The sequence below is a fragment of the Triticum aestivum genome, chromosome 5B (genome assembly GCF_018294505.1).
Source record: "Triticum aestivum cultivar Chinese Spring chromosome 5B, IWGSC CS RefSeq v2.1, whole genome shotgun sequence".
Taxonomy (NCBI): domain Eukaryota; kingdom Viridiplantae; phylum Streptophyta; class Magnoliopsida; order Poales; family Poaceae; genus Triticum; species Triticum aestivum.
This window is the reverse complement of record NC_057807.1, coordinates 476,545,517-476,615,121: the sequence shown is the minus strand read 5'-3', so window position 1 is coordinate 476,615,121 and position 69,605 is coordinate 476,545,517. Positions and strand designations below refer to the sequence as shown.

At 49.3% G+C, this 69,605-nt stretch overlaps 6 protein-coding genes and 2 long non-coding RNA genes across 9 annotated transcripts in view; 6 read left to right on the top strand and 2 right to left on the bottom strand.

The window, feature by feature from the left end:
- The window catches only part of LOC123116508 (uncharacterized), a 2,800-nt gene extending 1,711 nt beyond the window's left edge, over positions 1–1,089 (top strand). Inside the window, exons 3-5 of the mRNA XM_044537459.1 lie at positions 1–345; positions 427–579; positions 669–1,089. The exon at positions 1–345 is cut by the window's left edge and continues 534 nt beyond it. Coding sequence (XP_044393394.1) covers positions 1–345; positions 427–579; positions 669–1,040 — 870 coding nt within the window. The 3' untranslated portion in view covers positions 1,041–1,089. The remainder of the gene's footprint in view (positions 346–426; positions 580–668) is intronic.
- Positions 1,090–1,807: 718 nt separating this feature from the next.
- On the bottom strand, positions 1,808–2,697 carry LOC123112589 (uncharacterized). Its single transcript, XR_006455593.1, has 2 exons — positions 2,339–2,697; positions 1,808–2,239 (listed from the first exon to the last, which is right to left on the bottom strand). It is a non-coding gene; the product is annotated as an uncharacterized lncRNA (long non-coding RNA).
- Positions 2,698–20,153: 17,456 nt separating this feature from the next.
- On the top strand, positions 20,154–22,836 carry LOC123112587 (transmembrane emp24 domain-containing protein p24beta2). 2 transcript variants are annotated; one of them, XM_044533620.1, is made up of 5 exons: positions 20,154–20,287; positions 21,160–21,376; positions 21,567–21,753; positions 21,857–21,964; positions 22,505–22,836. In XM_044533620.1, the coding sequence occupies exons 2-5, from the start codon at positions 21,164–21,166 to the stop codon at positions 22,636–22,638; spliced, it is 642 nt and encodes a 213-aa protein (XP_044389555.1). In that variant the 5' UTR covers positions 20,154–20,287; positions 21,160–21,163; the 3' UTR covers positions 22,639–22,836. The 2 variants fall into 2 exon arrangements, with proteins under 2 accessions (XP_044389555.1, XP_044389554.1); XM_044533619.1 differs by having other exon boundaries at positions 20,181–20,287; positions 21,164–21,376.
- Positions 22,837–23,852: 1,016 nt separating this feature from the next.
- Positions 23,853–26,092, top strand: LOC123112586 (peroxidase 55). Its single transcript, XM_044533618.1, has 3 exons — positions 23,853–24,270; positions 24,931–25,122; positions 25,262–26,092. Exons 1-3 carry the CDS (start codon positions 24,043–24,045, stop codon positions 25,823–25,825), a joined length of 984 nt encoding a protein of 327 aa, XP_044389553.1. The 5' UTR covers positions 23,853–24,042; the 3' UTR covers positions 25,826–26,092.
- Positions 26,093–33,594: 7,502 nt separating this feature from the next.
- LOC123116507 (uncharacterized) lies at positions 33,595–37,178 on the bottom strand. The gene is made up of 2 exons (XR_006457095.1): positions 36,966–37,178; positions 33,595–33,833 (listed from the first exon to the last, which is right to left on the bottom strand). It is a non-coding gene; the product is annotated as an uncharacterized lncRNA (long non-coding RNA).
- Positions 37,179–37,502: 324 nt separating this feature from the next.
- Positions 37,503–38,853, top strand: LOC123116506 (uncharacterized). The gene is made up of 3 exons (XM_044537458.1): positions 37,503–37,800; positions 37,912–38,204; positions 38,303–38,853. Exons 1-3 carry the CDS (start codon positions 37,580–37,582, stop codon positions 38,647–38,649), a joined length of 861 nt encoding a protein of 286 aa, XP_044393393.1. The 5' UTR covers positions 37,503–37,579; the 3' UTR covers positions 38,650–38,853.
- A 14,514-nt stretch (positions 38,854–53,367) lies between these two features.
- On the top strand, positions 53,368–54,999 carry LOC123116505 (4-hydroxyphenylacetaldehyde oxime monooxygenase-like). The gene has a single exon (XM_044537457.1). It carries the CDS (start codon positions 53,392–53,394, stop codon positions 54,925–54,927), a length of 1,536 nt encoding a protein of 511 aa, XP_044393392.1. The 5' UTR covers positions 53,368–53,391; the 3' UTR covers positions 54,928–54,999.
- Positions 55,000–69,323: 14,324 nt separating this feature from the next.
- LOC123114900 (4-hydroxyphenylacetaldehyde oxime monooxygenase-like) overlaps positions 69,324–69,605 on the top strand; it is a 312-nt gene continuing 30 nt past the window's right edge. Inside the window, exon 1 of the mRNA XM_044536272.1 lies at positions 69,324–69,605. This exon is cut by the window's right edge and continues 30 nt beyond it. Within this exon, the coding sequence (XP_044392207.1) occupies positions 69,324–69,605 (282 nt within the window).

The following is a 69,605-nucleotide window of genomic DNA, read 5'->3' as shown; positions in this document are numbered from 1 at the left end:
CATATTACGGCGGATGAGTTAGGGTGCCTTCTATCCAATTCCTTTGCTTTGGCATACTTGAGACTTCAATATTGTTATGACATCCTTTGCCTAGAGATACCTCGTTTGCTGCAGCGGCTCAGGTTCCTGGAGGTGATTGAATGTAGTCTTCAAGTGTTAGAGATCAATGCTCCAAATATTTCCAGATTCCGCTTAATGGGTCATAATGTGCAACTCTCGCTTGGAAAGTCGTGGAAAATGAAGAACCTGATGTTGAACAATAGGTGCGCCATCAGTTATGCTCTTGACAACCTTCCTTCCTGTGCGCCGAAAGTTGAGACTCTTACCATACGTTCTGGTTATGAGGTATTATTTTACTGTTAATTTGGTAAGTGATATAGCAGTAGCCATGTCTTTGAATAATTAACCTGAGACATCTTTATGCAGATAATCAATGCACCAGTTATATCTAGCAAATTTCTCCGCCTCAAGATCTTGAATATTCTTCTTTTCTCATGGCATAATCACCGGCACTATGATTATTTATCCTTGGTTTCTTTTTTTGAAGCCTCTACTTCCTTGGAGAAATTTGCCTTGTATGTAAGTCACAGTCACTGTTCACCTTGCAAAGATTATCTAATAACCATGCTTGTATCATGAATTTCAATGTCTTGGCCTTTGACCTTCAGGTACGGGCTGCGCAGTCCAAGTATGACCCGTTTGAGGGAGACCCCTCGTCTCTGAGGCGAATGCCAGAGCACTACCATGGCAAGCTCAAGAGTGTGGAGATCACTGGCTTCTACCCCCAAAAGAGCATGCTTGAGCTAACATGCCATATTCTTGAGAAGACAACATCACTTCGGCGCCTTACATTGGACACTTGTCCCGTGAATTATCGGTGTTCTAGCATATTTCACAGTAAATGCGCTCCAATGGAAACTGCGGATATAAGGGAGGCTCATAAATCAGTCTTGGCTGTGAAAACATATATTGAGGAGAAAGTTCCCTCTGCAGTCAAGTTCAACGTTCTGGAGCCTTGCAGCCGGTGCTATGTTTTGTGACGTTCAGATGTCAAATCATCATGGTTGTTCAATGTTAAGATTATGTAAATTTAGCTGTGTTTGCCTTTTAAGCTCCTATAGTTCTCCAATGTTTGGTGGTCTGTGGTAGTACTTTAATAATAACTTATTGGCAAACTGTCCAATTTATGTAAGTTTACTGGATTCACCAGCATTGATCATTGTTGTCGGTCGAGTTTATAATTTTTGTGACTTGCAGTGCTTCCAAACAGTTGTATAAGATAATTTAAACTAAATCTTTACCTAATAATAAAGAAAATTGGGTTTATGGAATACAATCAGTTAAAATAAGAAGGAATAGGGGAATATTCGATCGTTCACTCCAAAAAGAGGGTCCTATTGAAAAAGAAATTATCCAAAATAGAAAGAAGTTTTTTTTTCAAATTCAATTGTTTATTTATCTCTTATTCAAAAATTTCCTTGAAAATCGAATTTCATTTTTTCATTCAATGGGGTTAGATGATCTGTTCTTAATATTATTACTTTACTCAATTGACAAATTCCACAACAAATCTCTTGATTCAGAATTAGGGACTCATGTATCATCTGATGAATCCACTTTCTTTTACACTTCTGTATCTTACTCTATCTTGTTTTTTAGTATTATCTAAAATAACTGATGAATTATGAATTTTCCATAACTTAGGTAAATGCTTTACCAACATATGTAGTGTAGTAAAAAAACCATACAATAATCCTCACCCAAACGGGATCCGCGAGGGCGATTCAACGAATTATAACCGGGATCAAAGGAACAAATTCTGACAACGATTTATAGAAGATTCGCACCAGGTATGAGAATCAGATTCAGAAAAGAATGAACACAACATGATGGGAAGGCAACGAAGGGGTCAAATCCACACATATTCGAATGATAATGAAATACGACAGCACCGACGACGCGAGCACTGTAGTGTTGGAGACGGGGAAGGGCACGGCGCTGTCCCGGTTCTTGCCGTGAATCATTGAGGAGGAGGAGCCGAGGAGGGTTCCGCGGCGGTCGTTGACGCAGGTGTGATGGGGACGAGATCCGGCGGCGGCGCTCCAGATTTGGTGGTCTGGAACGGGGTGCCAGCAACTTGGCGGTCGTTGACGCGGGCGTGATGGGGACAGGAACCGGCGGCGGCACTCCGGATCTGGTGTTCTAGAACGGGGTGCCAGCGACTTGGCTTCACATCCGCCTGCATGCATATGCACTCCATAGAATTAGAACGAGACGAGGAAATGTGAGAGAGAGAGAGAGAGGGGAGGACAGGACGGGATCCGGCGGACGCGCTCACTCAGGTGGAACGGGGGGCACCAACGATTTTGGAGGCTTCACATCCGGCCCTGCATGCAGTCACCCGATTAAACACGCCGGCAACATGGGAACGAACTTCGCCGAGCAGTTGTCTCATAGCGCTAAATCCCGTTGGCTGCGCATATCGGTGGAAGCACGGGATGAGAAAGAGAGATGGAGCGAGAAGGGGCAAATCGCGAACCGCTGCGAGGAAGGGGAAGAGGAGAGGGGTCGGCTCGGCTGGCTTGGCTCTCACTTCGCTCCGCCCACAGAGAGATTTGAGAAGATGAGAGATGGAGCGAGAGAATAGGAGAGATGGATGCAGATGCATCTTGGTGGGGGCGAATGGATAAGCCAGCGATGGAGACGAATGGATAAACCAGCGGTGGAGCCGTGGAGGTACACGTGATAGGCCTGATGGGTGTACGTGTAGGTACGTGTAGGCAGCTCGGCCGCACGGGAGTTATAATATTTTTTTGTGTTTGGACCAAGACTAAATAGTGCAAAAAGAAAATATTACGAATGAAATATAATCTTCCAAATAGAGCAAACCTACCATTAGAAAAAAAAACTACATTATCAAAATCATTAGAATTCAAATCTTTTGGTAATTTCATAAAATACTTAAATTGAATTATTAAACACTCAAAGATGTCCACGACAGAACAAACATATGTTGCCTCACCGTGATTGCTCTTTTTCTTCCGAGCTTTGGGAGGCTGCCTGCCATATGGATGTAGATGATGTAGATGATTAAGAAGAGTTTAGAAAAGCCAAGTCCTTTTTTTTTCTAGAAAATAAAAAATTATTTTTTGCCACTTGAAACGTGGTTAGGGCACGTACAATGCGGGTACTGTAAATAAAATCCTAGCAGATTTCGCATCGTCCTGGCTACTATCCTGGTATCAACACATAACCTAGAGTCGGACACTAAAAAAAGTATACGCAATATAGCTGCTAGGGCCATATGATTGTGCATGTTAATTTGCTCAGGATTCTAAATGCTCTTGTGTTGGAGCCGGCCTTAGAGCATCTTCAACGGCCGCGCTAAACTAGCGCCGCGCCGCAAATTCGTCGGTTTTAGCGCGCGCGCAACGCGGCGGGTCACTCCAGCGGGCGCGTAATAACGGCGCGCGCGCTAAACCGAGTTGGGCGCGCTGTCGGAAACGCCATCCCGCGCGGCGTATTTTGGGCGCCTGGTACAGCGCGCGGCACACTTGACCGCTCGCGCCGCACTCTCTCCTTTTCCTCCTTTCCTCCTCCTACGCCCCGCGCGCGCCGGCGCTGGCGCCACCCATGGACGCGCACACCGGCACCCCGCTCTCCCCGCTGTACAGCCGCGACCCCCCCCCCCCCCCCCGCCGCCGCCGCCGCCGGAAACCCTAGCGCGAGTAGCGTTGGCGTCGCCATCGCCGGAGCTCCGCCGAGCGTCGGCCTCGCGCGCAGCCTCTTCTTGCCACCGCGGATGACCACGACGACGGGTGGCGTCGCGCCGGCGCCGTCCCATGCCGCCGCCGCACCGTCGAAGCTCCCTAATGCGGCGCGGCCGAAGAAGGGCAAAACTTCGGCGAAGAAAAACAAGGCGGCGGATGGCTCCGGCGGCACGAAGGCAAGGGGAAAGAAGCTTGCAGGGCGTTCGACGGCCGCGGCGGCTACCGAAGCGCCGGCGAGCTCACTCGTTGAGCCGGCCGCCGACGCGCACCATGTGTTCGACGAAATGCCCTCAAGGTGAAAAAAATTCTAACTTTTATTTTCTTTTTGTTTTTCAATGCATCATCACATATAGATAGCTTATTTGCATTGTTCAAAAAAATTTGTAGTCTCAATGATGATGCATACATGTCAACTATGGGTGTTGGGTCCAACAATTCGCATTGGTGCACCTCCGACCGCCATGGGAGGCATGGGTGGCTTGGGCGCCATGGGAGGCATGGGTGGCTTCGGAGCACCCTCTAACACTATGGCCGCCATGGAAGGCATGAGTTTCGCTACTCTTATGGGAGGCATGGGTGCACCTCCGGCCATGAGTGGAATGTCTTTTGATGTGCCTCCTCATACACATTCCCGTGAAGATGCCATTGAAGATCTTGCCAACACCGTCGGAGCTTCACATGATGCGATGCGTGATGAGGATAGGGAGGAAGATTCATCTTCGGAGGCGGAAGAATCGTCTTCGGAAGATGAGGACGAAGACGAGGAAGATGTTTGATGTGTCTTTCATTTATATGTCTTGAACTTTTACTTTGCATTTTGAACTTGGTTGGATGAACTTGTGGGCATGACTTGGTTGGAGGATGTTTGTGGACAAATTTCACATGTTCATTGCATTTTGATAATTGTTTCGAAACTCAAGTCGTGCGTGCTGTATTTTTGCGCGCTGCTGGAGCGGCGCGCGCCGCTGCATTATAACTCGTGGCCGCGCTAAACCAGCCGAAGCGCGCGCGGCAAACAGATTTTTTGCGCGCGGCGCATAGCGCGGCCGTTGGAGATGCTCTTAGAGTGATATTTTTAACATCTTCATCTGTTGGTCGTTATCTATTATGATATCCATTATGATAAGTGATTTCACATGAGTTTATCCGTTAATGCTAGCTTACATAAATAGTGTGTTAGGTGGTGGATCAGTGCATCATCTTAGGATTGATCACATTTGGGTTCATTGTGATCACGTAGACATCACAACTATCATGGACAAGGGCGGGGAAGAGGATAAGTTTCGAAACGGCAAAGGCATGTGATATTGATTTTCACCCGTTGCAACGTACGGGCTTTTTTAATCTTCTAGCCATGGAGAAAATAGTGGCATGATTTTCCGGGCCTGCGCTGCCTGCGCGTGGATATAAGCTTGCTCCATTGCATCTCCTCCCTTGATGAGGAGAGGAGGCCAACCCGACCATCTGCCGCCGCCGGATACAACAAGAGCGGCCGTCCTTCTCCACCCCCATGGCGCTGGTAGAGTAGGAAAAGAAAAGAAAAGAAAAGAAAAAACGCCAACATCCTCATGGCACTGGTAGACTAGGAAAAGAAAAGAAAAACGACAATGCTCCGAGGAGCGGTTCAATTAAGAGAACGGTTTTTTATAACTCGACCTACGTGGTACCCACTATCGCAACCATCTATTCCGGCTTCTTGTTCATTATCCGATGTGTGCAGCAATGCAAAAATCAGCAGCAGGCGTCAGGCTCTGAATGCTTAATCCTCTGGCACGAACTGCACCTGACGTGATGGGTCATGTCTGCCTCTTCCGCCAGACCAGCCCGCTGGCCTTCTTTTGTCCACTCTCTTTTGAAATCTCTCAGGCACACGATGGACAACATGTCAGGAAATTTTTAATGCGAGAGAGACATGCATGCAGTGCACGCACAAATAGTACATGCCTCATATGAAAGTCGGCTTGTCCCTCACCTCGAACGTCGCTGACGAAGAAAGACGCCCCGCCGCCACCGCCGCCCCCGGCCGCCGACTGGCGCGCCCCGGCTCCCCCCCTCCCCTCCTCCCCCGTACCCCCCGCGTCGCCTCCCCGAGCGAGGCGACCGGGGGCTCCCCTTCCCTGCCCCTCCCAGCGGCCCCCCTCCTCCTATCCCCTCCCGTCACTGCCGACGTAGGCCACTGGGCCTGGCTCGCGTGATGCCGCCGGCGGCGGCCCTGTTCTTTCCTCCCCGCGCGGCGCTATAGCTCGGGCGATGGCGCCGGCGGCGGTGCACCCAGGCCGGCGTCGGATCCGGTGGCGACTCGTCTTCGCAGGCGGCGCAGCTTCGGGTGGCAAGGTGGCGGTGGCGTGGCTGCTTGGCTGCGGGGCGGCGCGATGGCTGGCGGCGGCGCCCTTCCGGCCTAGAACTGGGCCCTTTTGGGCCCCATTTGGGTCTGGGTGGGTCTGGCGTGTGCTTTCAGCGTCATCTCCGATGGACGGAGGTGTGGCTTGGGCTGGGGGTGGCGGAAACGGTGGCGCGTGTACTGCAGCGCATCGACGGGAGCTTCACGAGCCCGCTTCAGGCTCGGCCGGGCAGGGGTGCCTGGTTTGCTCCTGAGCTACGTCCGATCGGTCACCGCCGAGGGTGGTGGAGGTTGTCCCCTCCCACATGGCCGCTGACCCTGCTGCTCCTCGTTTCCAACTGGTTCTTCTCGATCCCGCCGGTCTCGCTCGCTTGTCACGGTGAGACGGCGATGGTGACTGCGAGTTCGTGGTGGCGCATATTGGTGGATGGCAAGTATGGTGGAGCGCGATGGATCGTCTGGGTCGTGGTTGGTTGGAGGTTGGGAGAAATCCTTGTCGGCTTGTTCGGCACAGACGCGGTGACACCCGTGGGCGCCGCCATGCCTTCCTGAAGGGCGTCGGATATCCCCCTTCCCTCCCACGGCCCTTCGCGTACCGGGGGAAACCCTAGGCCATGTCCGGTAGCAGCGTCGTTGTCGTCGCGTTCCTTCTTGAAGGTGTTACTTGGTATGCGGCGTTTCGTGATGCTAGGAGCGTGGTGGAATTTTCCGGCGGTCGCAGCGGTTGCGAGTCATCTTCGTTTTCGTTGATCCGCCGTTGTTGGTATTTTTTTGTCTTTTGTGTTTTTTCTTTCTTTTCTTTTGGGCGTGCATGTGCTGCTTCCGCCCCAGTTCCTATCGTTGGTTGTATCGCTGTTGTTGCTTTGTAATACAAAGCGGGGGGAAATCCTTTTTCGGTAACAGTAGTACATCTTGTTATTTTTTTTTTTTGCAAGCAAAGAATCTTGTTATGTTTAGTAGCAGCCGATGCAAGAACATCTTGGTAAGGTCAGCATATTTTGGTTGATTGCGACAAGATCTTTTAACCCAGATCAGACATGAATATATTTCACTGAATTTTGAGATATGGTTTGGTGAAACTTTAAAAACTCTGATTGATACACTTGTCAAGCAATCTGTATATTCAATATTGGGCTTTTTTTAAGATATCATCAAAAGAAAAACATACTTTAAAAATATATATTTATCTGATATTTATTTAATATATACGGTTGTTTGAAGTTTAATCTACTACCACTATAAAAGAAAGAGAGGGGTAGATCCAAACAATCTAACCCATTCATCTATCAAATCTAATGATCCATAATCCTTCCATGTTTAACACTACAAGCCACGCATTAAGCCACCAGCCCACCGCTAATCCATGCATCGCTAAGCCCGCCATTCCAAAAAGAAAAAAAAACTGCCACAACGCACGCACGCCCGCCCGCCCGCACGCCCCCCTCCCCCCATCGCGCCGCGCCGCACGCCGCCTCCTGCTCCTCCCGCGCCGCTGCCCAGCCGGCGCCCCGTCCTCCCGCAGCCCGGGTCACTCTTATCCCTCAAGCAGCGCCGACGGTGCGGGACCCAGCGGGCTGGGCCTGCATCGGCAGTGCCGGTGTCCATCTCCTCCGTCGAGCGGCGGCGGCGCAGCGGGACGCAGTGGGCCTGACCTGCATCGGCAGAAAAGGGGTCTCTCCTCCGTCAAGCGGCGGCGGCAGCACGGGACCCAGCGGGCTCGGCCTGCGTTGGCGGCGGCGGGGTCCATCTCCACCGTCGAGCAGCGGCGGCAGCGCGGCCTGTGTCGGCGGCAGCAGCGGCAAGGTCCATCTCCTTCCTCAAGCTGCGGCGGGCTTGAGACACATCGGGCTCGGCCACGAAGATGGATTTCTCCGACGAGGCATTCGATTCCTGGCCTCTGTTCCTCGACCTCGCGTCAGGCACATATGCCCCAGCGGTCGTTCCTCCTCGTGGTCAGTGACGCAGATGCCGCCGCTGTCGTTCCTTGCACAACCGAGGATGCGGAACTCCTCTACGGTGAGATGCATTGTGTAGCCTCTGCCCTCCAGCACCATGGCAGCATGCCGATGCCCACCAAATGTTCGATGAGTTCCCCTAATTGACCTCTCTATATAGCTAGCCCTCTCTATTTCAGTCTCTCACAGCTCTCCGTGTCATCCATATGTGATCTTATTTTGTTTCAGTTTTTTGCTAGATTTAACACTGACATTTGTTTAAATCCTATCCATGTTGAATATTTGAAAGGAAGCACACAAAGCTGCAGAGGCAACACCTCCAAAGGAATCAGCACGGTGATGCATTTCTATATGTTCAGTGTGACTAGAAACCAACATGCTGACTACTAAACCATATGCATAGGATCATAGAAAATTATTATTCTATATGCACACGATCGTAGAACATTATTATTAGTGTCTACATTGGAAAGGATCCAAACTCTAAACAAGTGATTCGTGAATAATTTTTTATCTAGGTTCAGAAGTTGATAATCCATTACAGTTCTTTCATTGTGCAAGCAACCTCAGGTACGACGAAACGGCTTTGATTTGCTTCTGTCGTCACATTGCTGAATACGACTTTGAATCTCAACTGCACTTGACTGCACCTTCTATCTTGATCTGCTTGACAACTTATAATTTGCACAAGCATTCCCCTGCATAGTTTGTCCTTGGTCTGAAAGAACAATTCCTGATGATATATTCCAAATCAGGTTGTTGCCTGGATCCTATGAACAACATGTACAGTCACGCTATCGTTATCCGTTTACCATCAAGTAAGTTTTCACTATGTTTTGTTTCAGTTCCATTTCAGAATCCCTAAACCATATAGATTGCAGAGCAAAGCTAGATGATGGACATCTTCACTAATAAGCAGGTCTGCTTACCACATTCCTCTTGTTTTCTACAGTTGATGATTTCAAATTATTCAAGAATGCGCAACGCACAAGGCTGTAAGGTTTCCGCACTTGCATCCGTCTGGGTGTTGGTAAATTCTGTTTTGGATGGATTTTGAAGGGAACTTTGTTTTTATCGAGGATCAGACAATACTAAGAGACTAACAAGAATACAGTAAATTACTGGATCATTCATAGTTCCCTTGCGTAGAATAGAACCCGTTGTGGTAACTATCTTGGGGCTCTAGAAATAATTCCTCTGAAACTGAATCATTCAATCATACCTCCACTTTAGTAAATAATGGCTCTGGATACTGGGATCTCCCATCTTGGTTATTTTTTATATACTGCATTGCAAAACCAGAAGCTCAAGCTAGGTTAGGCTAAGGCTAGGCTCACAAAATAATGATGATGATTACTTAGCTAAAATTGTTCTGGAACTTTATCCGTGATCTAACATTTTTTTCCCGAGGCTGAATTAATGGGTATGGAATTCTATTTGGTCGACTTGCTTATCTGAATGCAACCTTTGAATAGTTAATGAAATTGTTGGGATTTGGTGTTGCCCGATTGTTCATATGAACGTGGCAGAAGCCTTCATTTGTGGCCTAACATTTTTTTACCAGTTATTATCTTCTCATGTAATAGTTGTAAATTTGCAGTCTAGATTAGCACATATAGTGACTACTCATGCTTGTCATCACTGTACCTAAATGATGTCTTACTTGCGTACTTGTCATCACTACACCTTCAATCGACACTGTTATTTATGCTGAATGTCAAGACCTTCAGTATTGTACACCATTTTTATGAATGCTTAGCCTAAACGTCATGGTTGTTTATGTCATCCTTGCTTTATAAGTCAGAATGATGGGCCGAGAGCTTCCGTTTCTTTTGGGTTGGGTTTTATTTACTACGAATATATCTAGCGATAGAAAGAGCACATGCGTTATTCCTACAATATTTTTAGTGTTCACATAGAGTTAAGAAAATTATGATGTTACCAAATCTATTTAGTTCATGATTTTTGGTAATTAATATTCTAGCCTGGTGATGGATTAGGTTGATGGGTCAACATCTTCTGTCATCTTCAGTTTGCAAGTTGAACTATTAATGCTTAGTTTTGTTGTAGAGGGGCTTACTTTAGTTTGCAGAACTACCATGATAAATAGACAAACTGTTTATTGACAGAGGGGATTTTTTTATGCATTCATAGTTATTCCTGTTATAGGCTGGTCGTCTTTTGAGGCTACTGATTGCATTAGGAAGAGGATGTTTTCTTTCAAAAAGGTTAGAAAGAGGATGTTGAACTAAACTTCCCTTAGTTCATTCCTTATATTTTTTTCATGTTTCCTCGCAATGGAAGGAGCACGATAGCTTGCAGATGGTGCTATGGTGCAAACATGTAGTGGACTTGGAGGCCAGGATTTTAGCTACAGGAAAAGAATGAGGCTACAACTGGTGGGCAAGTGACATGACCACGATAAGGTTAGCTTCATGCTGGGGTATTGTTTTTATTATATCATGGTAGAATTATTATGTGCACCAAATTATGATCATCTATCTCATTATGCATTGATCATAAATTCACAAGAACTAAGGAAAGTGGAAAGAACCGAGGCTTTTGGAGTGATGATGATGAAAAATAGTTAATTGGCTTAGTCTTGGTACAGTTCGTCTGTCATATGGTTTTACGGTTTTCAAAACTTCTATTTATACATGAATATTTGCAAAAAAAAAATATTTTTGAGCAGGATTGCACTGACATAGATTATTGTGTCTTCATAAATTATCTCGCAAGATTTTAGAACTAAGCTCTCCAAATCTCTATGTTCACTTATTTCCCTCATATTTTCTTTTTAGTTTCCTCCATACAGGGTTTGAGTTGCTTTTAATTATTTCGATCGGATCAAGTTTCTATAGTGTACCGTGATCTTGCATGGTTCATCTGCCCATAATTCACATTCGTGTTCTCATTTGAGAATTCAAGCTGAATCTTTACGTATGAGTTGGATCTTGACTAGGCATAATTAGATGACCAAAACATCTCGCTCCCCCCGCGTCGCTCCCGCATCGAGCGACTCGGGCTGGCCGCTATCCTAGCCGCCACTGAGCCCTGATCTACTCCCTCCTCTCCTCCCATCACCGCCGCGTGACGCTGCCGGCTAAGCCCGGGGGCAGATGGCGGTGACGGGGGTCTCCTTCTCTCTCGCGGCTTGGGGTGGGGTGGGCCCCCCAACATGTGGAGGCGCGACTGGTTGGGTCTTGCGACACGGCGGCCAGCCCTGCCTCGCAGAGGCGGTGGGCGGCTCTACTGCCAGTCGGATCTCGAATTGGCAGCGGCATGGAGGGCCTGGTGGATGGAACGACTATATGTGTGGTTTGGCCTCCAGTCAGATCTGATCTGGCCTGTGCGGCCTGCTCCATGCGCGGCGGTGGTGATGGTGGTCCCGTGCACACAAGGCTGGATGGAGGTTCCTCGAGTGGATCCGGGTGAAAACCCTAATCTTCGCTCGTTGCCAAAACCGACGATGGTGACGTTTTCTGCGTCGTCCCTTTCTTGAAGGCATCATAGTGGAGAAGCTCTAGACCCCTATCCGCCACCTCCGAGGGAAACCCTAGATCGGTCGATTGGATGACGTCAACACTCTTGTGCCATATCCCTCTTGGGGACGTCAATCTTGGAGGTATGCATAGGCTCGAGGGACCAGTGGACGACATCTGCGGTGGAATGGTGTTCCATGTGACACATCGACGACGTGGAGTCTCGGTGGCGTGGCGTGGCAGGGCCTCGGCGACGGATGTGTGATGATGGATGCGTGTAGGGAGGAGGTTTTGTCTGGCGCCATGTTGGCGTCAACAGCAGGCCTGGCAAGGTCGATGCGTCAGTATCACCTTTGAAGATGGATCGATGGAAGACGGCGGCGACGACCTATGAGTGCGTCGGACCGGTTTATGCCCCAGACCTGGTATGTGGCTTAGTTGGGGCCTCCAGCTTTAGATGTTAGGCTTAGGTGAGAGGTCTAGGTATTCAGCCCATACTTTCTGCACCCCTTCATCAATGGATAGGAGTAGCAACGGATGTTGCCAAGATGGCGGCTTCAAACATATTGATGTATTACTTTGTAAGTTCTTTGTGAATAGTTAATAAAGTGGTTGCATGTAGCTCCTAGATGCAGGCCGGGGGTCATCCTCCTTTTCTAAAAAAGGCATAATTAGATGTTTTGTGGTTATTTTCTTAGGCATAGTACAAGGCGTGCCATCGATACTGGCTGCACAAATCCATCAAGCTATATTAGCTACAAACTCACTGTGTTTCTAAGTGAATTGGTTGAAATGCCTAATCTCATGGTCTTCTAAAACTTTTTGTTATATAGAAAAATGCTGCAGGTGCACATGAGCAGTCTTGGTGAGGTTAGTGGCTGAAGCTGGCTGGCAAATATCTGAAGGTATGTGCTCTTTTGCCATATTTTTACATATTGTGTAATTGACCAGATTTAGTTAGACTGAACTGGTAGCGTAGCTGCATAAGAGATACTCCCTTACTCCCTCTGTGTCAAAATGTAAGATGTTTTATAGTGTTAAAAAACGTCTTACATTTTAAGATGGAGGGAGTATAAAAGAAAAGATGCCAGGGTATAAGTTGTATTATTTGAGGACCCAGTGGCCCTATGAAGATGAAGTAATTGTTGTGTTTGCTCTTCAGGAATCCAATAGACTTTTTTTTGCGGGAAGGAATCCAATATACTTCCTGTGTAGTGAAAATGACCAATATGGGCATGAAAAAAGATGGATCACCCTGAGGTCAGCTTGCCAATGTTGTAATGTTGTTCGTCCTTAACCATCTGACATTGCAAACACTTTGGATGATGATAATAATAGGTTTGTCTTTTTCCATCAGAAAAAATGATACGGTTGTTGTATTATCTATAATTTGCCGCTTCACTACAGTGGTCCATAGAGCCGAACAAGATTTAAGTGTTTTTTATGATGAAGATTTAATTGTTCTGAAGATTGATCCCTTGTGATATTGATTTCTTTTATTTGTCTACCAGGTTTGCAATGTAAATCTTATGGAAGGTGACACTGTTTGATCAAGAGATGAACACTTGGCAACTTTGGATTGTTCCCATTATTGGAGTTTGATGTTTGAAATTAGTTTTGTTTTTTGCATTTTGACACGGAGCTATGTTGTTTCACCACATGCAACAATTTAAATTTTGGTGTTCGAAATATGTTTGACTAAATATATATGGAGTATTAGTTAGTACATGCATTGCACATGTACGTTTACTAGTACAAACTAAATAATGCAGAAGATGGAGATGGATGGGACGGTGTGGAATAAATAAAAGAGGACTGCTGTAAGAGGATGGTAGGACATGGGAAAAGTTGTCAGGATACACTCCAAAAAAGTGCCTCTCTGAAGTCTGGTTCACGCGTATGTGAAGGGACTGTGCCTGCAGGACCTAGCTAGGCGCCGCCCTAGATTGTATTACTCCTTCCGTTTCATTTTAGTCTGCATATAAGGTTTGGTCAAAGTCAAGCTTTGCATAGTTTAACTAACTTTATATTAAAAGCTATTAATATTCATAATATGAAATCAACATTTTCAGATGCATCATGAAATGTATTTTCATATTATATAGTTTCAGTCTCGTATATGTTCATACTTTTTAATATAAATTTGGTCAAACTTTGTGTAGTTTGACTTTGACCAAAACTTATACGCGGAGTAAAAAGGAACGGAGGGAGTACTATTCACATAGGCAGATAACTTTGGCTGTTGACGCACAGATCTCGGAGAGAGCAGACGGCCTGGATAGTGGGTACCGTGTGGCTCGAGCTTCAGTAGAACTTCCATTCAATTAAAGAACATTTTTTTGATTTCCAAGAACTTTATTTCAATTCACAAACATTTTTTTGAATGACAATAAAAATATTTTGAATCGAGGAACAGTTGTTTGACTTGCAAGAACATTAGTTTGAATTAAAGAACATTTTTTGGATTTCGATGAACTTTAGATTAGTTGATGAACATTTTTTGAAATTCCAAGAACATTATTCGAATAGACCATCATTTATTTGATTTCCAAGAAAAGTATTTGAATTAAAGAACAATTGTTGGAATTCCAAGACAATTATCCAAATCAAGGAACATTTTTTTGAATGCTAAGAACAATATTTGAATTGAGGAAAGATTTTTTGACTTCCAAGAATATTATTTGAATTAAAGAACAATTTTTGGATTTCCAAGAACTTTATTTGAGCTAGTAAACATTTTTAAATATACCAAGGCCATTATTTGAATTTAGCAACTTTTATTTGATTTTCAACAATTTTAGTTTAAAACATATTTTTGGAATTTCAAGAACCTTATTCAAACCTACAAAGATTTTTTGGAAATTCCACGATCATTTTGGGAATTCCAAGAACTTTATTTCAATTGATGAACATTTTTAAAATCCCAAGAACATTATTTGAATTGATAAATATATTTTGATTTGAAGTAAATTTATTTAAATTGACGTTCATTTTTTTGTATGCCAAGAATATTATTTGAATTGAGGAAAGTTTTTTGACTTCCATGTTTTTTATATTTGTTGACAAATATTTTTTGAAATCCAAAGAATATTTGAATTGAGTAACATTTTTTTGACTTCCAGGAACACTATTTCGATTAAAGATTATTTTTTTGGAATTCCAATAACTTTATTTCAATTCACAAACATTTCTTCGAATGCCAAGAATATTATTTGAATTAAGGAACGTTTTTTGACTTCTAAGAACATTACTTGAGTTAAAGAACATTACTTGGGTTTCCAAGAACTTTATTTGAGTTGACGAACATTTTTTGAAATCACAAGAACATTTTTTTATTGAGGAACATTTATCCGACTTCCAAGAACATTAATGAATGATTATAGAAAGTAAGCCAACGGTGAAAATGTTGATGGTGATGAGTCTTCCCATGATGAGAGGAGTGTTGCTGATAACGATGGCTTCGGTTCCCCCCTCCCGTGGGGAAGTATCCTCGACAGAATGGCTCCGTCGAAGAGCAAAAGTGCTCATGCCCAAGTTCCGCCACGAGACGGCGACACATTGTTTAGAAAGTCTTTGATTTTTCTAGGGCAGATGGCTTCATATAGCGGAAGATGGGCATCGGTGGACCTCCATGGGCCCCACAAGCTCGCATTGCGCGCCCCTGGGGACGGCGCCACGTGAGCTTGTGGGCCTAGGGAGGGTCCTCTCTCGTATCTTTTTCTTCCAGTATTTTTTATATATTTCAGAAAAAAACTCCATAAGTTTTCAGGTCATTTGGAGTCTCCGGAGAATAGTTATCTCTGCTGTAGCTCTTTTTAGGTCCATAATCCCAGCTACCCACAATCTCCTCTTGTGATATAACTTTCAATTTAAAAGAGAAAATCATTAGAATTGCAACAAAAAGTGTGAGCTCATGTGGACGACGACTAGGGCGGCGCTGAGCTCGTGTGGACGATGGCTATAGCATGACTGTGAGCTCTAGAGGAGGCGGGAAACTAGGAGAGGCTCACTGCGAGTTTAACAGAGGCGAATGCTAGGGTGGAGCTTGTCTGTGCGCGACAAATCGTGCTTCGGTGTTCGGTGGCCGCAATCGAGAAGGCGGCTCGATTGGGACGACTCCACGCTTCTAGGGTTGAATCCTTCGGTACAGAGGACCGGTGTGAGATGTTGGAGGTCTCTAGACACGGTGGTTTAGCAAGGGGTCGCTTGTGGCTACGTCAACGACGGTTGGCGCTCTGCAGTGCTTGAATCCGAGAAAGAGATAGGAAAAGAATGAGATGCAAGAAATGGATAGGCCCAAGCGGTCTTGCTCATCTCGTGGGTGAGGAGGTGGATGCTGGGAGGCTGCTAGCGCGCTCTGCCATCGCGTCGTTCTCCTGGCGAGGGGTTGGAGACGACCCTGCCCCTCTTCGGGTTGGGCTTGGCCAAAATTTAGAAAAGGCAAGGCCTAGGTACAATCACTCTTTTTTATTTCCTCACCTGACGAGGGGGATCCACCAGCAGGTCAAATACCACCTTTGACTGTGTCCACGTCATTAATCAATCGGGGTAAACCAGTCATGAGTGTTTTTTGACCGGTATGGGATTGGTGAGGGGGGACAAAAAAATCAGGGGGTTATATGAACCAGCAAGTTTATTCAGGATAGTTTTTTTAGAAACATTTATCCAGGATAGTAAACTGGGAATTTCCTATTGGACGCTCGTTGCGTCAAACAGTCCAGGCTTCGCACAGAGCCAGCGATCATCGAGCGCTACACTTGGGCCGGTCCATTTAACGTGTTCCAGTGCTTCCGGTTTTGGGAACCTTCTAAAGTTTCTCAGCCGGTTTTTTATGGTTTTGGGAACCTTCTAGAAGGTTCCTAAACCGGTTTTCTTTTTTTTTCTTTTTTTTCTTTTCTGTTTCTTTTCTTTATCCATTTCTTTTTTCTGTTTCTTTTTCTAATTTCTTCTTTTCTTTTCTTTTTTACGTTTTTTTCTTGTTCTTTTTTGAATGTTATTTTATCTTTTTAAACTAAGTAAATATTCAGATTTGTTCTTAATTTTAGAAAAATGTTTTTTCTTTTAAAAAATGTTCTCTTTTTGAATTTTCGAATTTTTCTTATTCTTTCGTTTTTAGTTATTCCTGTTTCTTATTTCTTTTTTTATTTGTTTTATTTCTTTGGTTTGTTATTTCATTTTCTTTTCTCCTCTTTTTTTATAAAATATTCAAGTTTTGATTGCGTTTCCGTAAAATGTTCAGTTTAAAAAAAATGTTCTCAAAATTCAAAATTTGTTCTTGTTACACAAAAAAGTTCAAAACTTTCGAAATTCATATAATGTACCAGATTTCAAATTTTTTTGTTCACGTTTTCAAAAAATGTTCAGGCTTTCAAATTTGTTCAGGATTTTTCAAATTTGTTCTCCGTCTCAAAATTTGTGCTCAATATTCAAAAAATGTTCATGCTTTAAGAAATAGTTTGCGCTTCCAAATTTGTTCTCCGTTTCAAAATTTGTTCTCAAGATTAAAAAAAAATGTTCATGGTTTAAAAAATTGTCCGTTCTTCTAAACTTGTTCTCCGTTTCAAAATTTGTTCTCAAGATTCAAAAATGTTCGTTCTTTAGAAAATGTTCATATTCAAATTTTGTTCTCTAAATTCAAAAAAAATATTCAGGATTTTAAATCACAATTAAACAGTAGCCACTTGCTCCCCTGAAAAAGCACTAGCTAGTTGGTTGTTGATCTGATTTACTTCCCTAGAAAAAGAGTAACTAGTTTGCGAATTATTCATACACCTTCTGTTATTATTCTTGACACATTTGTTCTTCTTTTCTACTGTTTTAGGAAGTCATTCCTCAATTTTGGCAGACTGTTGCTTACAAAATGACGAAGTTTGACCTGAACGAGATAGACTTGGAGGCACTAGATGATGCTTCAACAAAGAGATGCTACATTGATGATGTGTTTTTCCATTTTTGTCGGATCAACATATACCTCGGAAAGCATGTTGCTGTCTACTTCCTATGGCAGACAAACTTGTTTCGAGTGTGCAAGTGTGCTAAACAATTGCATGTTTATTTTTCTTGCTATTTTTCTATGTACCCGACACTACAATATTGCGTCAGAAATATAGATTTTGTTTTGAATTTATATTAATGAAGTTTTTTTGCTCTATTTGGATACATCTTTGATAACTACCTATTTGAGAATGAATAGGTTGTTGATTCAGCATCTACTAATAATTTCGTCCAAAATAAATTAAGCACTAATAAGTGTGAATTAACTAATGTAATTTTATTCAAACTATTTTCTCCAAATGAATTTGTACATGCATATCTGTATCATGCCTTGTCATCTGTGTTAGCATCTTATATATGCTTCTTGAATTCCTAGAATATTTTTTGAATCTTTGCACACAGTTTGAATTCCAAGAATCGATTTTCAAAGCTGAGAACATTTTCTGAGAACAATAGCATTTTTAGAATCCATGAACAAAACATGAATTCCAATAAAAAATTAATTCAATTTTTTTGAATCCAAGAACAACTTCTCAATTTCAAAGAACGGTTTTTGAATGCCTTAGAACATTTTTAATCCCTCTCAATTTCAAAGAACGATTTTTGAATACCCTTGAACATTTTTAATCCAAGAACAAAATTTTGAATGCATCGGACATTTTTTGAATCCATGAACAATTTTGATTGCAAGAACAGTTTGTAAATGTGTTGAACATTATTTTAAGACAAGAACAATTTTGAATGTCATTAATTTCTTTTGAATCAACGAACAATTTTTCAGTTTGAAAGAAAAAAAATTCGATGCCTCAATTTATTTTTTAATCCATGAGCAATGTTTTAATTTGAGGAACAACTTTTGAATGCCTTGAACAATTTTTAATTCCTTAATCCAAGAATTTTTAAATTAAAGAACAAATTTCAAGTTCAAAGAACAATTTTGGAATCAGTAAAACATTTTTCATTCCGAGAACACTTTTTTGAATGTGTGGAACATTTTTTGAGTCCATGAACAATTTTTTTATTCCAAGAACATTTTTAATGACTCAAACATATCTTGAATCCAAGAACAAATTTCAAGTTCAAAGAACAATTTTGGAATCACTAGAACATTATTCAGTCGAAGAACACTATTTTGAATTCCTGGAACATTTTTTGAATCCATGAACAAATTTTTACTTCCGAGAACATTTTTAACGCCTTGAACATATCTTGAATCCAAGAACAAATTTCAAGTTCAAAGAAGAATTTTGGAATAACTAGAACATTTTTCAGTCCAAGAACACTTTTCTTAATGTTTGGAACATTTTTTGAATCCATGAACAAATTTTTAATTCCAAGAACATTTTTAATACCTTGAACATATGTTGAATCGAAGAACATATTTCAAGTTCAAAGAACAATTTTGGAATAACTAGAACATTTTTCAGCCCAAGAACACTTTTTTTAAATGTTTGGAACATTTTCTGAATATATGAACAAATTTTTAATCCAAGAACATGTCTAATGCCTTGAACATATCTTGAATCCAAGAACAAATTTCAAGTTCAAATAACAATTTTGGGATAACTAGAAGTTTTTTCAGTCCAAGAACACTTTTCTTAATGTCTGGAACATTTTTTGAATCCATGAACACAATTTTAATTTCAAGAACATTTTTAATGCCTTGAACTTTTCTGAATCCAAGAATTTTTTTTGAATGTCTTGAACTTTTTTGAATCCAATAATATTATCCAATTTCAAAGATTTTTTTTTGAATATGTTAACAATTTTTTAATGTCTTGAACATTTTTTCAATCCAAGAACAATTTCTTCAATGGCTTGCACACTTTTGAATCCGTGAAAAACTTTGCAAGAACATTTTTTGAATGCTTTAAGATTTTTTGAATTCAAGAACATTCTCTGAATGTCATGAACATTTTTGAATCTGAGAACAATTTGTTAATTTAAATAACAACTTTTGAATTGATGAACAATTTTGACTGCCTTGAACATTTTTTTATCCAAGAACCGACTTTGTGTTTCTTGTTGCAATGAAACAGCGGCAAGAACCAGATTTATGTTTCTGTGCCTATTTTCTGTTTCCGTGCCTGTCTTATGGCTGTATTTTTCAGAAGAAAAAAAGTTAGCCTTTTTCCCTAGTGAGTGTCAAAGCAGTTAAAGAAATGGGATACTAGGTGTGCCTCGAATCAAAAACACGAGCAACTACTAGGAAACGGAAACAGAAGCAGCTTTTTTAGGGGGGAAACGGAAACAGAAGCAATTTTTTCTTTTGAGGAAACAGAAGCAGCTACTTATTTTTTTGAGAAAACAGAAGCAACTACTAGTCGAACAGGACGAAAACAGAAACTCGGGTGAAGAAATCGGCCCAGCAGGCCCGCCACCAGAAACTCGGGACGCTCTGTGCGAAACGCCCGCCAGTGGGATGCCCTGTGCGAAGCGACGTCTGTTTGACGCAAAGTGCGTCATATAGGCGCTCCCAGTAAACTGGACATTTTCCCCTAAAAATCTATATCCGGGTCCGGTAAAAAAGTTAATCTCTATACGGGCCGAGCCCGTGCATGACGCCATTACTGGGAATGCCCGGACGAACAAGTCACGTAAACCCAACAAAATTCCCTCAAAAAAAAAAAACACGTAAACCCAACAAAAGGCAGAGAAAACCTCTCGTGCGCTGCGCTCTTCTCCCCACCGAAACTCCTCCTCCGCACCCCCGCCGGAGATCCCCCGGAACCGCTTTCGCCCAAGGTCAGCTCGATCCATCCAATCTCTCAACACGCGCGTTTCGATTTCGCCGCCGCCACCCCGGATCGATCCCCTCCCCTTCCTCTGAATCGATCGATCAGCCCCGCGGGACAGCTCGCGTTGGCAATTCGATTTATTTTTTTGGGAGGAAATCGCCCTCTCTCCCCGCCCGATTCGTGGGATTTCTCGGGGTAGTCCGAGTTCCGTCCCGTCGTTGTTCGGATGCCGTGGTGCGCGCGCCTTCTGTACACTACTGGTTTCTCATTTCGCTGCCTGAAATTCACGGAGAGGGTGGACGCCCTCTGATTTTGTTTCCTGGGAGCGCCGTCTAGATCTAGCGGGAATGCTTGGCTCCTTGCGCTTGTGCCCCAGTTTTGGAGATGGGAAGGTGGTTTAACTCTTACCCTAGGTTACGCGTATCTGTCTGTATCTATCGGTATTTTTGCGCCAGTTTTGTTCATCGGTATTTTTCCAGTGATGTGGAAATTTGTACTTGTGCATCTATCCTGTGAATGAAGCAATCGCCTGAAATCTGATGCGTTAATTCACTTGTTAATTTTCAGAGTGTGCGGTTTTTTCAGGGTAAACTCTCATACCTAGAGGACCACCTTAATGTCACAATAGCTAGTGCAATGTTGTAATATTGGCATGTAGTCATGTACTCGTGTGGATTTGAAGTCATGGATCCGTGTGGATCTGAGAAGGAGATGCTCTATGTTGGTCTCCAGTTCGGTGCCCTAGGTTGTCAGAGTTTTGAGTTGAGAAGCGCTAATCCAACTGTCATGAATGGCCTCATGTAGTTGGACTGCAGTCGTTTGATAATGTCCCAATCGTAGTTGGACAGGGTCTAACTTGTTCAATTTTGTCTCTGCCAGTCAGATGATGGACGTGAGGGGCTTGAGATTGGGTTATTTCTTGGTCCTCTGCCTCGTGCCTTTCTTGCGCCATGCCGTGGCTATTCGCTTTGTGATGGACAGGGGAGAGTGCTTCTCTCACAATGTTGATTATGAAGGGGATACAGTTCATGTATCATTTGTTGTGATCAAGGCAGACACTCCATGGCACTATAGCAAGGATGGTGTCGATCTCGTGGTAAGGTCTTCTTCTCCCTATGTGCATTACTCCATTAACTTTAGCATGGTGAAATATGTGCTTGTTGTTGGCAGGGAACGATAACTGGCTAACTGTCATTATTTTTGTAGTTTATCTGTATCCTTCTTTTACTAAGAGATTTTCTGCAAGTCACATCCACTGAAACTGATTCAGTCATGATTTATTGCAGGTGAAAGACCCTAATGGCAATCAAGTCCATGATTCTCGTGCCAAGGTTAGTGATAAGTTCGAATTCATAGTTCAGAAGAGAGGTGTCCACCGTTTCTGCTTCACCAATAAGTCCCCGTATCATGAAACTGTGGACTTTGATGTGCATGTTGGTCATTTTTCATATTTTGACCAGCATGCCAAAGATGGTAAACTCTCTCTCTCTCTCTCTCTCTCTCTCTCATGCACATCAAATGGTGCAGAGACCAGTGTGTGCACCACTAATTCCTTTGTTCTGAAAAAATGGTGCAGAGCATTTTGGTCCTTTGTTTGAACAAATAAGAAAGTTGGATGAAGATCTGTATAACGTTCTGTTTGAACAGCACTGGCTAACTGCCCAAACAGACCGCCAAGCAATATGTAAGTTTCTCCTCTCACATTCTCTCTTGTAACTTGTAACTACTAGTGCATTGTAATATTTTAAGGCTCTCTTGTCTTCCTCTTTCTCTTTTATCCGAATAGCACCGCTGAGCTGTAACCTGTAACCTGTAACCATTGGCCAATGTGCGATTCTCCTGATGCTTAATGAAAAATAATTTTTAGCACTGTTAGGTGCTCCAGCCTGCTATTTGTTCATCTTGTCTGAAGGTGCCAGCACAATCAACTTCAGCAACAGTTAATACCATTTACCAACTTGAAAAGATGGCCAGTTTTGAACTTCGGGGGCCACTGGGTACTCCACAACTAGGATCGTGAGCATGCGTGGCATGTTATATTTTGTATCGACATCATTTTTCTTGCAGAGTTCTTCCATTGCACATTTGCAGTCTTTCTCCCCGATGTCTAACTAATTTCTGCTGTCACGCCAAAATTTTATTTACTCTCTGTTGCATGTTTGAAATCACCATAAAAGGCATAGTTGCTAAAGGCGTAATATTTTCCTTATCTATTGTGATGCAGTAAATGAGAACATGAGCACGAGGGCAATTCACAAGGCACTCCTCGAATCAGCTGCCCTTATTGCAGCCAGTGCTGTGCAGGTCTACTTGCTGCGACGCCTCTTCGAGCGTAAGCTGGGTACATCTAGGGTCTAATTTCTACCTCTAGCTCTCCTCACACTCACCAACCCGACTGGACTTCATTACTACAGTGTGTGGTTTCAGGATGTTGTACACCCTGTTCAGATATTCATGAGTTTTTTTCTTCGAGGATTTTGTAATTTGGATGACACAGTATGGCGCAGCATTAGAGTGCCTTCTGTGTTCCTAGTTGCCCTCCTGAGTTTCAGTTCAGCTATGATATCCGTCAACACTTGCATACTACTCCCTCTGTTCCTAAATATAAGCCTTTTTAGAGATTCCAATAAGGGACTACATACGGAGCAAAATGAGTGAATGTACACTTTAAAATATGTCTATACATCCGTATGTAGTTTGTATTGAAATCTCGAAAAAGACTTATATTTAGAAACGGAGGGAGTAGTATGCGCTAACCGCTTCGTGGCACAATTATGAAAATGTTTGAAACATGAAGATCAAACAACAAAGCTCTTTGGCCGCATCGGTTGAGGTTTGCTCTGTTCAGTGCTGGTCTGTCACGCCAGAAGTCGCGGGTTCGAGGGCTCCTAATTTTATGTTTTGGGAAAGTTGAAGTGAATTTTTTTGGTAAATATAAAATAAATAGGGGGATCCTTTTGTTGTCAAGCCCTCTGAACAACAAAAAATGGCTGGATTGAACTGAAAGGAGTGGACTGCCAGCCCAGACCTGCTAGTCTGCTTCAGTACCCTTTATATGGCAAACACAGGCCATGTTTCCAATGATAAAGAGATAATTTAGTTTGAATTATCCAATCTTGTGATTCTGGTATGATTCCTTGATCTGATTGCCTGGACTTACAAGAGATCTCAATCGTCAGACGGTGCCAAATCCAAGGAGAAGAAACAGTTGGAACCCATGTGCAGCCCAGCCTCACTTAACTCACAATTCCTCTTCTCTCTAGATTTGATTGGCTCCACAGCTTCTCAGACTGATGATGATTTGAAAAGTCCAACATGATTGGCAACTTGGCATGGCCGTCTCTCTCTCACTGCATCGAGCCAGGAATATATCCCTTTCCAGTGTCATCTACGCGCTTTTAAAAATGGTTCGCATAACTGACGAACAAATCCTCTGGGAATAATATCTTTCATCAAATCGTATTGCAGATAATACAGCTTCCAGCTTCCATTATCCTCAGCTCAATCATCATCATCTCTATAATAATTCTCAGTAGAAAAAAAGAAGAAGAGAGGAAAGCTGTATACATAGGGAGGCCCATCTTGGCTGTCCCCTGGCCCGCCTCTCACTGTCACTCACTTGTAGCTAGAGTGACCAGTGAGGCAGCAGCAGCTTGTAGCTATAGCTGCCTTCTCCCCACGGGAAACCAAAATTCGATTCCAACACGCACGCGCAAGCACCGCACCTCTGAGCGGCTGAGCTCCAGGGCCAGGGCCAGGGCCATGGAGCAGCGGAGAAGGGGCAGCTGCTTCTGCTTGCTCGCCGTGACGGCGGTGGTGGTGGTGGCGGCGGCGTCCGGCGGCGAGGCGAAGCTGTCGCCGGACCACTACCGCAGGACGTGCCCGCGCGTGGAGTCGATCGTGCGGTCGGCCGTGGCCAGGAAGGTGAGGGCGACCTTCGTCACCGTCCCCGCCACGCTCAGGCTCTTCTTCCACGACTGCTTCGTCCAGGTGAGCCGCCGCCCGCCGCTGAGATCGATCCATCCACGCATCATTGCTTCCTCTCAACCCTCTCTGGAATCGGATTCTTTTCTTCCCTGTAAACTTCCATGATTTCGTCACTGCTAGAGCCTAGAGGGGATTTCTTCCGGTCGCAGCTAGTTGCATTTGCAGATTGCAAACACCTGCAACTTGCAGGCAGCCAGCTGCTTTTCCGGTTTCCAGCTCAGCGGCACGAGCAGCTTGTCCTGCCTGCACTAGTGATGCGACCCACTGACCCCATTAGCCATTGGCCAGGCACTGATTGGTCCCATCCTGAGTACAGTAGATCACAGTGCAATTGGCTGATTAATCTGCCTGTCCCAGCAAAGCAGAGAGCATTTTGCACTTGATGAGTAGTACTTTTCTCAGTGAGAAGAGGTTAGGTGGAGATCAGGTCAGACAGAGTGGCAGATAATTGCTGGCTGCGAGTGGGCAAAGCTCGCTCGATCGGCTCCCGCGATCACGCGCGCGCCCGTCGCTTCGGCCATGTGACCGCACGACCTCCCTGTCAACCCGGCCGCTTTGCCGCGTCCGACGTGGCCAACCACGTGGTCCACGTCGTTTGAGGATGATGATCTACCTTTTTACTGCTCATGGTCATGCGGTGCGGTGGTATGTTTTGTTGGGCAGGGCTGTGACGCGTCGGTGATGATCGCGTCAAGCAGCAACGACGCCGAGAAGGACGCGCCGGACAACCAGTCCCTCGCCGGCGACGGCTTCGACACCGTCGTGCGCGCCAAGGCCGCCGTCGAGAAGGCATGCCCCGGCGTCGTCTCCTGTGCCGACATCCTCGCCCTCGCCGCCCGGGACGTCGTCTCCATGGTACCAGCGATCAATCACGCTCTATACTAATATATCTCAACCATGCCATGTTTTAAATTGCACCTCCTGTCGTGTCCTGTCTGTCCCTGACAATGTCTCTCTCTGATCTGATCCCTGTGCCGGTGCACGGCAATGGCAGTCGTCGGGCCCGAGCTGGAAGGTGGAGCTCGGCCGGCTGGACGGGCTCGTCTCCAAGGCCGGCGACGTCACGGGCAGGCTACCGGGCCCAGACATGCAGCCGGACGCCATCACCGCGCTGTTCGACGGCAACGGCCTCGCCGTGCGCGACATGGTCGCGCTCTCGGGCGCGCACACCGTTGGCTTCTCCCACTGCGAGCGCTTCGCCGGCCGGCTCTACCGGCACGGCGCGGTGGACCCGTCGTTGAGCCCGTCGTACGCGCGGCAGCTGATGGCGGCGTGCCCGCCGGACGTCGACCCGACCATCGCCGTCGACATGGACCCCGTCACGCCCACCGTCTTCGACAACAAATACTACGCCAACCTGGCCGCGGGCCTGGGGCTGTTCGCCTCCGACCAGGCGCTGCACGACGGCGCCGCGTCGCGGCCGGCCGTGGAGGGGTTCGCCGGGAACCAGACGCTCTTCTTCGAGGCGTTCAAGGAGGCCATGGTGAAGCTCGGGAGGGTCGGGGTGAAGAGCGGCGGGGACGGGGAGATCAGACGAGACTGCACCGCGTTCAACTAGTAGGAGAGGAAACCGGCCGCCAGGCACGGTGACACTAGCTGGTACTGTAACTGAGAAGAAAAGTTATAAGGTCTCGATGCATTGATAAAACAATTTTTTTTTTATAAATGCACCGCACGTAAGTAGCACACAGAGTCTGATGATCTAAAACTGTCTGCCACTACCATGTTCTTCATTGTCATGTGCACTGTTGGTCCAGCCAATGGATCTTGTTCCTGGTTCTCGAAGATGAACCATCCCCTCCATTATCATGAGTATTTTTCTGAATCCTACCCCAGTTTTGCTCCATCTGCAGACGGCCTCAAACCATTAATTTCATTGCCACATCGAGGACGCATTCACATAAACAACAATCTACCAGTAAAGATACCCGATTCCTGGCTAATATATTTTCATATCTGAAGTTGGACATGCGACATATATATTCCCATACATAGAAATTTACATATACTCCTACATTACAACAAGATCACTACAGTGGGTCATACGAAAATACAAAGAATTTGAGTTCAAACTTGCAGACATATATTTGCGGTATATTTTCATGCGGCCTCAAAAATGGCTTGGGCCAACGCTGGGCGCAAGCGTCGACCCAAACATGAAAGTAGACATGGGTGTCCGCCGGGCAGACCCAAATGGACAAATGGTGGACAAAATCGCCGCCCCTTTGGGTAGGCCGGTTGGAGTTGCTCTTACGGCTGCTCGCACGCTTCAGCAGGGGTCTGACAGAGCTGGGCTACACACGAAGGTACGGTTGTTGTCCCGGTGGTGGGGATTTGCACTTGCTTGGGGTGAGAACCCCACATCGGTTTTGCCGATGCTGGCGGCAACGGGTGTCCATCGTTTTCCTCGTGGAGGTGCTACCATGGAGCTTGTGGCGCCATCGCTGCCTTGTTTCATGGTATCCAGGTGAAAACCTATGATCGGCCTTGCCGGTTCAGATGGCGCCATGGTAGTGGTGTGTCCTCGACACCACTTCCTCCTTGGAGGCGTCATTGTGAAGACCCAAATGATAGCTTTTGTAATTGCATGTGGTTGAAGGAGGTGTGTCAAGTCGCGGTGGGGCATCCACCTTAGGGATTGATCGCGGCGTTCTGGCCCTGCCAACGTCATCTTGGCTCGGTCATTCCTTGGATTCGGTTCGATTCTGCCATCCGAAGCCGAGTTAGCGGGGTGTGATCCTCTTTGGACCACCTCGTTCCTGTATGACACATCTCCCCTTTACATGGTGTTGTTGGTGGCGACCAGACAACCAACGTTCAAGGCTCACCTTGCTTGGTCAGATGAAAATGGAAGTTGAGACCTCGGGGGAAACCCCTAGCCCAGGTCCTCCTGGAGCGGTTGATGGCGGCGCATCCGACGTCCCGACCCTTCTTGAAGGCATCCTCTGGGGGTCTGCTTGGTTGACGTGTGGGTGTTGCGGCGGGGATGTTCGTGGTGGTGGTGCAACCCGATGGGTCGGTGGTGGTATGTGTTCCTCTGTGGTGGTGTTCTTCGATGTCGTCTCTGCCATTGTGGTGCGGCGAGCTTCGTGCTCTTGGCGCTGTCTCGGTTCATCTTTGCTCAATGACGCCGCAAGATGCTTCTCTAACCTGCTAATCGTTCCTGATTTTCCCTGGCAGAGTGCCCTGTCAAGGTCCGTGCTAGTCACTCGTTGATGTGGATGCTCCTCTGTTGTGCCATGGTGCCTGATACGCACGCCAGTCTGGTGCGTTAGGCTGCTTGTCAAGTTTTGGTATTGTGATCCCTTGACGACTCCCCTCGTCTACTTATGCCTTGTGGCGATGTCCTTTGTTTTCTAGCTAGGCGTGCCTTGCCTTGGATGTCCATTGTTTTTTTGTTTCTCTTCTTCTTCTACCCTTGTTGTACAATTCTTTGGCGTGGTTCCTCTTATAAACGGGTTCAACTTGTTTATGTTTCTGCACCGGTTTTCCTTATAAACGAGATTAATCTCATGACATTATGGCCACTTTGAAATATATCCAGGTGGGGAGCCTTCCCCCTTGGTGACCATTTAAAAAAAAGTGTCATAGTTGTAGCTGTTAGAATTCAGTTTCGTGAGTGTTCTTCAGTTAAATTGTTAATAGCAGAAAAAACCTAGCTACGACTTGGTCCTAAGTTGTTAGGTTGATCATTGATCGCCCTGATCGGATCATGGGATGGCACGACATCTAAACAGTCATGGCAACGATGTAAGGTGGCGTGTGAGGAGTGCTGGGATGGGTGGCAGCACTCACGACTCGGACGTGGCCTAGTTTTTTGTTTTCAGAGCATTGTATAATCGCTGAATAAATAGAGAAAGTAGAAGAAAAGTTGTAGGTTGAACACGACACGGAATCATCGTCTCTTTCTCCCCCTCTCTAGTTTTATCTCATGTGAGCTTGAGCCAAGACTAACATGTGGCATCAAAGCCTTGAGTTTTGGTCCCTGTGATGATCGGTCATGGTGACAATGTAAGGTGCGAGCTCGATGATCCTATCAGCAATAAGAAGATCATGCAGAAGTGGCCCGGTATCGTTCCCAAGCGCTACTTGTAGCTCGTGGTGTCCATCGACAACCTCATTGATCTAGATACGGGATCGATCAAGGAGATCGTGTGCCATTTCAAGGCGGCAGAGGAGCGCTATGAGCTGGACACCGAGGAGGAGGAAGGCACCAAGCTGCCGCTCACCGAGGAGTGGCGAGCACGTGCCGGATGCCACGAGCAGAACGACTCCTCAAGTGACGGCTCGAATGTTGGTAATAAGCAACACGGGAAGGGCCAGGGCGAGCGTGCCCCGGTGGCGGCAAGGCCGGACCAAGCACAACGACAATTGCTGGTACTGTGGCATCAAGGGCTATTTGGGCCCGTGAATGCCACGACAAGGAGCAGGACGAGGCTATCGACATGGCACTGGTTCCCGAGGTTGAGGACGAAGAGCCTGCACTTCTCATAGCTCAGGTCGCGACTCCGCCCATGCAGCAAACCACATCAGAGTGCGGCGTCGAGTCATCCACCTCAACGAGGAGCGCACCAAGGTTTTCCTTGGCGCTGAGGGAAAGGAGAAGGAGGTCAAGTGGCACATGGACACGGGTGCACCCAACCACATGACCGGCAGCGCCATTGCCTTCTTTGAGCTAGATCGACACGTCTCCAGTAGGCAACTCTTGTTCCAGAGTCAGTTTGAAAGCATGACTGTATATGTTACCTTTTACTAGCTTGCTTTTACTTACTTTGTTGTCCTATAGAGATACATAATAGCTACATGTATGGTTGATGAGTCCCTTTAGTGATCCGATAATGAATAGCAAAAAGGGTCCCTCTTCTGTAAAATGTGACCCTGATCTATTGAACCCACAAGAGGATGTGCACTTGTGACAAGGGTTTCTACAAAGTTTTTGTGAGAGAATCAAATTATAGTTTTTAGACTGGATCGTCATCACCTTTGCTACTAAGATACTCATAATAAAAACAGTATGAGGACTTGATTCTTACAACCATATGTTTCTGATTGGGTTCTTCATGATCTTAATTTTTGCTCTGGAAGACACCCGTTAAGATGTGCTTGCAACGACTCGAAGTGGGGATTGTGGTCTAGATTACGTCTTCACCGGAACACGCCTGCATCAAGAATCAGTTTTCCAGCCGTGGGCCCTATCCATCACACAAGGTTACCCTGGTTATTATGATAAATCAGACAAAAGCATTGGTCGTTCAATGACTAGACCTCATGTATCCCCAAGGGTTGGCTTCATGCTACCGTACTAAACATTTCAGTCACTCATGTTCAGAATAGCGCTCCACTTCCTCCATGCTCCTAACCTCTCGTTGATTGAACTCTGGGATAATGGGTACCTGCAAGGTCGAAGAACGTCAGAGAGACAAGAGATAACTGCGATACAATTTTATTTTACACATACATGACGTTCATTCAAAGTCATTCATCGACCCCTCATACAAACACATCCGGTTGCAAGGTTATGCCTCTACCCATTGACTTACCAAATTTATCACACACGGCGACCGGGTCACATGATAAAATCACAGAACAAGACATCAAGATGAAAATTTTGTTGATAATATGTCTTAAAGTGTATTGCCTACAAGTATGGCCATCTTTAAGGTGGATTGTCGTGGTGGTGGCTATGGAGATGAGATGGGAAATGTTGGAAGCTAGGATTTGTGAATGGCTTCTGTTGCAGAGATTGAGGTTTCTGGCGATGCTCCTTCGCGATTCTGGTATGGATCCCTTCATATAAGTTGGAGGGTTGGACACCACGGTGCCAGACGCTGTCTTGCTCTTTGTTTGTTCTTGTGCGTATCCCATTTAATTTCTTATTTCTCCATTTTGCTTCTTTTCTTGTATGACTTCTTTTCCTATGGAAACAAAATAAAGAGAGGATTTCACAATCTCTTGCATTCATTAATCATTAGTGGCAATATCAGAGGGAATATCTCAGATTTAATAAGATAAACCGGGTTAAACAAAAGTGTGATGAGCATAAAAAGTACACTCATCAAACTCCCCAAGCTTAAACCTTGATTGCTCTCGAGCAACATAGATAGAAACCAAAATCGTAAGGAACTCAGTTGTTTAAATTGTAATAACGAGAAGGTTATTTACGATCGATATGCCTAGATAGCCCTTTGCTCTATAGCGGTGGCATGGTTATTATGAAAGTGTTAGTGTAGAAAATATAATTAACACAAAAATCTTGCTCCACTATAGAAAATATTGAAGTAGCTCAACACTTTTTTTTACAGGAACAACGGAAGGGAATTTTATTTCTTGAGCAATCAAAACATAAATTACGAGAGTGAAAGGTATGTAAAGACAACACGACACTAGAGTAACTCGCTAACACCCACAAGTGTCTCCTCATCAATGCTCTCAACCACTTCTTTCAACCATTGCTTGTTGAAACTTTCGTTGTCCAGTGATGGGATTATGCCAAAGAATTGATACATGCATAGGGTATCGTTGTGGCTTAAGTTTGAGTACTATGGGCCAATATGTTGTCTCTTTCGAGCTCTTGCGATTAGTACTCGCTTCCACATACACACATCCTTCAAGAGAAAGCCGGATAATATTCGCTTTAGTGTTACCACTACGAACTTTAACAAACTCATAATCGATATCCGAGTTGAAACTCACATGGATCGTTCATTTGCCAATGTAGTTCTCAACATAACATCAAGAGAGGTGACGCACATTTACACACGTAACCACATATATAGTGACAAGACCATGACATAGGCGAGAAGTTGAAGCACCATGTAAAAATGCAAAACCATATTTTGACATAATCTCGATCTCCTTTCAACTTGGTTTCTCTAGACAACTTTATCCACAAGTCGTATTGAGTCTATTAAATTTAACACTATGGGGTTGAGTATCGCTAATATCATCTTCCCTACAAATTTTCTCAACACCCAAGTTCTAGAGACTTTTTCATATGCATGGTTATTCTTTGTTAATATCCCTTTCTTTAAAAAACTAGTCTCACAACAAGTTTGATTATCTAGATTAAATAGAACACATATTACTAAATTATTTTATCTACAAGAACACAACTTTTGTTTTAACTATCAAGACTTACTCCCACTTGAATACTTCACACATAATACAACTATGATTATTCTAAGTAATTCAAGTGCAAAAGGCGGAAGTCGTAGGACATATCTTCATGATCATGAATTTCCATGCTTCTCTTCCTTAAGGATAAGTTCCTCATTGCCTGGCGTAGATCAACTTTGTTGTGTAAATATAAACAAGAATGCAAACAAAATATAGGGCAAAAGGAAAAGAGCAAAGCAAAAGAAAAATTATTCTATTTTTTTAGTTTTTGGGTGTTTCAAAGCTAGCTTGCAAAAGAATTTGCAACTAGCAAAAAGAAAAACAAACCAAAAAGTAAAGTGCCAACACGAGTGTTTGAAGCCAAGCCAACTGAAGTACAACCCCATTACAACTTAATAATAAATTCTGCCATATCTTGACGTAGACGTGGAAGTAACCTCCCCAAGTTTAAGCTTTTGCAAAGGCCAAACTTAGGGAGATATTATGGCAGCGGGTAGTACGGAAACCATCCTTGGCTCCATTCGGAGAAGTTGTTGGCCATAGTCACGGACGTGTCTTGAAGGGACGCGACAAGCTTGCTCATGTTGTTGATGGAGCCCCCGAGATTGTTGATATCGGCGTACGTGGTGTAGGACACTTCCTATTGTGCATCTTCTTGGAGTTGCTCATCCTCATCATCGATGGCTAGTTAATCTTCATCAACTTGTTCTGTTTTGGCGCCTCTTGTTGAAAAGTTACATCATCTTGCTATGGCATGTAATGCAAAATACCAATGTGCGCCTCTTGTTCTTCCCCGTGTGCCGAGTCCACGGGAACCCTTAATTACCTTAGTGAGAGTGGAGTGCGAAAACTACGGTAGTGGCGTGCGTGGTACGAATTCTACTTCGAGTATAACACATATTGTACTCAGATCAGCCCAATTACAAACATCAAGAGTGGCTCAAGCACCCAAGTTAGAACTAGGCAATCACATATGTTACGTTATACACATACCAATGGGAATTCCAAACTCCCCGAGAATGCATCAATCAGCTTGTTGGTTTTATCGCTTTATCCACCTCGTTGTGCTCTTTTACTTCTTTTATGCTATTTATATTTCCACCTCATTTTACATTGTGTCTACAAGTAACTTGCAGGCACATTTCCATAAATGTCTACAACTAACTTGCAGGCACATTTCCATAAATCTCTATAAGGGACAAAGTTCAATTCTTGTGCTTCGTGTGAGATCAATACTCTTACTTCGAAAAGGCTACAAGTAAACCCTATGCACTTGCATGCCATCAAACTTTTTCTGGTGCCGCTGCTGGAGTTAAGCGCTTTCGGGCTTTGTTTAAAGTTTTGATATATTCTGTGGTCTAATAGTTATTTTGTAGGCTCTTGGCAACCATGGACAAATATGAACAATTTTACTAGCTTACTATGATTAATGTCTCGAGACCTTGTTTTGGCAATATCTTTATATCTTCGGGGCCGTGACCCGCTGGTGAAACATTTGTGATTAACCCAAGTTACTCAGTATGTTGCAGGGTACGCCATTCAGGGGATATTCGATGTCTCTATGTCAATTTTATAGGTTACGAAGGATTCTAGGTTGGATGATATATTTTCTAGTACCGGTTGTCTTTTGTATTTATTTTGATAAGATTAATCATCCCTTCTTTCTTAGCATATGGCGTGCCATTTGTTTTGTTTGGAATTCTCTACTGCAAGACTTATCAATCACATTATTGCCAGTATATTTTTGGTTGAAACTATATGACGCTGTGTCGATTCCTAAATTGTACACCTGAGTTATTTTTATCTAGCTTTGCCCTTGATGATGCACAGTTTCAGACCGTTCATGAGGTATGTGATTAGTTCGACATCATGGCCTATATAAAATCTTTATTCAAGATACCCCATGATACAAAATATATATGAACATCGTGCAATTTCTAAATGAACCATGCAATAATCCCCACATATCACAGTCATTGATATGTTACATTCAATATGCACTTACTTTGTGGCATACCAACCCATATCAACTTGAACACGGACCGCAACCATCTTACTCTACTTATGCATAAATTTGGGTCTGAATTCATTGTCCATGAGCTATCTTATTGGTGGACCAACAAACTACGATGACCTGGTCTTCATATGCTGATTTGAAGAGCAATGAAGATATATATATATATATACTCTTAATAGAAATACAATACATCATATCGAATAATCATTTCTTCTTGATTAAATTGTCTTTCTCAAACTAAAAATGTATATTTCTATTCAACATCCATTTTGGCTGCATAGGCATTGACCGGCGAAACTACTACAATGTCCTCGAGGGAGCCCTTCCTTGACACATTCAAGTTTGCAATCAATGCTAATGAAGCATGGACCCCTGTACCTCTTGCTCGGCTTTGAGCACACCTTTCTATTGTATCCTTGGGCTATAACCACCTCTACAAGGAAGAATTACAATACAATCATGCATCAAATTATTTTTTAGACATGTTTATCTAGAAAAGTGCAACAATTGTTAAACAAGTATAGTTTATCTATCTATCTATTTATTTATAATTATACGTAAATTGTGTATTTGTGTGTGTCCTTGGGATGAAGCATTAATTTCAGGTTTGCATGATCTTAGAATGTTGTATGCGGGAATCAGATAGCTAAATGCGCACAAAGAAAGAAGTATACTTGATAAGGCCACACATGGAAGAAACAAAATTGGTGATATCAATAAATTTTAAACGATAAAAATGTTATGCAGATGAAATCATATGCCAGATTCATAATATTTTTTCTACAAGTGGATTAATATCGATGATGGATTTGAAAGTAGACCGCACTTGGATATGTTTCCACAAAAAAAAATCTTTGACCCTTTTGTTACCATGCATCACACATCAGTTACGTATCAATTTTGTAACAAGTTATCATGCACCCTTTTACTACCATGGTGACAAGTTTTACTAGACAATGTGGTAATTATGTCGCCCTCATGGTGTTCCACACAGTCTCATACATTATTGTTATAGTGGTATCTAATACTAACCATCAACATAACTATATCACCTAATAAATTTGACCAAACAATATGCAATACATGAACAACATAATAATAGAATGTCTATTATATTATTAAATATGTTCTAAACAATATACCATGCAGACGATTTTTATGCGTAACAAGTTATCACCTACCACAGGAAGTACATTATCACCATGCATTGTGGTAACTTTATCACCATGGACTAGAAGTACATCACCACACCAATATGACATAACAAACACTAAGCATCATTATAACTACACCACCTGGTAAATTTTATGGCAAAGACAGTAGCATGTTGGTGGTAAACTCTTTATCCAAATTAAGTGCCACTACCTAGCTAGTAGTGTCATCATTGTAGCACATCTCCATAACTTAGCGCTTACACGTGTAAGTGTTGAAAGGTACATGGTGACACATGTAGGGGCAAAACTTACCCGCTAATCTCTTAAACAAGACAAATATGTTGATGGTGATAATGTCAGGTCAACTGTACAAATCATTCAGTAGTAAATGATACATGTGTTTTGCATCACAATTTTATAAGATAATTTTCTCCATTATCATGGCTATTCAACCACCGTTACTTTATTGTATCTCTATTTTCCATGCATTTTCAGAATTGCATTGGAGGGGCCCGAAAGCCTTGCTAGACAAGAAAATTGGAGAAGAACACAAATGAAAAGACATTTCCAGGACTAAAGAAAAAATTCAACAACATGTAGGAAAAGGAGCAGAACCAAGTGGGCCCAGCACACGAAGGCCTAGGAGACCCATGAGGTGGGCTCATGTGGCCCATGAAGGAGGATGTGTGACATGGCTGTACGACCCACTTAGATCCCCCTTCGTCTCTCCTTTTGAGGGGTACCGCCTTCGCACTCAAGAGACATGCCATTTTTTCACATAAATTTTTGAGGTGGCGGTGGACGTTAGGGAACCCTGGTTTCTCTTCTGGAGGTCTGATTATGTTGATTACTCCACCTAAGGCCAGGGAAATTCGTCACCATCGACCACTAATACCATGGAAACACTGGGATTACCCCCTTTGTACTCAAGAGACATGATATTTTTTGCGTAGTCTTTTGAGGCGGCGACGGCTGCTAGGGAACACTAGTTTCTCCCCCGAGGGCTGATTCTATTGATTAGGCCACCTCCGACAGGGAAATTCGTCGCCATCGTTGTTACCAATACCAAGGAAACATGGGGGATCATCATCATTTGTACCATCCGTATCTACAACAATCGTTGTTACCAATACCAAGGAAACATGGGGGATCATCATCATTCGTACCATCCGTATCTACAACAACATCCCCATCTCCATCTCCACTATCATCCATATGCAATTGGTGTAGATCGGTTCCTCGTAATCATTTTCTGGTGTTAATTGATATCTTTTAGTTGAAGGCTTTTGTTTTATTGATGAAATATTATACATTTGGATTATTATCCATATTAATACGCCCCTAAAAATAAACATGTCCGTGACCCGTTAGTAATTCAGTACCTTCCTCAGGACACGGGAAAAAACCAATTTTAAGGCCCATATGAATTGCAATAAAGGTTGATGCCTGATTATATGGTGGTGTAATTCTCTAATGGCGATGTGCAAATGTTGATTGCACCTCACCTTCTATGGGCCTAAAGGAGAGCATTGTGTCATAATGAATCTACGAGAGTTGGCCGGAGTGACATAATACCGTTCCTGAAGTTGAGGAGTTATAACATCAGGGAGTACAAAGGATACAATAACTTAAAACTGAGCTTATATCTTGCCTTAATTATTCGAATGGATAACCGGGATGTCCGTCGGGAGTACAATCATAAGTATAAGTGAGTCAATGGTTATGCAGCATATAATCTTAGCTTCTTTCCACATTATAAAGAAAAGGTGTTATCCATGCCTTCGTCGAAAAGGACCCAGTCTTTATACGAAACACAACATGTTTGTTAGCACAATTATGATTGGCCACTTGTTACAGTCTTTTACTCCCTCCGTCCCAAAATAAGTGTCTCAATTTTACAAAGTTGAGACACTTATTTTGGGACGGAGGGAGTACTTCTCATCGTTCTTTCAATTTCCAACCATCTAATGAATCAAACACGCTACTCTCACTTGATTCAATTTTTGCATTGATTCTTGACTATTTCTTATGCACCAATTCCTTTTGCTCCTTGTTGAGTTTTGCTCTTTTATTGAAAGATCTACAATATATCACCTACAATCATGTGTATCATTAACTTTTCAAACCAATGAAATTTCATTTTAACATACCAAACATAGGTTCTAGTTTTGAAGCCCTCATCGAGGCAAGGCCAACAATTATCACAGATCATAAATTGAGTACAACTTTTTGTAGCTTTTAGTTTGAAAGAAAATAAATGACATCTGTTGTTTTGTTATTTTTGCATGCGTGCAAATAACACACAAATAAACGTTAGTGATTTTCAACAAAAAAAGACATTAGTGGAAGCATGCCCCCTATATATGCTGTATCACAATCGTGGATCAAGCTAGACTTGCCTAGCTACTTACCGGTGGACACAAGGAGCAGCAGAAGGACAAGGGCGGCAGCGGTGACGGCGGAGGACCGGCGCGACGACCCCATTGATCCGCTGATGGATGCGCTGCAGATCAACGAAGGCCCTTGAGCCTGGAAAGATGCAATCTTCTCTCTTCTCAGGACCAAGGCTAATGATTGAAGAGCGTATTAGAGAAGTTGTGCCGATTTAGCTCCATGCATGGGCGTGACCAGCCAATAAGCATCAGGCCACACGAACATCTCGGACCTCTACTATAAATAAACCCGGCCGGCAAGCCACCACCGCCGCTCACTCGCAACGACTTCCTCGACCGCCAGCGCCAAGGTTGACGGGACGGGTGTGCTTGTTCGGGTGTCCGACTTGCCATAGGATTTGGTTGGGTGTGCTTGTTCGGGTGTCCGACTTGCCATAGGATTCGGTTGCTCGGGTCCGTGATCCAGGCCGAGTCGGGTTGCACATGTTCCCTGCGTCTGATCCCTAATATATATACGCACGTACCCACGGTGCACTAGACCATACCGATCGAAGCAGAGAGACTTCTTGGAGATCCGTCGAGAGTTGCGACGACTTAGGCTACTAGCAAGCTCCCAGCTCTCCAGAGGCTCGATGGAAGAAAAGAAGAGGATGCCCACTCGCTCGATCTTTCCATCGTCATCAATGGGATCCGCACTGTCGTCGATGGCGCGGGTGATGATGCGGAAGCTGGACGGCCCGCCGCCGGCTTTCGTGCACGACCTGCACCGCGAGGAGCAGACGCTCCAGGAACGCTCCATGTGCGGCTGCGGCAAGCCACCGGCGTCGACGCCTTGCCGTCAGCGCACCGAAGAGTACGTTCTCCGATATCCGACTCCAATCCGGCCGTCTCTCTCCTTGCTTAGCTCTTCGAGTCCGTCAACCTATTGCTGTTTGCTAACGGTGATGTCTGGATCGATTTGCAGGGAGCGCGACGCCTCCATCATCGGCCACGTCCACCACGCCCTCCGCCACTACAACGCCACCAACCCGGGCTCGGAGTTCGTCCCCATCAAGCCATTGATGGCCGCGTACGTGGGCTTCGAAGGCCACATCTGGGTCCACGTCAGCTTCGTGGCTCGCGGGAGGAAGATCGTCAGCGGCAAACGGAGGCGCAACACTGTCAGCGACACCGTCACCGACGAGCACTTCTTCGCGGAGCTGCGCTACAGCCACCGCAGCTCCGACGCGCCGGCCGTCGAAACATGCACCATCGTCGGTAAGCAGCGACCACCACCTTAACCGCCATGAGAAAACAATCATCTCTTCGGATTCTCACCAGATGTTTTTCTTCCGTTTGTTCTCTACTATCGACAGATAAGAAGCCGCGCCACAGCCACTTGAAGACCTCGTGTACATTTTGCCCAGAAAGCTTTGAGATCTTGCACCCTCTTGACGGGAGCTTCGTGTGCAGAAAGAAGACCCAAGCAAATGAGGGGCAAGGTTTCACGCACTTCATGAATCTGCTTGAGAAGCCGTTCACATGCCCCACTGCCGGTGCAGAAGACAAGGAGGATGCGGCAGCTCCGGAGGAACAGAAAGCTCCAGAGGAACAGAAGGAGGAACATAGTAGCACCATGAGCCGGCCTTTCTCCTCCTTTGATTTTTTTCGTAATCTCATGACAAGGGTTTTGCCGGCCTTTGACGATAATCTTGTGTTCTAGAGTAGTAGCGGATCTACATGAGAAGTCAATGTAATGAGTTCATGTTAGACTCGATCAAAAGTATATGTCAATTTAGTGAAGGATTTTGTAAATGTTCTGGTCGTGTCAATCATTTTGCCACTTCAGGAAGGCCTGTTCTCTAGAAGCTCTTCAAGTTTGGGTCGAACACCATCTCTAAGTTAGACTTTTTCTATAATACATCTCTAAGTTAGACTAGCTTTCCTTCATGATCCCTAGAGCTGGCATGCATTTGTTGATTTTTTTGTTCTTTTGCTTTTGTACCATTTTAACTTTATTTTTTAGTTTGACCAAAAAATACAGTAGAACGATTGTTCTATCCAAATGATAAGTGTCACATGGTGTAGTTTGACGTCACAGGGTAACCGCTCTATCAGTTCTTTGAAGTCATTTGATATTGTTGGTTACTCGTCACCAACTGGTCACATGATAGAGCGATTACCATTCATGTGACGTTAAACTACACATGTATCATCCGAACTCCAAAATGAACAATTCTTACTACGCTAGAAAACTTAAGTCCATACTCCCTCTAATCCTTGCTCTCCCTATAATCACCAAAATGATGCATACATGCGTCACTAGCTAGGGCCAACCGATTCCACATGACACATACGTGGTGAGCAACCTACAAGTTTTTGGCAGTATAGTGATGTGGCATATGTGGTGAGCAGGCTCAAAACACTAGGACCAACCGATGCAAACTCTCAAAAGTCAAAACATAGAAGGGGCATGACACGTGCCACAGGCCGGTCGGGCGGTGAGAAGATGGAGTCCACGAGTCATTGACCTGGATATTCTTTTCCATCTTTCCAAAGGGATCTAAAATAACAGTAAGACAACATATAAGTGTCGTAAAATTAAGAGCATGTCATGCATATTATGGGAGCGACTAGCGCTCAGTCGACGGAGAGTTAACTAATTAAAGTTGTTCATAAATAACTAAAAACATATTCAGCATGGTGTTATAAGAAATTGTTCATCTATTGCAAAAACAAATTGTAGTGTTTATTTTTAGAGCTCAGAAATAAAATCTTACATGAATTTCAATGGTACTTGGTGTCAAATGATTTACTAAACCTCCACCATGCCATTGTGAAAATTCTAAACCAACGGACTATTACAGGGTCTGTTCGTTAACTAGAGGCTGATTGGGTTGCTATCAATCTTTGACAAGCAAAATTTGGTAAAATCAAAGTTGCCAACATTTGGCAACCTTTTATGTGATTGGAAACGAAAATTGGTATGCAACCAATTTCACTACCAGAAAAACTAGGGTTGCCGACGGCCAAATCTATGCCGACGGCACTCGTCGGCATCTATGGACCTATGCCGACGGCCAAGGAAAGGCCGTAGGCGTAGAAAAGCCGTCGGCATACATTCATCTATGCCGATGGGGCCGTCGGCATAGACAAGGCCGTCGGGACCGCCCGAGGTACGCCTACGGGGCCCGTCGGCATAGGACAGGCCGTCGGCATAGCCAGGGCCCACCTGCCCGGTCAGCGCTGACCATTTGACGGCGTTGATCCTACGCCGACGGGCGGTAACGGCGGCCGTCGGCATATCTGTGGCAGAGGTATGCCTACGGCAAAGCCGTCGGCATAGGCCCCTCTGTCACGTCAGCGATCCGTGTGCCACGCCACGTCATCGATCCGTGGGACAACCTCGGTGTGTGCACAGATATGCCGACTGCCACGTTTATTTTAATTAATTTTTTTATTTTTACTCTGTTTTGTTATTTTTATTTTATTTTAGTTTTTGTTTTTGTATAAGATAATTATGCCTTATCTAAAAAACATACCCGATGGTATATCGATTGCCCCCCGTTACGAACGTCGCTATCGCCGTGTCACGGAGGGGGGAAACGGTCGACACGGAAGGAATTCTGGTTGGTGGGGGGATTCGGGGTGTAGCTATGTCACCGAAACATCACACGGGTCCCGATGCATATGTGAAAGTGTTCATGCATGCGTAGACGCCCGTCTTGGGGCTCCGGGGTGTGCCCCCCCTCACGGACGGCGCCGCCGCCGGCACCTGGAGGGGGGAAACGGACGCGTCGGGTCTACACGGAGGGGATTTTGCTGTGGGTCTGGCCCGGATGTTGCTCCAGAGTGTTCCTATGGGCTGACCTAACACAACCGGGTGGGGAGGTCCACTGGTCAAAGCCCGTCCGTGCAAAGTCAAAGGGCTAGATCGCGTGGTCAAACGCTACAGGGTTAGGCGGGACGGGGGCACTGGGGGTAGCAATGCCACCGGAGCGTCGCACCGGGCCCTCATACATGCGGGGTGGTGTGGTGGCATGTCCGAAGAGGCGGCACGCGTGTCCGGGGTGTGCCCCCCTCACGGACGGCGCCGCCGCCGGCACCTGGAGGGGGAAACGGACGCGTGGGGTCTACACGGAGGGGATTTTGCTGTGGGTCTGGCCCGGATGTTGCTCCAGAGTGTTCCTATGGGCTGACCTAACACAACCGGGTGGGGAGGTCCACTGGTCAAAGCCCGTCCGTGCAAAGTCAAAGGGCTAGATCGCGTGGTCAAACGCTACAGGGTTAGGCGGGAGGGGGGCACTGGGGGTAGCAATGCCACCGGAGCGTCGCACCGGGCCCTCATACATGCGGGGTGGTGTGGTGGCATGTCCGAAGAGGCGGCACGCGTGTCCGGGGTGTGCCCCCCCTCACGGACGGCGCCGCCGCCGGCACCTGGAGGGGGGAAACGGACGCGTGGGGTCTACACGGAGGGGATTTTGCTGTGGGTCTGGCCCGGATGTTGCTCCAGAGTGTTCCTATGGGCTGACCTAACACAACCGGGTGGGGAGGTCCACTGGTCAAAGCCCGTCCGTGCAAAGTCAAAGGGCTAGATCGCGTGGTCAAACGCTACAGGGTTAGGCGGGAGGGGGCACTGGGGGTAGCAATGCCACCGGAGCGTCGCACCGGGCCCTCATACATGCGGGGTGGTGTGGTGGCATGTCCGAAGAGGCGGCACGCGTGTCCGGGGTGTGCCCCCCCTCACGGACGGCGCCGCCGCCGGCACCTGGAGGGGGGAAACGGACGCGTGGGGTCTACACGGAGGGGATCTTGCTGTGGGTCTGGCCCGGATGTTGCTCTAGAGTGTTCCTATGGGCTGACCTAACACAACCGGGTGGGGAGGTCCACTGGTCAAAGCCCGTCCGTGCAAAGTCAAAGGGCTAGATCGCGTGGTCAAACGCTACAGGGTTAGGCGGGAGGGGGGCACTGGGGGTAGCAATGCCACCGGAGCGTCGCACCGGGCCCTCATACATGCGGGGTGGTGTGGTGGCATGTCCGAAGAGGCGGCACGCGTGTCCGGGGTGTGCCCCCCCTCACGGACGGCGCCGCCGCCGGCACCTGGAGGGGGGAAACGGACGCGTCGGGTCTACACGGAGGGGATCTTGCTGTGGGTCTGGCCCGGATGTTGCTCCAGAGTGTTCCTATGGGCTGACCTAACACAACCGGGTGGGGAGGTCCACTGGTCAAAGCCCGTCCGTGCAAAGTCAAAGGGCTAGATCGCGTGGTCAAACGCTACAGGGTTAGGCGGGACGGGGGCACTAGGGGGTAGCAATGCCACCGGAGCATCGCACCGGGCCCTCATACATGCGGGGTGGTGTGGTGGCATGTCCGAAGAGGCGGCACGCGTGTCCGGGGTGTGCCCCCCCTCACGGACAGCGCCGCCGCCGGCACCTGGAGGGGGGAAACGGACGCGTCGGGTCTACACGGAGGGGATCTTGCTGTGGGTCTGGCCCGGATGTTGCTCCAGAGTGTTCCTATGGGCTGACCTAACACAACCGGGTGGGGAGGTCCACTGGTCAAAGCCCGTCCGTGCAAAGTCAAAGGGCTAGATCGCGTGGTCAAACGCTACAGGGTTAGGCGGGAGGGGGGCACTGGGGGGTAGCAATGCCACCGGAGCGTCGCACCGGGCCCTCATACATGCGGGGTGGTGTGGTGGCATGTCCGAAGAGGCGGCACGCGTGTCCGGGGTGTGCCCCCCCTCACGGACGGCGCCGCCGCCGGCACCTGGAGGGGGGAAACGGACGCGTCGGGTCTACACGGAGGGGATCTTGCTGTGGGTCTGGCCCGGATGTTGCTCCAGAGTGTTCCTATGGGCTGACCTAACACAACCGGGTGGGGAGGTCCACTGGTCAAAGCCCGTCCGTGCAAAGTCAAAGGGCTAGATCGCGTGGTCAAACGCTACAGGGTTAGGCGGGACGGGGGCACTGGGGGGTAGCAATGCCACCGGAGCGTCGCACCGGGCCCTCATACATGCGGGGTGGTGTGGTGGCATGTCCGAAGAGGCGGCACGCGTGTCCGGGGTGTGCCCCCCCTCACGGACGGCGCCGCCGCCGGCACCTGGAGGGGGAAACGGACGCGTCGGGTCTACACGGAGGGGATTTGCTGTGGGTCTGGCCCGGATGTTGCTCCAGAGTGTTCCTATGGGCTGACCTAACACAACCGGGTGGGGAGGTCCACTGGTCAAAGCCCGTCCGTGCAAAGTCAAAGGGCTAGATCGCGTGGTCAAACGCTACAGGGTTAGGCGGGAGGGGGGGCACTGGGGGTAGCAATGCCACCGGAGCGTCGCACCGGGCCCTCATACATGCGGGATGGTGTGGTGGCATGTCCGAAGAGGCGACACGCGTGTCCGGGGTGTGCCCTCCCTCACGGACGGCGCCGGCGCCGGCACCTGGAGGGGGGAAACGGACGCGTGGGGTCTACACGGAGGGGATCTTGCTGTGGGTCTGGCCTGGATGTTGCTCCAGAGTGTTCCTATGGGCTGACCTAACACAACCGGGTGGGGAGGTCCACTGGTCAAAGCCCGTCCGTGCAAAGTCAAAGGGCTAGATCGCGTGGTCAAACGCTACAGGGTTAGGCGGGAGGGGGGCACTGGGGGTAGCAATGCCACCGGAGCGTCGCACCGGGTCCTCATACATGCGGGGTGGTGTGGTGGCATGTCCGAAGAGGCGGCACGCGTGTCCGGGGCGTGCCTCCCTCACGGACGGCGCCTCCGCCGTCGGGTCTACACGGACGCGTCCGTTTCCCCCCTCCAGGTGCCGGCGGCGGCGCCGTCCGTGAGGGGGGCACACCCCAGACACGCGTGTCGCCTCTTCGGACATGCCACCACACCACCCCGCATGTATGAGGTCCCGGTGCGACGCTCCGGTGGCATTGCTACTCCCCCAGGGCCCCCGTCCTGCCGTGTAGACCTCACGGGCGTGGCTGCCACCGTGTCCCGGAGGGGGGAAACGACCACGTCGGGCCGACACGAAGGGTATCTTTGGGTGGTTTGGGCCGGAATGGTGTTGGGGGGTGCAGCACATGCCGTAACAAAAAAATAAAAAATAAAAAAATGCCGTAACAAGAAAAAAAATGCAAAGTATCTATGCCGACGGCTTAGCCGTCGGCATAGCAGCGCACATGTCCACGGATCGATGACGTGGCAAACGGGCGGGCCTATGCCGACGGCCAGGCCGTCGGCATAGGGCCGACCTTATCCCCTTGCGCGGTTCGCCCCCATCACCCATTCGCCATCCATCTCCCCCTTCCTCCCCGACCCACACCCGCGCCGCCGCCCACCACCTCCGCCGCCCGCCCGCCCTGAGCACGCCACCGCCGGCCCCGAGCCCGCCGCCCCGCGCCGCACCAACCCCGGGCCGCCCCGCCCCGCGCCGAACCCGCCATCGCCCGCGCCTCCCCCGTCTCCCCCACCCACCCGCGGTGCACCGCCGTCCTCCCCGCCCCGCGTCGCGCCGCCGCCTGGATCCGCCCACGCCGCCGTCGTCTCCGCGCGGATCAGCCCGCACCGCCGCTGTATTCGCCCGTCCCGGCCTCCCTCGACACATCCCCGCGCGGCCGGCCCTCCCTCCCCCGACCTCCGTCCCCGCCCCGACCTCCATCGACCCCGCCCCGGCGGCCACTTCGTCCGTGCCTGCCCCTCCGCCGCCTGCTCTGGCCCGTCGTCCGTGCCTGCCCCTCCCCCCGAGCCGGCCCTCCCCCATGGTGAGCTCCCTCCCTCCCTCTCTGTAGATTTTTTTGATAATTTTGTTGTTGTTCATAGTTATGTAACTAGATGGATGGATGCATAGTTAGTTGATAGATGATTTGATGATAGTTACAAATGTGAGAAATGCAAGAAAAGCAATTTTTTTAACAAGGGGCATGACGTTAGATGATAGATTTTTTGATGATAGTTGCAAATGTATGGTGATTGTTACATGATAGATGATGATGTTAATGATGATAGATGATGATGTTAATGATAGATAATGATTTTTTTTGCGGAAGAGATGATATAGGATGCTGATTTTTATGATTCGATGATTGTTAGATGTTGATGATGAATATATTGTGATGTACTTAATTATTGTCACGGTGCAGGTTCTGTGGTGTTCCATCTCGGTGGAGTGATCGTCGTAGGAGCTGTTGGTCCCCGGTTGTCCCTCCGGTGTTCGACTACTTCCTCTACAGCCGAGGGTGATCTACGAATCATGTGACTAGATTTCCTTCTCAAGTCAACTGACGTAACCTAGGCGTCTCCCGTCCGAAAGGGTTGCATCGATAAATATGCATTCAATTGCATATTTATCACCGCAGCTCTTTCGGATTGTCCAGCGTTTTCCATGGACAGCCCAAGGATGTGTAGATTGGGTATGTTCTCCATGTTCTACCCCGTTCCGAGACAGGATTTCGGCGGCGCCTCCCCATTGTTCTCCGGAGCACATTCTCTCGGCTATTTGCCGAGACGTGTATCTGGAGAACAGCGGGGAGGTGCTGCCGAAATTTTGTCTCGGAACGGGGTAGAATGGAGAACGTACTCAATCTACACATCCTCGGGTGGGATTAGGACCCATCTTTACCTATTAGAGATGTAGGTGGATTAAACGCGGTAGAAACTGAAAATTTGATGTGATTAATTTAAGTGAATCCTTAATTATGTTGTGTGGGTTGCAAAAAAGCAGAGGATGGCAGATAATCAGTGGATGTACAGTGGTTTTATCCGTCGGAATCGAGTAACATCAGAGTGGATCGCGAAAACCGATGTGTATTTGAAGGAGATATTCCGTCGTCCAATGAGAATTATCCCACCATGCCCCTGTGCGAGATGTGCCAGACGTCACCGTAGAAATCAGACGGACATGAGTGAGCACCTTCGCACGCACGGATATATGCCAAACTTTGACATGCCGCCGATAAACATAGCCGAGCAGGACCGTGGTAGAGAGGAGGTGATGCGACAACGCATCGATGGATATGAGGACGACGGGGTCAGGGACATGCTAGATGATGTCATTGTTGCAGAAACGGCAAATGCGACACCTTCAGAGAATGAACCGGAGGAGCCGGAGGCAACCGCAAAGGCCTTCTTGGAGGTCTTGGCCTCGTCGAAGAAACCTCTTTATGCGGGTGCGAAAATATCTCAGCTGGATGCCATCTCGCAACTGATTGCAGTCAAGGCTGAGTACGGCTGTAGCCAGAAATGCTTCGAAGCATTCCTGGGAGTATGGGCTAACAGCCTCCCTGAGGGTCATGAACTGCCGAAAAGCATGTACGATACAAAGAAAATCATGAAGGCACTCTCTATGGATTATGAGAAAATAGATGTTTGCCCGAAGAATTGCCTTTTGTTTAGGCACGAGTATGCGGATGACAAGTACTGTAGGAAGTGCGGTTCGTCTCGGTACATTGAGGTGGTCGGTGAGGATGGTGAGAAAAAGCAGCTAACCATCCCCGTTAAGGTTCTTCGGTATCTTGATTTTATAAAAAGACTGCAGCGCCTTTTCATCACGAAGGAGTCTGCCAAAATGATGAAGTGGCACAAGGAAGGTATAAGGTACAATCCAAAAAAAATCGTACATCCATCGGGAGGGGAAGCATGGAAGTCATTCGATGAAGAATACCCCGAGGAAGCAGCCGAGGCTGGGAATGTCAGAATAGCCATATCAGGTGATGGGTTGAATCCATATGGTATGTCGTCCAATCCATACAGCTGCTGGCCTGTGTTTGTAATTCCGCTCAATCTTCCTCCCGGTGCCCTAATGCAACGGAAGACCATGTTCTTGTCGCTCATCATTCCGGGGCCTGACTACCCGGGGAAGCAATTGGGTGTGTTTATGCAGCCGCTTGTGGATGCTTTGCACCATTCTTGGTACTTTCCGAGGTTGACATACGACCGGGATCTGCAGAGAAATTTCTTGATGAAAGTTTGGTTGCACTATTGCATGCATGACTTTCCCGGCTATGCTCTATTCTGCGGATGGTGTACAAGTGGTAAGATGCCATGCCCAGTGTGCATGCAGGCTCTGCGAATGATTTGGCTGAGTAAGGGTGGCAAGTATGTAGCCTTTGACCTGCATCGACAGTTCCTCCCTCCAGACCATCCAGACAGGGAAGACAAGAAGAACTTCACGAAAGGCCGGGTTGTTCATGAAGTAACCGAGATTCCAACATTTTCGGGGGCAGATGTTCTTGCTCAGCTAAAAGCTCTCAAGCCTAAAGTCAAAGGCAAAGGCAAAGCCAAAGCCAAAGGCTTCGAGGGATATGGTGAGACGCACAACTGGACTCACATTACCCCCTTCTCGCAGCTTCCCTATTTCAAGGACCTCAAACTTCCTTACAATATTGATGTGATGCACACCGAGAAGAATGTGGCAGAGTCCCTTTTCCACACGATCCTCAACATTCCTGATAAGACGAAGGATAACGTAAAAGCTAGAGCCGATCAACAGAGAATTTGTGATAGACCACGCCTGAACATGAAGCCTCCCACAGGCGGTCGAAAAAACTGGTTCAAGCCAGATGCTGACTTTGTCCTTAAACCGCCAGAAAAAAAAGAAGTACTTATCTGGCTGAAACAAATTTTGAAGTTCACCGATGGTTATGCATCGAATATAAGTAAGGGAGTCAATCTTTCAACGGGCAAAGTGACCGGTCTGAAGAGTCATGACTACCATGTATGGATTGAGCAGATAATGCCGGTGATGGTTCGAGGCTATGTCCCCGAGCATGTCTGGCGAGTGCTTGCCGAGCTTAGCCATTTCTTCCGCACGCTCTGTGCTAAAGAAGTAAGTAAAGAGGTGATTGAAAAATTGCATAAGAAGGCACCGGAGTTGATAGTCAAGCTAGAGAAGATCTTTCCGCCAGGCTTCTTTACTCCGATGACACATCTCATTCTGCACCTCGCGAACGAGGTATTGTTGGGGGGGCCCTGTGCAAAATCGCTGGTAGTACGGCCCTGAGAGGCAGAACAAGCATCTCCGACGGAAATGTGGAAACAAAGCTAAGATTGAAGCTTCCATAGCTGAGGCAGTTATCCTAGAGGAGGTGTCAGACCTCAGGACATCATACTATCCAGACCACGTTCCCCATCTTCATAACAAGGTGCCTCGATACAATATAGAAGAGCCCAAGTATCAACCCAGGCTCGATCTATTCAACGCGCAAGGTGGGAGGGCTGGGGCCTCGAAATCTTATAACATGCCACGACAAGAGTGGGAGGACCTCATGTTCTATATCTTGCACAACATCAAGGAAGTTGAGGAAGTGTGGATGAGGTAATACCACTACACCATTCCTTTATGTCTTCCACATCATCATGTTTCATGTTCACTTAGTCCCGGTCTAACACCGCTTATCTTTTTTTAGTGATTTCGTTCAAGAGGAATGGACGGGAGTGAATCCTCCTACTGAGGCGGAGGCACTTACTCTTCTCCGTCATGGAAACCCTGGACGTAAAAATTTTGTTGCTTGGTTCATGGAGAAAGTAAATTTCCACACTCCCCTATTAAATACCTACTTCAACATTTATTAGTTAACCGAACTAATGCACGCAACAATTTCCATTATACTTGTAGGGAAAAGATCCGAACATATCTATGGATGATGAATTGAGATGGGTTTCCATGGGTTTTGACCCTGCCGTCATGACATGTACAAAGTATGATGTGAATGGGTATCGCTTCCATACAGAGGAGCACCAAAACAGCCGCCCCGATCCGAAAACTATAAATACTGGAGTGTACACCCCCGGTCAAAATTCAGTAGACTACTACGGAAGGGTACAAAATATATACGAGGTTAAATTCCGCCAGGGGCGTGAGACCCTAAGTCTGCCTGTGTTCAAATGCCGATGGTTCGATCCGCGGGAGGGGGTAAAACATACGCCTTCCATTGGTTTGGTCGAAGTTAAACCATCAACCGTCTATGCCGGAGCCGATCTCTTCATTGCGGCTACCCAAGCTACACAAGTATATTATCTGCCTTACCCATGCCAGAAAGTGTATCTAAAGGGTTGGGAAGTTGTGTTCAAGGTGTCGCCACATGGTAAGCTACCAGACCCGAATGAAGACGATTACTACAACATTAACCCCATGACATACGAGGGAGTGTTCTATCAAGAGCAACCTGATGATGATGATGATGATGTGGTTAGAAATGATGATGCTAGACCATTGCGTGATGATGATGTGGACCCAAACGTCGACGATGCACGGAATGATGGTGAGACCATTGTCAATGAAAATGACATACTTATGCTAGAAAAGTTAAACGAAGACGCTGACGACGAGGAAGAGCCTCCACCTCCGTCGGACAACGAAGATGATATGATTGATAGTGATGATGAGACGGACCGAGAAAGAGGTTACAACAGTGATGATTCATATGGGTTCTAGCAGATGTATGTTTCAAGTCTTTTTTTCTATAGTTTAGGAATATGCCTTTTTATGCATTTTTATTAATGTGTTTATTATCATGCCTTTTTCTTCATTTCATTAATTTACTAATTGCTTTTCTCTTTTCAATGCAGGTTCGTGGAACATGGGCAAGGGGAAGGCCGACGGCGTGGGTTTCCTACGCAAGGTCGTCGGCCTGCCTAGTCGGAGTGGTCGAGCACGTAATCCTCCCCCTCGGCTACTTGACGATGACTCCTCACAGGGAGGTCGAGGGAGAGGTGCCCCTAGAGGAGGAGGGGGCGGGGGGAGAGCCTCTAGAGGACGAGGTGCTGGGGGGAGAGCCACTACAGGGGGTCGCGGCCAGAAAGAGCGCACCCTCACCGACTTAGGGGTGTTGTCTTCGAGGCCCTCCTCTAGTGAGGTACCCTCCTCTAGTGAGGTAGGAGGAGGAGGAGGAGGAGGAGGAGGAGGAGGGAGGAGGAGGAGGAGGAGGAGGAGGAGGTTGGGGAGGAGGTTGGGGAGGGGGAGGCAGGCGAGGAGGGGGTGGTGGCGGGGATGATGGTGGTGACGGGAAGGGGGTTGACAACAAGGGATGGCTGCGTGGCAACGCAAAGCTACCAAAGCAGGTTCCTGCTACTGAGGAGCAGAAGTGGCTCATTGAGCCCACGGGAAAAGAGTAAGTGGTTCATTATTTTGCTTGTCACATGCATATTCCGGTTGTTATTTATTTTGCTTGTCACATGCTAATAGTTCATTCTTTTGCAGCAACTGGATATATTCTAAAGGGGTCCGTATTCCCAACGGCCTCATCACCGTCTTGCTGAAGTTATACTGGCCGGGGTTGTACTGTCCGGATCCAGTCAGGCAGCCGGACCGTCGGGTTTTGGCCACGAGCTGGGACCACTGGGAAGCGGCCCTCCACGCGGACCATGAGACCCATGCCAAGGCCATGATCACTACTTTCTGGGTGAGTTCTCTTCAGAAGCACAAGTCCATTCTAGTTTCATGAATGATTTAACTCATGGCTTCTTCCATTCTTGTTTCATGCATGATTGTAGAAATTCTATCGAGTTCTTCCGGAGCACAGGGCTAGAGCGGACCAGATCGTGCTGCGCCAATGCAAGAAGAAGGCCCGCCAGATGCAGTACGAGGTGCGCTATATGGCCATCTCGACATACTACCACGACGTTCTTGGTGTGAAGATGACCAAGGAAGAAGCGCGGAGGATGGGCATTACCTTGGAGAGGCCCGAGTACTTGGCGGTAAGTATAAAAGATTTCATTGCTTTCATATTATGCTTTCATATGCTTCATTATGCTTTCATTATGCTTTCATTACCATGTGGTACATTTCACCGTTTCATGTTGACATGCCATTATGCTTTTATTATGTAGGTGTGTCCAAATTGGTGTTATGGAAAAGACGAGTCCTGGGCGGCATTGGTGGATCTTTGGTGTGATGAGGCTGGAGCCTGGGCGGCTATGAGAATCAAAAATAAGGCTAACCGAGGGAAGGAGGGAGTACATGCTCAGGGAAACCGAAACCACTATCTCCACAAGGCAGTTAATGTATGACTAACCCCATTAAACATTCTTCTTCTTCTATTTACCATCACTTTCTTATGTATGACTAACATCTGTTTGGTGGTGCAGGAGGAGAAACTGAAGCGGCCGCTCTCACACATGCAGGCGTGGGAGATCGCCCATACGCGGAAGGACCCCAAGCCTGGCGAGCCCAAGTACTACGGCAAGAAGACCGCGTGGAGGAAGGAGGCCTACTCCGCAGCGTATCTGAAGTTACATCCTGACACACCTGACCCCATTGCGGCGGATCTGGACGACAGGGCGGTGGTGAGCATGGGGCCCAAGGAGCACGGTCGGGAGGCGGTTCTCGATGCTGTGGTCACTCTGACTATCTCCTACACACAGCTCCGTCGGATCGACCCGAGCCTGAGCCAGCGCACGAGCCAGCCAGTGTCCAGTTCACAGTCCCTCTTTCAGGAGCAACAATCTGTAAGTATTTTCCCTCTTATCTTCATTGCTCACTTTATTTTCCGCATCTAGTAGTTTTATGAGTTCCATCATGTCATACCGTAGGCCTACCTGGAGTACACACGCCAGGAGACCATGGCATGGCATCAGAGGCTTCATGAACACCAAGTGCAGAGGTATCGCCAGCTGGAGCAGGCTTTTCAGGAAATGGCGGCCGGCAGGTGTCCTCAGTTGCAGCCAGCACAATGCCCTCCAGCACAACCAGTGCTGCTGACCTTTGAGGAGTTTGTGGCACAGAACGCTGGCCCCTCGCCGGTTAGTTCATCCCCAATCTATTCACCCAAAGCATGTCATGCCTTTCAACACAGTCATATATCCCATTAATATGTCTTTTCAACATCCAGGGAACAGGTGGATCTACCATTGGCGGTGGTCTTCATAGCACTCTGGAGACACGGAGCCCGACCACTCTGATCCACGGAGGCGGAGGCGGAGGTGGAGGCGGTCTTGGCGGTAGCGCTGGCGGAAGCACTGACGACCTGGGCTTCGGCGCTCTTGGCGGTGACGACCTCCGCGGTGCTCGACGTCCTGGCGCTTAAGCCTTTGGGTCACATTGTGGCGGTTCTCGATGTTGTGATACTTATATGCTTGTGATGTTTCTTATCTTATTGTTGTTTGTGAGATTCTTATATGCTTGGTGGTGATGATACTTATATGTTTATGCTTTGCGATGTTTCTTATGATGTGTGATGCTGCTCCTTACTGTTACGTGATGTTGCTTCTTATATATGCTGCTTCTTATATATGCTATGTATATTCAAATGAATTGAGCTAAAAAGAAACAGAAAAAAGAAAAAAAACTGGACAGAAACTATGCCGACGGCCTAGCCGTCGGCATAGGCCTGGCGTGAGCTCCCAGTGGCTGACACGTGGCCGGCTATGCCGACGGCCTGGCCGTCGGCTTAGTTCTGCCCTAGGAGTGCCTAGTTGCCGACACATGGCACGTCTATGCCGACGGCCTAGCCGTCGGCATAGTTCTAAACTAAGCCAACGGCTAGGCCTTGTCATAGGCAAGCCCCCAGGAGCAACGGCGACTCGCCATGTGGCACCTCTATGCCGACGGCCTGGCCGTCGACTTAGTTTAGAACTATGCCGACGGCCAGGCCGTCGGCATAGAGGTGCCACGTGGCGAGTCGCCGTTGGTCAGCAGTTGACGGCAGCCACCGTTAGGCGATGGCGTTGCCGACGGCCAGGGCCGTTGGCATAGATGTACGGCCACCGTCGGGATAGGGTCTATGCCGACGGCCTTTCTATGCCGACGGTCATCCTGGCTACGCCGACGGATATGTTGCCGACGACCCTATGCCGACGGGGGCCGTCGGCATAGGCCTGTCCCGACGGCTAGTCAGGGCTATGCCGACGGCCCTGGCCGTCGGCATAGGGCGCGATTCCGGTAGTGTCTCTAGCTAACATTAAACAGTTGCCAAAATTTGACATGCCAATTTTTGGCATCAAACCAATTAATCTCCTAATCTTCACAGTCAAAAGTTGCCAACATTTGGTAACCTTTTATGTGATTGGCAACGAAAATTGGTATGCAATCAATCTCTAGCCAACATTTAACGGTTGCCAAAATTTTGCATGCCAATTTTTGGCATCAAACCAATTAGCCTCCTAATCTCCCCCATCAAAAGTTGCCAACATTTGGCAACCTTTTGTGTGATTGGCAACAAAAAATGGCATGCAACCAATCTTTAGCCAACATTTAACAGTTGTCAATATTTGGCATGCCAATTTTTGGCATCAAATCAATTAGCCTCTTAATCTCCATCATCAAAAGTTGCCAACATTTGGCAACCTTTTGGATTATTGGCAACGAAAATTGATATGCTACCAATCTCTAGCCAACATTTAACAGTTGCTAAAATTTGACATGCCAATTTCGGCATCAAACCAATTAGCCTCCTAATCTCCCCCAACACTTTATAAACCCCCGACGACCGTCCACGAGCAGCAGCATCTCGTCGGTGAGCGAACTTGCTAAAACCTTCGACCGAGGTGATGGATATCTCACTACCCCAGCAATGGCTCCTCCTCCTCCTAGCCGGCATCCTCCTCCCCGTCGTCTCGTACCTGCTAGTGACGAAGCACAGAGCCGAGGAAGGGCGGCTGAAGCTGCCGCCGGGCCCGAAGCCGGTGCCGGTGCTCGGCAACCTGCACCAACTGGGCTCTCTACCGCATCGCAACCTGCGCGACCTGGCCGGGCGGCACGGCCCCGTCATGCTACTCCGCCTCGGCGCGGTGACGACGGTGGTGGTCTCGTCCGCGGCTGCGGCGCGCGACGTGATGAAGGCCCACGACGCCGAGTGCTGCAGCCGCCCCGCATCGCCGGGCCCCGCGCGGCTCTCCTACGGGCGCAAGAGCGTCTCGTTCTCGCCATACGGCGCCTACTGGCGCGACATGCGCGGACTCTTCGCCGCGGAGCTCCTCGGCACGCGCGGCGTCAGAGCCGCCTGGGCCGCACGGCGGGAGCAGGTGGACAGGCTCATGGCCGCCCTGGGCAGCGCTGCGGGGCCGGTGTCGTTGGACGAGCACGTGTTCCGTGTCGCCGACGGCGTCATCGGCACGGTGGCGTACGGGAGCGTGTACGGCGCGGAGGCGTTCGCGGGCAAGTACGAGCGGTTCCAGCATGTGCTACAGGAGGCCGTGGACATGTCGGCCAGCTTCTCCGCCGAGGACTTCTTCCCCAACGCCGCCGGCCGCCTCCTCGACCGGCTCGCCGGCATCGTCGCGCGCCGGGAGAGGATCTTCAGAGACCTCGACGGCTTCTTCGAGGCAGTGCTGGAGCAGCACCTGGACCCCGCGCGCCCAAAGCCGGAGAGCGGCGGCGGCGACCTGGTGGACGCCCTCGTTAGAATCTGCGAGGAGCATGGATTCACGAGGGACCACGTCAAGGCTGTCCTCCTGGACGCGTTCATCGGCGGCGTTGACACGAGCTCCGTGACGATCCTCTGGGCGATGTCGGAGCTGATCCGGAAGCCGCAGGTGCTGAAGAAAGCGCAGGAGGAGATCAGGGCCGCGATCGCTGGCAATGAGCAGCGGGTGCAGCCGGATGACCTGTCGAAGCTGACCTACCTGAAGATGGTCGTCAAAGAGACCCTGCGGCTGCACCCGCCGATTACGCTGCTTCTGCCGCGGGAGACGCTGCGGCGGGTGGAGATCGGCGGCTACGACGTGCCGGTGGGGACGCGGGTGCTGGTGAACGCGTGGGCCATCGGGAGGGACCCCGCGAGCTGGGGCCAGGACGCGGCGGAGTTCGAGCCGGAGAGGTTCAAGGCCGGCGGGAGGCACGACAAGGTGGACTTCCGCGGCGCTCACTTGGAGCTGATGCCGTTCGGCGCCGGCCGGCGAATCTGCCCTGCACTGGCCATGGGGGTGGCGAACGTGGAGTTCACGTTGGCCAACATGTTGTACGGCTTCGAGTGGGAGCTGCCGGAGGGGACGTTGGCCGAGAAGGTGAGCATGGAGGAGGCCGGTAGGCTGACCTTCCACCGCAAGACTCCGCTGGTGCTCCTGCCTACCCCATACGTAGTATGACAAGCTCTGCTGCTCTGGTAGTGGTATATCGAGTTTATACATCTGGCAAATATATCTAAGTTAGTAGAACAAATGAAGAAAATTGATACATGTGCGCGTCTTGGACTGCTAACATGAATCAGTCTTTTTTATGTTTTGAGTTCCAGCACAAATTTGCTCCGACTTTATACATCGGATCTTGTGAGTAAAGTTGAAATATAATGGGACTATGATTGATTTGAAACAGCCGAAAAAAGAATGTGACTGACTATGTGTAAGTCCATTGAAATCCGTCCTCGATCTCTGATCTAACGGCTGCTAAGTCATTTCCCACCTCCCAATGCTTTCTTCCTCCCGACGCACATCTTCTTCCAACCGTCCCCACGGACCACCGGCCGAACCGTCAGCCACCACCGCCCGCGGCCGGCGGCGCTCCTGCGCAGCCTCGTCGCCACGCCCTCCCCGAAACCTCCTCCCACTGTCGTGCTACCAACGCCCCCGATCATCCCTCTAGCCCCGGTGCCGATGAGATTTTCCGCGGACGAACTTGCACCGCCGCCGTGCTGCCGGCCCCGGGCCGATTTGAGTTAGTCTTTTTTATGTTTTGAGTTCCAGCATAAATTTGCTCCGACTTTATATATCGGATCCTGTGAGTAAAGTTGAAATATAATGGGAGCATAATTGATTCGAAACAGAGGAAACAAGAATCTCCCCAAGTAGGGGCGTGTAAAATTAATATGACTCCACTAAAAGTCTAACGTCAGATTTTTTACAATAACAAAATCGAACGATTTTTACGACAATTTGTGTTTGCGGAGGATGACAAATTTAGTTGGTAAGCATGGCAAATCCGGTCCAGTTCATTTTTTATCAGAAAATTGTCGTGTTCGTAAACTAGATTTGTCATCCTCACGTCAACTAAATTTGCATAAAAAATGTTCGTTTTCCATGCTTAAATATCTAATGTCAGATTTTTAGCATAACCAAATTAATAAGGCGATATCAACATTCTTTTATGCATCAATCCATGAAAAACATAAGTGTTGCCTCTCAAAAATAGTCAACAGTTGCACGGGCGTACGGTTTCTTTCACATCTCATACTATTTTATTTATCAAGCATAAAAAAATTCAGTATGCACATATTTTGTATGAATTAAGGAATAGCCAAGCAAACATGTGCATTTATATTCCGCCTGATTAGTTTTAACCATTTAGGCATCCACTTTGTTGTGCTCAGGCTGCCTTCTCAAATACTTTGAAAGAGAAAACAGATTTTGCCCATTAGATCCGGATATTTTTTTAACTAGCGAAGAAAGAAAGTCGGATGAAGAGCAGCGGGTATCCCAATGTGACACCCTCGATTCAATCGTACACTAATCATACACGCAAATGTGTACGATCAAGATTAGAGACTCACGGGAAGATATCATAACACAACTGTAGACACAAATTAAAATAATACAAGCTTTATATTACAAGCCAGGGGCGTCGAGGGCTCGAATACAAACAAGTCAGCGGAAGCAGCAATATCTGAGTACAAACATAAGTTAAGCAAGTTTGCCTTAAAAAGGCTAGCACAAAAGCATCCACGATCGAAAAGGCAAGGCCACCTGCCTGGGAGCCTCCTAGCTACTCCTGGTCGTCAGCGGTCTCCACGTAGTAGTAGGCACCCTCGAGGTTGTAGTAGTCGTCGGTGGTGGCATCTGGCTCCTGGAATCCACCACTTGGTTGCAACAACCAGAAAGAAGAAAGAAAGGGGAAAAGGGGTAGCAAAGCAACCGTGAGTACTCATCCAAAATACTCGCAAGCAATGATCTACACTACTTATGCATCGGTATCAATGAAAGGGGTAGTATCTGTGTACTAACTGCAGAATGCCAGAATAAGAGGGGGAGAAGCTAGTCCTATCAAAGACTAGCATCTTCAAGGAATTTCAAGCATCATGCAGCATCACAAGAGATAAGAGAAGAATAAGTTAAAGTAGTAGTAGTGTCATCAACCTCGCCAAGAGATCCTTCCTTGACTCCCTGCGAGAAAGCAATCCCAGAGCCATACTATCTAGTTCTCATCTCATATGTCAAGTTCTAGTTGTATCGATCAGGATACAACTCCAAGTGTCCGTTACCGTAGGACAGGCTATCGATAGATGTTTTCTTCCCTGCAGGGGTGCACCAACTTACCCACCACGCTCGATTAACTCCGGACGGACACACTTTCCTGGGTCATGCTCGGCCTCGGCCAAACAATACGCCGCAACCCGACCTAGGCTTAAAAGAGAGGTCAGCACGCCGGACTAAACCTATGCCCCCAGGGGTCTTGGGCAATCGCCCCGGGAACTCCCGCACGTTGCGAGGGCAGCCGGTGAGCAGACCCTACCTCCTTAAAAAGGCAGGTGCTTACGTAGTCCAACCTGGCGCACGCCGCTCAGTCGCATGATGTCTACTAAGTTTCGGATGATGCATACGACGTAGAACACCCATACTATGCCCACGTGATGGTTAGTGCTATCAAGCCAGAGCCCCCTCGGATCAAATATCCAAACCATTAGTGTGTTGGTAGTGCGGTCACGACCAGAGACTCACGAAAGATGTGACCCCGTCGCCCCGTCTCAAGGAGTTACGGCAAGGGCTAAGAATGCCCGGCCATGCCTCGTATTCAACTCCCGGGTACCCTCCAGGCCAACCCATCTCCACATCACTCGCGGGTATCCCTCAGGGCCGATCCGCCTTTCCAAGTAACAGTTGTAAAGTCCAAGTATCCGTGTGTCCAAACACCAAGGGGAAACCCCGAGGAATCACCCTCGGTGGATTCCACTCGTTGTAATCATCAAGGTAAACGTAAGAGGAACCACCCTCGAGGTTCACACTTGATGGGTTGCACGACAGAGTCGTATCGGAAGTGGTTAAGGCAGAATCACCCTCGATGACCATGACCGAATAGCTACACTACATGGTTAACATCAGAAGTGCTGATGAGGTCTCACCCTCGGCACTCAATAGTAACCCAGTAGTGTCGAGCAACTAAGGGGAAAGTAATGTGCGGTGCTGGGGCCTGATCTTCGATCCCGTTGATCGGGTCTTCGATGATGAAGCAGGGACAACAAGGACAAGGTGGGGTCACTGATGGATCACTAACCAACCTATACTAAGCAGTTTAGGATAAGCGGGTAGGTAACAATAAGCAGGTTACAAAAGCAGGCTATGCATCAGAATAGGAGCAAAGAATTACAGTAGTAAAATCTAATGCAAGCATGAGAGAATGTAATGAGTGATATCGGGATGATCAAAGGGGGGGCTTGCCTGGAAGCTCTCCTGCAAAGGAAGAAGGACCGTTGGAGACGTAGTCGATAACAGGGGTAGCATCAGTCGCGGGGTCTACTGGAGAGAAGAGTGGAAGAAACAATAAATATAAAGCAAACAAAGCATCATAAAGCATAACATGGCAATACGCAGCGCTAGGAGTGTTGTAATGTAGTGCTGCACGATACAGGTGAAGGGGTAATTCAACCGGGAAAGAATTCCCGGTTCCGGACCCGTGTCAGACAGATGACCGGAGGGGAATGTTCCATGTTCAGATAGTTAGAGGCATCTAACAACTAAACAGACAGCGTATTCGAACTCCTCTCGTCGTAGTGAGCAACTTTCATGTAGAAAACATTTTCACCCGAGCTATGGTTAATTTTCTATGATTTTCGAAGTTTAAAGCATTTTCTAAACTTAGTGGAATTAATTTAAATAAATAAATCGTAATATCCAGAATAGTAACAGATGACGTCAGAATGACATCATCATGATGTAAGTGGTCAACAGCAGCTGTTCAGGTCAAACCTGACAGCTGGGTCCTACACATCAGTGGCTCAGTTAATAAAACATGGTTAGTTTTAACTAAATAGGTTAATTACCTAGTGGGGCCTACTACCAGTGTCACATTAGTAAACTAATTAACTAAATTAACCTAAAACATTTATTAGGCGGGTGGGACCCGCATGTCAATGACTGGTCTAACCCAGTCAGCGGGTTCAATTAGTCAACCGGGCCAGCGGGACCCGTTGGGCCCACTGGCTAGTGGCACGGGTGGTGCCACGCAGGCACCACGTCAACACCACACACGGCTGGACGACGACGGGCGCCGCGGCGTGGGGAACGACGGAGCCGGGGTGGCGCAGGGGGCACCGCACGCGAGCAACAAGGGCGGGGCGCGGTGGCGGTGATGGAGGGAGGTGTTGCCGTCAGCGGCGGGGGGCGGAGGCGTGGGGCCTGGGCTTCAGCAGCAGGTGCAGTAGCTATCGGCGGCAAACGGCGGCACAAGGCAGACGCAGTTGCGGCAGCAAGCAGGCAAGCCGGGTGTGGTCAGGGAGGCGGCGGGCGCGGGCGGAGGGCAGCGCTAGCAGCAGCCAGCGACATCAAGCAGGAGTGGTAGCAGGTAAGAAGAGCAACGGCAACAGCTAGGGGGCAAGCGGGGCAAGGATGTGCGCAGGCGGGCGCACGCGCGGTCTGGTGTGGCCGGGCGCCGGCCAGGGAGCTCGCGGGCGCAGCGGCGTTTACGTGCCAGCACGGGTTGGCGAAGGCGGATCAGCTAGAGGAGGCGTGCGGGAGCGTGAGCTCGTCGAGAGCTGGACGGGGCAGCGCGGCGACCTACGGCAGGGGGAAAATGGAAGCGGGAAGAAGGGGCTGCGAGAGGAGCTCACCTAGCAGGCACAAGGGGGGCCCGTGATCGCTTAGGAGCAGCAGATGTGGCCGGACTCGACGGGGCTCGGGGTGGCCAGAGACGACGACGAGGGAGGCGGCGTCCGACGAGGAAGTAGAGTCGGGGGCGGCGTAGTCATGCTCCTCGGCTCGGCTCGTAGTCGAAGGCAACGAGGCGGAGGGCGGCGAAGGCCCTGGCACGGTCCTAGGTGACGGGGACGGCAGAGAGCTCGTCGACGTCGGCGGTCATGGTGGGGGTGCGGTGGCGCGGTGGATCTGGAGAGCGAAAGCGGTGCGAGGAGGGGGAATGGATGGGGACGCCACGGGAGTGGAGAAGGGATCGAGGAGTCGCGGCCTTATCCTCTCGCGGGGTTCATCGCCGGCGAGGTGGTTCGGCGGCGACCACCCTCTTGTAGCGACGGGGTCGGGGGAACAGAGAAACGACAGGGGAGGGGTGTGTGGGCCTGGACGGGCCAGGTAGCCCGGGGACACGAAGCCTTTTCCTTTCATTTAACTTAGCTTTTGTTTTTCTTTTAAAAACTTTTTCTGATTTCCAAATCTTTCCCAAACCAAAACAATTTTATAGATTATAAAACTTACACCTAAAATATCATTATGTTTTAGGCTACTGCCACAATTAGTTTAGCAATCAAATAAAACGGGTTAGCATTTTTATAAATTAAATAGCAATTAAACATTATTTAACCACTGTTTTATTTAGCTTAGGGCATTTAAGTACCTAAAAAATTGTTGGTTCACCATCAATATTTGTTATGGATTATTTGTCGCAAGATGAACATTTTATATTTCATGGCTGATAAATATGAATTTTTGACTTTAGATTGGATTTGAATTGAATTGTGATTTGGATCAAGTGAAGATTAGCAACAGTAACATGATGATATGGCATCATTAACAGGGGATTACTGTAGCATGACACTGGGGGTGTTACACCCAAGAATTCCAGGCCCTCTTTCAAATTAGTGTAAAGTTTGCACGTACGAATTTCCAAAGGTCGGGCTGATGCACATGCTCATGCATCCAAAAGGGACAGTTCAAAGTTGGCCCACGTATCTGGGAGGAATACGGGATAGACAGCATCGCTATACAACTTTATATACAAGAAGCGGCTCGAATCTAAACGTGAAAGGGCCGTGAAGATAACAAGCTCATCTGAGCTCCAGCTCAGAACAACACTTTCCCTGTGACGTCAAACTATACATGTATCATCCGAACTCCCAAGTGAAAAGTTTTTATGAAGTCTATACTCCCTCTAATTACCAAAATGATGCATGCATGCCTCACTAGCTAGGGCCAACCGATGCCACATGACACATGTGTGATGAGCAACCTACATGTTTTTTGGCAGCATAATGATATGACATATGTGGTGAGCAAGTTCAAAACACTAGGGCCAACCGATGCAACTCTCAAAACGTAGAAGTGGCCTGGCACGTGCCACCGGCCGGTCGGGTGGTGAGAAGACGGAGTGCACAAGTCATTGACCTGGATTTCTTTTTTCCATCTTTCCAAAGGGATCTAAAATAACAGTAAGACAACATTTAGGTGTCTTAAAATTAAGAGCGATGGCATATTATGGGAGCGACTAGCGCTCAGTCGACAGAGAATTAACTAATTAAAGTTGTTTGTACATAACTAAAAACATACTCCCTCCAATCTGAAATATAAGTCGCTAGAGAGATTTTTCGACCAGCGGCAAGAGTGATGGGACGGGGAGAGGGAGAGGACGGCGACGGGGCAAGAGTGATGGGACGGGGAGAGGGAAAGGGCGGCGACGGAGCGAGGGACTGGCTAGAGACGGGAAGAGGGAGTAATCGGCGGATCTAGATGTAGAGAGAGAGAGAGAGAGAGAGAGAGAGATGGGAAAATCTGGAGTGGATGGAGAGAGCGACTGGACTGCGGAAACAAGTGGTGGTGGACGAGGATAGTTTTGCAAAATGATTTTGTGACAGAATTTGCACTAGAAAAGCTAAAGCGACATATATTTAGGTACGAAGGGAGTATTACCGAAAAAGGCTTTCGCCCCGCTTTATATTATAAAGCCAACCGCATAATAAGCATCCAACAAATCCAACACACAACAGACACACACACGGAGGTCTACAGGAGCCAAAATAGTACAACAAAGGGTCACAGCTGAGGGCACAGCACAACAAGCCCTAAACCCAAAATACGCACGCCACAGACCACATAGTCGCCAGGCGGACTAGTCAGGCTCAGGAGGAGGAGGCAGCAATGGGGGAGCCACGCGGAGCGCCATCGAGCGGAGATCGGAGAGGAGGGCGGTGATGACGTCCCGGTCCTGGGGGCGGCTAAGCGGCCGCCAAAACTGCAGGTAACCACACAATTTGAAGATTGTGTCAGTCGCACGACGACGGAGCACCTTCTGAATAACAAGCTTATTACGAATGTTCCAAAGCGTCCATGCGAGAACCCCCACGCACAGCCATCTAATATGGCGGTAGCGGGCAGGGCAGGCGTTAAGCTCGGCAAGCAGTTCGGGGAAGTTGGTATTACACCACTGTCCACCAACCGTTTCGCGGAAGCAGGCCCAAAGGAACTGGGCAGAGTGGCACGAGAAAAAGATGTGGTTAGCATCCTCAATGGTGCCACAGATGGGGCACCTCCCATCACCCGGGCCATTCCGCTTGAGGACCTCAACACCGGAGGGGAGCCGGCCACGGATCCATTGCCACAGGAAGATCTTGATCTTCAGCGGGAGACGGATATCCCAGACCAGGCTAAATGGTTCCATGGCTGACGATGGAGCAATGGCGCTGTATAAGGACTTCGTGGAGAAACATCCAGAAGGCTCGAGGTGCCAGGACAGAACATCCCGGTCCTCCGCCACATCCATCGGCATAAGAGCAATGTCCTGGAGGAGGGAGTCCCAGGCGGCCACTTCAAGGGGGCCAAACGAGCGCCGGAAGGCGAGACGCCCTAAGTCAATAAGGGCCGTCTCGACCGAGACCCTAGGGTCAGCCGCAATGGCAAAGAGCTCAGGGAAACGCACCGCCAGGGGGGCGTCCCCTAGCCAACGGTCGAACCAAAACAGGGTCGAGGCTCCGGATCCAACAGATATAGAAGTGCCAATGCGTAGTACGGGAAGGAGCTGGATCACGGACTGCCAGAACTGAGAATCGCCCGTACATTGGCAAAAGGCAAGAGGTTGGCCACGAAGGTATTTATTACGGATGATGGTGAGCCAGAGGCCTCCCTCCCCGTTGGCAATACGCTACAACCAGCGAGTCAGGAGGGCAATGTTCATGCGTCGGGAAGAGAGGATCCCGAGACCCCCCGGTCTTTGGGCTTGTAGATGTCGGACCAGCTCACCATATGGTACTTCTGTTTGTCGTCCGCGCCAACCCAGAAGAACCTCGACTGGTATTTGTCCACCTCCTGGTGGAGGGTCTCATGAAGGCAGTAGAAGCTCAAGAGGAACCAGAGGAGGCTCGCAAGCGAGGAATTGATAAGGATCACCCTGGCGGCTTTCGACAGCCAGTGACCCCTCCAGGGTTCAACCCTGCGCTACATCCTAGTCACCTTCGGTCGAAGATCCACGACGGTGAGTCTGGAGTCACTAATGGGCACCCCCAAGTAAGTGGTGGGGAAGGTGCCCAGGCGGCAGTTAAGCTGGTCCGCAATGGACGAGGCTTCGTCCGGGTTGTAGCCAAGGACCATCACTTCGCTCTTGTCGAAGTTAATGGTGAGTCCGGACATTTGTTGGAAGCATAAGAGGAGGAACTTCAGGTTGGCGATGTCGGACACGGAGCCTTCAACCATGATAATGGTGTCATCCGCATACTGGAGGAGGGAGACCCCTCCAGCGCCAACAAGGTGAGGGACAACGCCCCGAATATGACCGCAAGCCTTGGCCTTATCTAGGATGACCGCAAGGGCATCGACCACCATGTTAAAGAGGAACGAGGAGAACGGGTCACCCTGGCGAACCCCACATAAGGTGGGGAAGTAGGGCCCGATCTTACCATTGATGTTGACCGCCGTCCGGCCGCAGGTGAAAGTTGCATAACCCGTGTCACCCAGTGGTCGTCGAAGCCCTTCCGAAGGAATACTTCCCGAAGGAAGGGCCAGTGGACCGTGTCATAGGCCTTGTGGAAGTCGAGCTTAAGGAACACCACGCGGAGGTGCTTTGTTCGAACTTCGTGAAGGACTTCGTGGAAGACCAACACCCCATCCAAAATAAATCAGCCTTGGATGAAGGCGGACTGGTTGGGGTGGGTAATAGAGTCCGCAAGAAGGGTCACCCTATTGGCGTACCCCTTGGCTAGGATCCTGAAGATCACGTTGATCACGGTGATTGGGCGAAACTGGCGGATGTCCGAGGCCCCAAGAACTTTAGGGATGAGGGTAATGATCCCATAGTTCAGGCGCCCCAGGTCCATGGTCCTAGAAAAGAACTCGTCGAAGAGGGCCATAACCTCTGGCTTAATGGTCTGCCAGAATGTTTTAAAGAACAATACCGGCAGTACATCCGGGCCCGGGGCCGAGGAGGGGTTCATTCCTTTGATCGCCGCAAGGACCTCCTCCTCCGAGAAAGGTGCCACTAGAGCGTCATTGGCCTCGGCGGAAACAAGCTGGTCCTCCGACCAGGTATCGGGGGCCAGTGCAGCCCCACCCCGAGGGGTGGGGAAAAAAGGGCTTTATAGAAGCCATCTATGTGAGCGCGGATGTCCGAGGGGCGAACAAGCTGAGAGTCACCTACCCACAGGGAATGAATGAAATTGCGGCGCCGCCGGCCGTTGGCAATCGCCTGGAAGTACGCCGTGTTGGCGTCGCCCTGGAGCACCGAACGTTGGGTGCCGCGCATCCGCCAGTAGGCCTCCTCGTTAGTGTAGATGGCCGAGAGCTGGTCCTCGAGGTCATACCTCAACATCCACTCATCCGGGGAGATCCTGGATAGGTCTGCACGGGCGTCCAGGGCCTGGATAGCGCTTAAGATGGCCTTCTTGCACTCACGAATATCCCGGCCAAGGTTCGCGCCCCAGCCCTTCATAAACTGGTGGGCTAGCTTGGCACAGAACTGCCAGGAGTCGACCACGGACATGGTGCGGTGGGGGGAGACGCGCGCGGCGGCCCACTTGGCCGCAACCGCCTCGCGGAACCCGGCTTGGTTGAGCCAGAAGGCCTCGAACCGAAACCGGGGGGAATGGCGGGGGCGTTCATCAGCCGTGGAGAGGAGGAGAGGGACATGGTCAGATCCGATCCTAGTAATAGCCTGAACCGAGGCCAGGGGGCATCTGAGCTCCCAATCCAGGGAAACTAAGACGCGGTCCAGGACAGACCGCGTCGGGTTCGCCTGGCGGTTAGTCCAGGTGAACCGAGCCCCCGTGCGCTCGAGCTCACGGAGGCCAAGCTCCGCGATGTAGTCATTAAACATCTGCATCTGGGGGCGATTAACCCGGTCGTTATTCTTCTCATCCGGGGAGCGGATGAGGTTAAAGTCCCCTCCCACCACAACGGGAAGAGAGGACGCAGAGACCTTCTGCTGCAGCTCGGCGAGGAATGTCGGGGGGCGGCTGTGATCCGCCGGTCCGTAGACAATGATGACCTCCCATTTGAAGTTGTGCGCATGCTCGAAGATCTCCATACTGACGAAGAACCCGCCCCGATCCATACCTTCCACCTCAAAGGTGGCATCCTTAACACCTAAGAGGATGCCAGCTGAGTGGCCATTGTTCCCACTAGAAGGGAGCCAATGCCACGCGAACAGGTGGGAGCTAAAGCCGTCAAGCTCGGGGAGGGAGAAGTCGGTGCGCATGGTTTCTTGAATGGCGATGATGTCAATGTGCTCGTCCCGGATGTACTCAACAAGCTGGCGGCGACGACCGTCATAGCCGAAGTCACGAATGTTCTAGAAAAGGGCGCGCATCTAAACCGCCATGGAGAGGCTGCTTGACCCCAGGACAGTGGAAGCACTGTGGGCTCGAAGAGCGGCAGTGCGGGAGCGAGTGCGGCCCCGAACCTCCTCTACCGGCGTCCTCGAAGGCTGGGGTGCCGGGGTGCATAGGAGGCGGGCCCGTGTCTCAGCAAGTTTCCCATCGAGAATCTCACGGGCCTGGATAGCCGCAATCTGCTCCAAAGGGGGGCTAACCTCCCCCCTAAAAACTATGGCCGAGTCAAGGGCCACCTTGGCAAGGCGACCAAGCGGAACGGCTTCGAGAGCAGAGAAAGGGCAACTGGAAGAACTAGAAGGAATGTCGGTCGCACCTGTCTCGAGGTTCCGGCCGCAGCCTGGGTCTCAGCCCGCTCGGAGATGGACGGTGCCGGGAGGCCGGCCGGGCGGTCTGCGTCGAGCCAGGCGCTGCGGCGGGAGGCCGTCATCGGGGTCGACGAGGCCCGAGCCTGGCAGACGTAGGACACCGAACGAGGCGGGTGTGGGGCGACGGGGGTGACCACCTCCCCGGAGGTCACCAACAGCAGACGAGTCGGGGAAGCAAACGCCGGGGGGATCAGACAAGCACCAGACACCGCCTGAGGGGAGGGCGGGTCCAGTGCCGGTGGATCCAGGGCCGGCACGTCGACCACCGAGGCCGAGGAGGGGGCAGGAGGGGAGGCAGGTGGCGGCGGCGCATCCGCCCCAGAGGGGTCCAACAGGGGGACCAAAGGGGGGAGGCTCCAACATCGGTGAGGCCGGAGGCAGCAGAGATGCCGGGGACGGAGATGGGGGGTCCTTGGCCACCACAGGCAGGACACACGGCGAGCGCGGCGAAGATGCCGGGAGGATGAGGAGGCTGACGCTGGGGATGTCGCTGAGCTCGGCCGAGGAGGAGGGAGAGGAGCCAGGCAGCATGGAGGTGGCGGCCTCGGAGGAGAGGGCCAACCCACGCGACCGGCCCACACCCGAGCCCCCCCGCCCCAGAGGGGGAGAGGGGTCCCGAGAGGGGGAGCGGCTACGGCTAGAGTGCTCGTCGTCGTCCTCCGGGTCCTCGTGGCGGGAGGGGCGCGGACGGCGGTAGTGGGGATCATCGCGGGAGTCCGCACCGCCCCCACCAAAGTGGCCCACAGGAAAGTGACGAGGACGGCCGACGTGGTTGGGGGGCTCGGGGTAGAACTTGAGGTCAAATCCCTGGTCGTTGAAGAACACTCGAACTGTGGCACGGAGGGTGGAGGAGTCCAGACACTTGACCTTGACACAGACCTCCTCCTCCTTGCGGAGAGAGAGGTCTTCCACCACCACCACCTTGCCCAGGAGCTTGGACATGCTCCAGATCACCTTCTCAGAGCGGGCGATGTCAGGAAGGCCCGCTATGAGAATCCAAGCGGTGTCCAGCACGGCAACCGCCTTGGGATCCAATAGGGGCTTAGAGATGTTGATGACGAGTTTGTTGAGGGCGAGGATGATGTCGTCTCTACGGGTGCAGAGGCCCAGGCTGAGAGCGTCGGGGAAGACCACAGTGAAGGAGCTGTCAGAGGTCGGAGTCACCTGCCAGTCCCAGACACGACGGCAGAGGTGGTTAAGCTCCGCCTCGATCATCTCAGGCGAGGCGACCCCGACCCCCACAATGGACACGACAGCAAGGAGTGAAGGGGACGGAGGGGGGACGTCCTCCACCTCGATGTGGAAGAAACTGAGTCCCTCGATGCCGTGGCCGTACATCATGAGCTCCTCAGTCATCGGTCGGTCGGGGCAGAGAACCGCGGGATGGCCCGGTTCCTTGCAGAGGTAGCACGTTGGCGGGTTGGGGCAGTCAACCTGGAAGTGGCCAACCACACCGCAGTTGAAGCACGAAGGAAGGTCGCGGGGGGCACCAGAGATGGGTGCGCCTGAAGACGCGGGGGCCAGAGCCGCGGTAGCGGGGGTGCGGGCAACACCCTGCTTCTTCTTCTTCTTGGCGCCTTGGCGGCCATGGGCCCCGGGGCCCCCGTTACCCGGAGGATGGCTCGGCTGGGTCCGTGGGGGCTGGTACCGGCGGGTGGCCGCAGCGTCAGAGGGCTCAGCCTGAGGGGGTGGCGACGCGGGGCGCTCATGGCGACGCGCGGGCAAGGGGGAGCAGGGCCGGTCACGACGGCTGTCCCGGGAGGGGGAGAGCCGGCTGTTGGTCCGCACCGGGGAGCGGCCCGCAGTGCGTCCGGGCGAGTGACGGTCGAGGCGGGGCGGTGAGCGCCGGGGGTTGCGGGGCGGCGAGCGATGGGACTCGCGATAATCGCGGGCCGGCGACTGGCGGGAGTCCGGAGAGGGGGAACGGCGAGGTTCACGCGGCCGGGACCGGCGCGAGTCGCACGCTGGAGCCCGGCGGCCGTCGAGGCCGTCACGGTTGGCCAGCTGACGGCGCAGGTCGGCCTCGCGCTGCTGGCCCTCCGGCGAGGCGTGGCCCGACGGGCGAGGGTCCTCCAGGGGGCGCTTGGGGCGCCCAAAACCGTCTCCCCAGGAGCGAGTCATGGGGGCAGATGGCGGCATCGCAGGGGGGGAAGGGGAAGCCGGCGGCGATGGGATTGGGGGAAGGAGGGAGCTAGGTCTGGCAGCGGGGGAGGGGGGGGAGGGACGAGGCCGTAGTGGAAAATCCTTCGTGAGCCAAATGCCTCCCCAGGCCCCGGGGGGGGGGGGGGGGGGGGGGGGGGGCTGGGCCGCCGCGCGAAGGCAGGGCCGGCCCACAGATCGCAGGCCTCCCAACAGGGCCGACCACGCTGGGAGGGGGGAGGGGAGCAGGCCCAGCTGGCACCCAGGGCCCGACAAGGCAAGGCCCAGCCCAGGTGCCAACCCTGCACCACCAGCTAGGGTTCCAGCCGCCGCCCCCGGCGACGAGGGCGCGGCGGACGACCAGCCCGGCGGGCGAGGGGCAGCCTGGCGGCGGGGGGACGGGGTGCAGCAAACCCGGGAAGAACCAAAGAAGGCGATGAACGGCCGGAACGGAGCTCGTTGGGAAAGCAGCGGAACGCCGGCGATCAAGGGCGACGACGGGGGGACCGGCCGACGCGGGGCAGGCCAGCCGGAGTCCTTCCAGGAGGCCAGGGCATGGCCGCGGTCCGCCCTACCAGCCACGCCCCAACAGGAGGGGCGCCGGCGGCGGCGCCCGTCCCCAGCCCCAGCCCCAAAGGCCGCACCTTTCCCCGCGGTCACCGGCGAGGCGCGCGGCAACCGGCGGGAGGGCTGAGTGCACGCCCGGGCAGCCGAACTCCCACCCCCGGGAGTAAGGCCGCCGGCGGAGCGTGGCGGCGCGAGGCGAGCCGGGGCGGGCGGGGGAACGCGACCACGACACTCGACCGGCCGGCCCACGGCGCGGTCGGCGTCCTCCGCCCAGTCCGCCCAAACCACCCGGCCGGGAGGTTCAGGGGATGGGGCCGGCGGGGAGAAGGGAGCAGCGGGGGAGGCGGAGGCCACGACGGAAGGGGCCGCTGGCGGCGAGGGGGGCTCGACCGGGGAGGCGGCCAGCGGGGCGGCGGAGGCGCCCGAGTCGCCAGAGCCCGAGCCGTCCATACACTGTCCAGGCTTAAACAAATTGTGCACCGATTGATTGCTCGAAGGGAGTATTCAGCATGGTGTATAAAAAATTGTTCATCTAGTGCAAAAACAAATTCCTCTATTTATTTTTTGAGCCCAGAAATAAAATCTTACAGGAATTTCAATGTTGGATCAACTGGTACATGGTGTCCACCATGCCATTGCCGGTCACTTTATACACCCCCGACGATCGTCCACGAGCAGCAGCACCTGGTCGGTGAGCGAGCTAGATAAACCTCCGGCCGGAACGATGGATATCTCACAACCCCAGCAATGGCAGCTCCTCCTCCTAGCCGGCATCCTCCTCCCCATCGTCTCGTACCTGCTGGTGACGAAGCGCAGCTCCGAGGATGGGCGGCTGAAGCTGCCGCCCGGCCCGAAGCAGGTGCCGGTGCTCGGCAACCTTCACCAACTGGGCCCTCTGCCGCACCGCAGCCTGCGTGACTTGGCCCGGCGGCACGGCCCCGTCATGCTGCACCGCCTCGGCGCAGCGACGACAGTGGTTGTCTCTTCCTCCGCGGCGGCGCGAGAC

Excerpts from the sequence above, each read along its gene's own strand:
- LOC123112587 (XM_044533620.1), top strand. The coding sequence starts at position 21,164 with ATGATGGACGTGAGGGGCTTGAGATTGGGTTATTTCTTGGTCCTCTGC. Across the intron at positions 21,377-21,566 it reads AGGATGGTGTCGATCTCGTG|GTGAAAGACCCTAATGGCAA; the intron begins GTAAGGTCTTCT and ends GATTTATTGCAG. Across the intron at positions 21,754-21,856 it reads TGACCAGCATGCCAAAGATG|AGCATTTTGGTCCTTTGTTT; the intron begins GTAAACTCTCTC and ends AAAATGGTGCAG.
- LOC123112586 (XM_044533618.1), top strand. The coding sequence starts at position 24,043 with ATGGAGCAGCGGAGAAGGGGCAGCTGCTTCTGCTTGCTCGCCGTGACG. Across the intron at positions 24,271-24,930 it reads TCCACGACTGCTTCGTCCAG|GGCTGTGACGCGTCGGTGAT; the intron begins GTGAGCCGCCGC and ends TTTGTTGGGCAG. Across the intron at positions 25,123-25,261 it reads CCCGGGACGTCGTCTCCATG|TCGTCGGGCCCGAGCTGGAA; the intron begins GTACCAGCGATC and ends CGGCAATGGCAG.
- LOC123116506 (XM_044537458.1), top strand. The coding sequence starts at position 37,580 with ATGGAAGAAAAGAAGAGGATGCCCACTCGCTCGATCTTTCCATCGTCA. Across the intron at positions 37,801-37,911 it reads TGCCGTCAGCGCACCGAAGA|GGAGCGCGACGCCTCCATCA; the intron begins GTACGTTCTCCG and ends ATCGATTTGCAG. Across the intron at positions 38,205-38,302 it reads CGAAACATGCACCATCGTCG|ATAAGAAGCCGCGCCACAGC; the intron begins GTAAGCAGCGAC and ends TACTATCGACAG.
- LOC123116505 (XM_044537457.1), top strand. The coding sequence starts at position 53,392 with ATGGATATCTCACTACCCCAGCAATGGCTCCTCCTCCTCCTAGCCGGC.